This window comes from Agelaius phoeniceus, chromosome 1 (assembly GCF_051311805.1).
Source record: "Agelaius phoeniceus isolate bAgePho1 chromosome 1, bAgePho1.hap1, whole genome shotgun sequence".
In the NCBI taxonomy this organism is placed as follows: domain Eukaryota; kingdom Metazoa; phylum Chordata; class Aves; order Passeriformes; family Icteridae; genus Agelaius; species Agelaius phoeniceus.
In genome coordinates this window covers 34146724-34218812 of record NC_135265.1, presented here as the reverse complement: position 1 = coordinate 34218812, position 72089 = coordinate 34146724, and the positions used below count along the sequence as shown (strand labels likewise).

Here is a 72089-nt window from a genome sequence, read left to right as displayed (position 1 = left end):
CAACTCTGGACATCTGTGCTGTGGGGCAGCATACCAGTTATGAGCACTGACTTACAGCAACCCCCCAGTGCCCCAGAGATGACAGACTGCTCTGCCCTGCCCCCAGAAGGTGCTCAGGCACCGCTTCCTCGGAATGCCACTTTAGCAGTGGTCTAACACAATACATCTCAAGGAGCATTTATGCTGTGTTCACTGCGCATTCAACTGTGGCCACTTCAAAGGTTTAACCAAGTATTTTATGGCCATGGTAAAGGGTTCTTATTGATTTAAATTGCAAGCCTGGCTCCCATCAGCTTCACTTGAGGGCAAAAATGCAATAAAATATCCCACATCAGAGAGACAGACATATCACATTCAAAATCTTAAGACATCTTTTTTAGTATAATCACCTTCAGTGGCGTGCTGTTTTCCTGGTTTTTTTTAAGGACAAGGTTATCTTAGAGATTTCTCCATCTCTATAGATTTGTTATGGGCTGCCTTTTAAATTTGCCAGCAGGTCCATCCAGTGGTAGGCATGAACCAAGCCTCTTGGGGTTTGGGTTTTTTCCTATTTGTTGGACACATGTGCAACGTTGCTGGGATGACATTGATGCATTGGCAAATGTTAGCTCAGAGTCATAGAATTTGGTCATTAAATTTTTTGCATATGCAGCAAGCAAACCCTCAGAGGGGTGTGTGTTGGGGGGTGGCTTTCCTGTGCCCCTGGAATCCTCTGCCTTCATTGGTGCACCTGCCACCATTTCAGGAAACCCTGCTCCAGACTGGGAAAGTCCTTTACCCTCTGGCACAGTTTTAATAAAGGAGAGACATTGTCAATTCAGAGCATTGTTTGCCATCTTCTCATCATGGAGAGGCTCTGTGCAGCCACAAAGAAGGTTTCCTCACTGGGGCAGTGCAAAAAACCAGACAATACTTTTTTGTGTACTTCACAGGTAGTTTCTTTAAAATAATTTATCTGAAATGTATCTGAGGTGAAGATAACCTCCGGACACATTCAGAAAATAGCAAACGATTGCTAGGTATCTGACATTTGAAATAACATGTTTCTGGAGGGTTGACATTACAAGAGTCATTTCACTTCAAAATGTTATTCCTAATGTAATTTTTTCAAATTCATAAGAGGCGCTTGCTAGGATTCAGCGCAGCGCCGGAGTCACTCGAAAGACAGAGGTCAAATTCATTTCATTTCTTTTATGTTTTCCTCTCCTCGCTAGATGAAACAAATGATTGAGCCAGGAGCACTTGGCAGGTCGGTGGCTGTGCGCGGCGGCGCCGTCGCAAGATCGATTTTCCCCATCCGGGGGGCGCGGGCGGCATGGGTGACATCTGTCGCGGTTGTCATGGCAGCCCACGGCGCGGGCCGGGGTCAGGCCTGACAGGGAGGGCCTCCCTGCCTCCACCCGACGCGCTTCAAGGTTAACAGCCAATGGACCAAAGAAATAGGCAATTATAGTGCAGTCAATTCTGGTTAGGGAAATACCCGAGAAGTAAATATATCTGATCAGCGGATGAAAATGAAGCAGCCCGGCGCTGTGGGTGGGGGCTGTCAGTGCCCTCTGGGCGTGGGGCTGTGCCCTCCCAGACTCAGCAGCTGCCTTAGCCCACCTCCAGCCCTGCCTCATGGAGAGGCTTCCTCCTTTCACCCACGGACGGTCTCTGTCTGGGTCCCCAGCCTGCCAAAGGCCACCACCACCTCCAGGAGAGACTTTCCCCCCTCACGAGCTCTGTTTCATGGCTGGCTACTTGTAGTGCCACCCACAGGGCCTAAACAATGGCTTCAATAAATTATATCTCCATCTAACCAGGTATTATATGTATATTCTAATGCTGGTATCTTTTCTGTGGGTGGTCTGGTTGTAGATCCAAGAGGGGGAAGAGATGAAGGCTCCTCAGCTTCAGCCGCTTAGCAGGAGTGGACGTTGCCTTCCCTCAGCCATCGAGGCAAACCGAGGCACCACCATGCCCAGCAGCTGACCTCAGAGCTCAGCTCCGTCAAAGCCTCTCAGTCTGCCTCCGCTCTGTTTTCTCTGAACAGCAGGGTAAATGCAGCAGGCTGTCCCAGAGCAGCTGTGGTGTGGATGGGGGAGGAGGAGGCAAGCAGCTGGGTCCCTGGGCTGGTGAAGTCCCCGAGCCTCTGACCCAGCTGTAATGTTTGGGATGGACACCCTCTTCCACAGCGGGAGGGATGGGTGATGCATCAGGAGATTGCACTCAGATACGTGCAAGGATGCCTGGACACAAGTCCCACAGCATGTCCAACCCATCTCCACTCCTGAGTGATTTTGGAGGTGATGCAGTTTGTTCTGGACCTCCCATCCCTCAAGTAAGGTATGCACCAGTTACCTCCAGAGATCCCCCATTTCCTGCATGGATTTTCTGCTGCTGCTTCTGAGGATAGCCTAAGGAGGATGGGATAGAGGCCACCTTGGACAGCAGGAGAAGAGTGGGATTAGCTTCACGGGCTGTCTCTGCATGTCCTGTCATCACAGGCAGGCTGGAAACACTTTACTCTGCCTCTTGATGCTCGTGCAAAGAAGGAAAACACCCCTGGCTCAGTGCTGCAAAGGCTGCTCTCACTGAAATGCACGCACCAATTCCTGTACCTTGGGGTAAGAGTCTGCCCTAACCAGAGCCCCTTGTCAATCACTCCTGGCTCCCAGGGGGATCAGCACAGCAGAATGGAGGCTTGTTTGTCCTGGCAGCTGCAGTTCCTCCAGAAAGACGCTATCTGAATCAATGAAAACATTCAGTTTTAATGACCACAGAAAATAAATCCCTGAAGATCATGAGTGTGTTTCAAATGATGCATCAAAAGCAATACTGCCATTTCCTTCTAAAGATATTTTCCCAGTAGCTCAGTGTGGTAACAGTCTTTTCCCCCACACTTCTGACTTTAATTCAGAGCTACAACTTGAATCAGATGAACCTTTTGATTTCCAAGATCACGGAGGAGCTAGAGCAAAATTTTCACAATTCTGAATTGTGTTTGCAACCCCAGTTGATTCATCACTTCCTTCTGTCTGTACCTGGTTCCCACTCGATCACCTGTGGTGCTCCTGTGGTGTTCCACCTGCTCTGCTCTGCTCAGCCATGTGTGGACATGTGTGGGGTCAGGGCAGGGAAATGAGACTCAGCCTTAATCCTCCAGCCTCAGTGCAGAGGTCCAGCTACTGCTGATCTGCCTTAACAGTGTTCATAGTGCCAGTGTTCATGAACACCATGAACACTGCCTTAACAGTCTTCATGGTGTTCATGGTCTCACAAACTCCATTGCTGGACCCCACACCTCTTTGGTATCGCTTTTAAGATTTGTCTTGCACAAAAAAATTACACATTTTTGAAGCTTTTTCTTTTCAGCAAAGCCAAGATTTGCTGCCTTTCCTCCCCCCCACCCCTTTTTTCCTGAGAAGCTTTTATTCAGATTTGCCTTTAGCAGCCTTTTCCACTGAGAAAATCTTTCATGGAACTGAATGCTGTTTACCAGACTCATTATCAATGACAAATTGAAGTACCAAATTCTGAAGATTTTATTTCTTCTAGTTATTAGTGTCTTAGCTGTCATCCTGGTCTGGGATTCTGTTGATCTCCTGTTGCTCTGCTACATTCCTGTCAATCTCCTCAGCACACTGCCTGGGTACCAAATTATTTGGCATTGCCCCTCAGATGCCCTCTGGACTCATTACATGGGTAATAGTGTTTTCTGTACTACTGTCTCCATCTGCTAAGGAATTACTTTCAAAGTATACCGTGTTTTCCTGAAGATCTCCCTCTGGTATGCTAAAAAAGAAATATTTATCCCTAAGAAGGTCACCACCTCTATTTAGTCACCTGTTGAATGGATTCAAGATGCTTTGATTGCAGGCTTTCTGGGGCAGGTTTTCTTTGTGTCACTCATTGATACTTAACACCTGTTAAAATGATCCTGTTCTTCAGAAGGAGTCTTCATCTATTACTGCAGCAAAAATAATAAACACAAAAAAAATACACTTCCTAGATCTGGGGTCACAGTAATACAATTTTTCCTCATTTTGGTCACATTTGTTGTCCCACAGAAATTGATTCATGAAGTCATTTAATTTCTCAATCCTTTATGTGATCAACGCAGCAAAATTTATAATGCCCATATACTGTGTGGAAGGCACCAGTATGTTGCAGCATTTTAACCTTTTAAATATTCCGTATTTCAGCTGGCTAGCCATCCTACCCCTTCTGCACAGTTCACTGCAGCTGTAAATAGTGGAGGGAGAGGAACAGACAGCCAATCAAATTACAAAAAGCTGAAAAGGTCAAAACTGCACAATTTACTACTACCTTTTCCAAAATACAGGAGGCTTTAAGATCCCATTATTTTCTCTTGAAACACTTAATTAAAAGAAGCAAAAATTGTGTAAAAGGAGTATGTGGATGGAAAAATAAGTAAGGCAGTCCTTGTATAATATGTGTCACCAGTGTAACTGTTTCTTTACAGTCTTAATGTCAACTACTTCTAGTCTTTCTCTGTTATTAAGAGCCAGTCCTGCAGCTGCCTCCTTCAATTTTCTGTAGGGCATCCCAGCAACTGGCTAGCTGTCAGCCTTCCACCCTTCTTCTGCTTTTCATCTGTTCTTACAAGCAATTGAGCGAAAACCTGGCAATTTTCTTCAGGGAGATAAATTTTGCAAACACACAAAATTCACTTCACAGCTTCCAGCAGACCGGAGGACACCAATACGTAGGAAAAGGAAGAAGACAAGAATTTATCTTGACATATGCAACCCCTAGACAACACTGCAATCTCCTTTGAGTAATATGCAAGGAGCCTTCTTTTAGGCTGAAGATGACACTGGAAAATGTCCCTCCCTTCTATATTTGAAACACCACCATTCACATTGCAAGTCCATTTGCTGTTATTTCTGGCAGGATCAATGTCTATAGCATCACACCAGTGTCCCTGTACTCTCCCCACGCTGCCCTTCTGTCCATTGCTAATAGTTTAAAAAATTCCTGCTGTAGACAGAAAGCAGCACCACCCCCCTGCTCCTTGGTGCATGGAGAAACAGCTCAAGGATGACAGACTGCCACAGCTCTGTCACCCCCAGGTGTGGGCTGGTGTCCCAGGACTCCATGATTTGCAGGCAGAAAAGGAATTTTTTGTTCTGTGTAACTTATTCAGCCAGTTCAGCAGGTGAAAAAGAGGCCTCTGCTACTTTGCCAGCTGACTAGTCTTCTCTGTAGAAACACTGTCAAATAATTGTTAGAGTGTGTTTTCCAGAGACTTTTCACTTTTTTCTTTCTGTTGAAGTCATATTTATGTAATTTTATGAATTTTGCTTGGGTATCTTTGAGAGTAAATTAAAGCAAAAGCAGCAGAAAATGAACAGAATATAGACCCTTTGGGTTTTGGTACATGAGAAGTAAGGTAAAAAGAAAGAAAGAAAAAAAAAAGTGGAAAAGAAAAACCTCTCCTGTTTTTCCACAGCTATTTAATGGAAAATTTTAAAGAATACCAGAATAGTTTTTCTTCTGTCAGGCTGTATGTATATTTTCCTAAGGAAAAATAACTAAGATCATATGGAAGCTTATTCATTTGGTCTTATTTTCTTTTTCTGCAAAAAGGATCCCCACGTTTCGTGTCTGGTCTCTGTACTGTACATGGCAGAGGAGCCCTGGCTGAGGATGTGCTGTTGTAGCTCTACTACAGCCCTGCACTAGGGCGAGAAACCATCCCAGTGCCAGCGCGGTTTAGTGGACCCTCCCTCTTCTTCCAGGGCTGAGCAGCGGCCCCAGACAGGTAACTGGGAAGGGAAAACTCTGCTGGGGCTTGGATGAAGGGGCAGCTGCTGAAATGAAGCTGGCTGGGGTGCTGCCAGTTTAGCTGCCAGGGACCGAAGCTGGTGCTGGTGCTGCATTGCATCCGTGCAGTCAAGAGGCAGAGGTCAGTCACACAGTCACACAGCGTGGGTGCCAGCCAGGAGGAAGCAGTGTGTAACCTCATGCTCAGGGTACAAGGGACTACAGCTCACACCAGCCTGGTGAGCAGCAATTTGTCTGAGGTTACCTACTGTCTGAGGGTTCACAAGTGTAACATGTGGAATCACATCATTGATGGAAAGGTGCCATTTCCAGATTTTTTCACAGACAGACCTTTCAATTCACTCTGCTCAAAACACTGAATGCACAATTCTCAGGTATCCTATTTTGTTAGAAAAAACATCTTAGTCTGGATTTCACATGCTCAGCCATGGGGAAACGGCCCCCACTCCCAGTGAATCATTCTAATGGTCAGTTTCTCTCTGTGTAAACACTTCAGTGTTTATATGATGAAAGGGAGCTTTGGTAATTGGCTTTAACTTGTAGCCATTTCCTTCTCCTTCCCACTTCAAGTTTTCTGCTTCCTCATGTCATTTTACTCCCAACAATTGTTTATCTTCTTTCCCCTCAACTTTGCTTCCTACCCACCTTCTATTGTTTCTGTTTTCTCAGCCTTTTTGACCCTCCATTCCTTCTCTCTCTCAGTTTCCTCTTACAACATCCGCCTTTTTCTGAATTTATCTGCTCTGCAGAATTTCACAGTGTCCGAATACAACCATGGCACAAAGCCTGCTGTGATTTAGTCACCAGCAATCTGTCACTCAACCATAATGAAACCCTGTCACAAACAAAATTCCATCATATGAGAGGAATTTCCTGTATGGAAATTATATTTTTGGATGAGAAGGGCATTTCTCTTGTGGCAACTCTCCCCACAACATCCCATTCTTTGCAGAGCCAAAAATTGATTTACTTCGATATAAGAGAATGCCAAACAGAGCCTTTTGGGGAGGGAAGAAGTAGTGCAAACTACCAATAATCAAGATAAATCAAGCCATGACGTAGAACATAAGCACTATGCTCCATTCAATTCAGCTAGGGAGCTCAACTTGTTCAGCACTGTAGGTTATTTTCCATTTGTAATTAGAGCAACAAAGAAACAGCCTTTCCCTGTTCTGCTCCATCAGCACAGCCCCAGCAAACATCCTCATTTTCAATAACTCTTCCCCTTTATCTCACTCTGCCTGATGCCTAATAAGCTGATTGCTATTTACTTTGGACCAACAGCTAATCTGTTAATGATTGATTTTAAATTTTTACAGCCATTTGTCTTTGGCAGGACTTGAGAGTGCGAGCAGCAGTCTTTCTTACCTGATGAATTGGCTTTTCTTTAAAAAAAAAAAAAGGATTTAAGTCAAAAGTCTTCACTGTTATGTTTTGCTGACAAACAGCTGACACACAGTGAGCAAAGCTTGGACAAAAGGGTAAATCTTCATCAGAAATTTCATAAGCCTTTGAATCCACCAGTAAATAATATAAGTGGACATTTTGTTAATAGTTGTAGAGGGGTAAAGACCTACTTATGAAGTAAAACACAATTGTACTATAAATTCACAGGGCTTAAAATTCTTAGTTAACAAAATTGATGCTTGTAACGATGGTTAGGTAGGGAATAACAACTAATCCTGCTACTGTGTTCGAAAATTATCTAAATTGTATACAATATGATATATGTATTACTATGATATATTCCTAAAAGTGAATTTCATTTCCCATTAAAGGACTGCCAAATAGACAGTAGTTATTTTAATTGCTACAACACAGCAGTGTGGTGCAATTTAATTGTTGATTCTAAAAATGGAAAAGTGAATAATAACAGCTTAGCCTGTATATTCTGAAAAGAATAGGAAAAATTCTATACCAGGAAGCTATGCATATTTATAAATGTTGTTTCTTCAATGAGCCACTTAGGGACAGGCCCAGCAAGGAAATAAATCATGCTTAGAATGCCTATACTGTGTCTCACCCATAGATCTCAACGCTCTTTAAAAAGCTATGCAAGTTGTGTGATTATCATTTTACAAAGGGGAGAAGCCAAATATCAAAAAGTGATTTCCCTAACATCTAGAATGTTCCAGATCCAGAGTTTGGTTTAGGACTCACACTGGAAAAGCAAACCCTGTTCAAGAAACCAGAAAAGCCCCTTTGTGCTAAACTATCAGCAAGTTCTAACAATAAATGCCTTTTAATCAGTCAATAATTGATTTATAAGATGATCTAAAAAGCTGTATATTCATTATACATACTGTATATACATTATATATGCATCCAGGATCCAGGTACATAATGAGGGATAGTCTGACAGAAACAGGGAGTCAACCTAAAAGGTTGTGTAGCTGCTCTGTCCCCTTGTTGACAATGAAATAGCAGAAGAGAAGGTTGTTTAATCCTCACCAGTAACACACCACAGTTCTGGTACCACAGGTAGCCTCTGTCAGGTTTGTGTTGTGGAAGCCTAAGAACTCCTCCCAAATAACCCCAAAAGCAGACTGATGCACCATTTCCTTATGTATATTTTGCATAATTTGGCCAGGACTAATAAGCTGTAACCAAACATAAACTCTGTATATACATCCAAACCTCTCAGCTCCAGGCTGAGTTACCCAAAGCTTACTACCCTTCACAAAAATTTTGAACTTATGGCTAGCTTAAAATGCAAACTGGCACTTTCTCAAAGGAAATGAACACTGGGGTAACCAATTTTGGCAATACCATCCCAGGCCAGCAACCATCGGTGCAGAGGTTTTGCATTCCATGGACTGGATGCATAACTGCAAAGCACCGAAAAGGAATCACTGAACTCTTTGAAGGATGCAAGCTCTAATCTCATTAATATTTTAGATGCCACAAGACATGGAAGCTCCACCTGCTGTCAGCAATATCGTGAAGACAATCAAGGTGACTTGGGAACAGGACTCATGGGCCTCCACAATGGTCTATTGACCTTCTGGTGAAGCAGATACCGTGTGACAGAGATTGCCTATCTCAGCAGGCAGGATGGAAACAGGAGAAAGTGTTAAATATAACCAGGTAGACAGTGATGAATTGACATGCTGAAAAATCGAACGCTTCAGTAATCAGCCTAAGGATCTGATATCAACAACATTTTTCAGTTTTGTCTGAATTCATTGAAAGGTGTAGTTTAGCAAGCTCACTTCTCATTGGTAAGACCTTTCATCTTTATGCAGGTTTTCTGATTGGATTCTGAGACATCATCACTGGGCTCTGTGTCTTGCTGTTCTTTGCATAGAAAACAGAGAAAACATTTGCATGAGAGTGAAGTGGCCTGAGCAAACCACAGAATTGGAGAAATTACTGTATTTGTGACATTCAAAAATGTTACTCTGCTCCACTTACCATAAGAAGTCAGGGCCAGATTCAGCCCCAATATTCCCACACGTGGTTGTGCAAGGTCTCCATGCAATTTCCAAAACATACCTGTGATCCTCATCTCACATGAAGAAAACATCAGAGCGAGAAATTAGGGATCTATCTGAACCTTTCTTGCAAGCTGGAGTGTGACATTTAGTTGAGGCATGCTCCATAGCAGCCCCCAAAAAGAGGATCTTGGAAGGTTGCAGGGAGTCTAGAGGAAGTGGTCTCCACAAATGTAGTTTTGTGGGTTATTTGCCCTGTTTGACACTCAGAGCCCTCTCACCAGTTTGGAGGTGAATCCCTCCTCCACAGCTCTGAGTTCTTCCCTGGATGAAAGCTGTTTATTGAAAGCTTGAAACAAGTAAATGTTGCATGTATATTTAGCACTCTGAAGCCTTTGTAGCTATAATTCTAATTACAGAAGTCTAATGAATGTCTTTATGGCTTCATTAAATCTTTGGGATATTTATATTATCCAAAGAAATAATCTCCATCCATTAAGAGTGCATAAATCCTGAAGCAGAACTTTAGATATTGCTACAGATATGCTTATTTCATTGCAAAACACATATAGAGAATTTAAAGAAATCCATTAACAGGATTATATACCTTTCTTCTAAAATATATTTTGAACATAATATTTTATTACAGAAGCCTGACTGCTAGCAAAGCAGTACAGGAGAGGACATTCTAAAGTAATTACTCAGATGGTCAAATGGGCAAATATCATTCAGCTAATGTTTGAAAGATCTTTCATAAGGAAAAGTTTAGTGTACTTTTCATCTGTATATTATCTCAAAATTAAATACTAAGGGTACAAATGTCAAAATCTGGAAGTTTTTTAAAAAAAGAGTATTTTTCAGGGTATATTTATCTCAGGCATGTGCACAGGACTTAAAGGTTCTCAGGACAGCTATAAATTGCACATGCAAAGCACCAGTTTTGCAACAAGACCTGCATTTTTATGGGACTGAATCTGTTACCTAGACAAGGGGGCTGATACCACCTGAGATGCCCTTGGACAGCTGGGACAGGCTTCAGCTGCCACTGCAGATGGGCAGGGGTCTCCCACAGATTCTGTGTCACCCCACCGAGCCTGAACAGACCCCTGGGGTGGCTAAGGACATATCCAATGGGAGAAGGCAACCATGTACAGATACATAACTGAGATTCACCCCATTCATCTTCACACAAATCTCATGCACCTTTATACCAGAGGGTGTCAGGAGGTGTCCCCAGACCCCGGGGAGCCCTTCTTTCAAGATAGCCACTGAAAAGTGGGTCTTACCATCTGAGGAAAAAAAACCAAACAAGCACTTCTGAGACACAGATGGATTTCTTGCATTCTTTCCTTAGATCCCAGTCTTTTCCCTTTCTTCTTCCTCACATCTGTGGAAAAATGAGCCTCAGATCCTTCCCTGAGCTGACTCTCTCATATGTACTTACTGATTGCCAAGCTGAAATCAACCAAGAACTTTTCCTTTTCCCTCCATTTCTCAATCTATTTCCAACTTGGACTTTCCATTCCTCCACATATATCACGACTGTGGCCATATATTTTTATTCTTTAACAACTTGAGAGTTGGGGGTCTAATTTGCAGCATGATTTTGAGCACAGTACTAACTGGCATTGGTTAGGTTTCACAAGAAAGAGAGAGAATATAATTATTATTCCAGCCCTTCAACTTCTGAATGCATCAGATCCATGTTAGGTTTTACACTTTTGCATCATTTCCCATTAATATTGCAAAGAAAAGCAGTATTCTCTCTCAAATTGGCTGAAGTGTGCAGTATGTCTAGGAGCAAACTCAGCAGGAGATAGATAGTGGCTGTCCCCAGGGTATCCTGCTGCTACTGATGAGGACAGATTCAGCCCTGTTCAGACATTATACGATGCTACTGAAAGCATACCAAGCATCTCTGCACAGAACATTTTCAGAAAAATAGGAATTTGCTCTAAAATTGTGTGTATGGCTATTCATAGATCTCTTACTGGGAATAAACTCTCTGGGAATAAACTATGGCAGAAGGTTAGGGCCATTGCAGATTGGTGTGGAAAGCAAGCAGGTACTAGGGGTGCCACATGTCTTCCTTCTGCCTTCACTCTTCATCTTTCTTAACAGAAACAGGTACCATTTGTTGTGCTTTACCCCAGCCCCACTGAAGTATAATGATGCCTTGTAGTTTAGTCAGCTTGGGTGAAATTTTCAGTTCAGTTCTACATACACCAGGGACTGGCAAAAGTGCCTCATTCTGGTTAGCTTACCAAAACAATTATACAATTACTTTTTAAGTAGTGAATACTGTGGGCAGCATATTTTTTTTTCTTTTTGATACTGCAATTTCACGATGCACAAATTTACAAGCAAAGGAGTATAGAGGAAGATTGGCTAAAAATGGAGCAAGATTTGTGGAAATAATGTTCTTGAGAAGAAAAAGTCTTTATAATTCTCAAAATGGGTGAATCCACAGTATGTATGTATATATATATATATATATATATATATATATATATATATATATATACACAGAGCATGCTAGGGATGTTTGCTAGTAATAAAATAGTGGTTATCTCACCTGGAATCAAGTCCCATGGCTTCTCCTTAAATGCAACATCACCCCAGTATCTGGGATCTCTGAACATCAGCAGAATCATCAGCTGTCAACTGAGATGGGTTTCTTAAGCCTCTGTTGGAGGTAGATTGTGAAGTCAAAGCTAGGTGTTATGAAGAGCATTTCCAAATATATATTTCCATTTTTGAAGACTAAATGATTCTTCTGTATTTCCAGTACTTCTTGAGGGAGTCTCCCCTCTGCTTCTGCCTTCTGCAAACTGTGTTGAGTGCCAGCCTGCAGCCCAAAACAGATTACTCAATACCCTGATTTCCTACTGCATCTTTACTTTGCTGTCCAAGATGGGGTCCCAGTTTTCACTGCCTTAGCACTAAATAACATCTACCAGTTGACTTTCTATGGCAGAGAGAGAGGTTGGTTGAACAACTGCTTATAACCTTTTCTGTTTTCTATTTCTTGAAATGAACCATTAGCAAGCTGAATGTTTGCAATCATTTCTGTTTCTCAAATCTCCACACTTGTCATCAAAAATTGTCAGACCTTTATGGAAAGGGAACTTCTATGAATAGGGAAACTAGAGTAGTTTACTCCTTAAAATCAGCTGGGATTTTTCTCCTGGGAAGAGAAACTTTTACCTCATACATTATGAAATAAAGCAATTCTTCCACTTAACATGATTAAAGTAGCTGTATGTATGCTATAGATAAAGTGATATCTTCCATTAAATGATAAACTTAATGAAATTTGTAATTTCAGGAATATAAACAGTGAAAATGATTTAGAATTTAAGCCACCAACCATCAGTGACAATCCCTGGACTCTTCTCAGTAGCACATATTTTACCTCTGAAAATAAAATGGAAGTCAGACTTCACTTTCTGTGAAGGTAAAATTATGCAGAAGATGGAAATACTCTTAAAATTCTTAATATGTGTACCTTTTTCCCTGACTGTCAGGAGTCAAGGAATTTAAACATTTCAGAAGATGGTATATTATAATGGAAATTTTTATAATGAATGTCAGTGGACCTGAAAAGCCAATATAATGCATCCATAAGCAGCATTTCATCAAAGAATCCAGTTGTCAATGTATAATGTATTTGTTTATATTGTAATCCCAGTCAAAGACCTTCTCCCTTTTTTCGATTAAATGTATTCAGATTATTATTAATTTCTTCTGAGATAGCTTTGTGAAGGCTGATGGAACTTCAGTTTTAATTGTATATTTGAAATTTTATATTTTTGTTTCAATCCTTCAAAATTGGATGTTTTAATATTTTTGACTCTGCCTCTCCTGCTGTTTCATTTGCAACCTGATTTTTTGACATCTTAACTTTTCCTCCACCATAGCAATTCTAAAGCTTGAGTAGCTGAAGGTGAAAATGCTGACGGAGGATGCTGCAAATGCCAGACAATTTCTGGATGACAAACACTTGCTAACACTCTCTTCTTACATGTCTCTGTCTTCCTGACTTCTTCTGTCCTGTCTCCACAGAACAGGACAATATTATTTCAATGTGTTAAGCCACTGTTGTTGGTTTTGAGGCATATTAGGAAAGGCTGTATTTGCTCATAGTTGCACTGTAGTCACAGGTTTACCACATTAAATTTGTTATTCACCAATATTCCCATTTGTGCAAGGGGAGGTTTACAACTGTTGGAGAGGCATTTTCTGAGATACAAGTAAACAGAATAACTAGACATTATTATGGTTTGGGTTCTCATTTCCCCTCCCTATCCTGCTCTATAGTAGGGAGAACTCTGCTCTTTTGCATAGGAAGTCAGTCTGTATCTAGAATGACTCTCCCTCAGCTTGAGTTCTGGTACCCTCAATGATAATGACAGAATTTTAGGGTGACAGTCTGCCTCTCCATGAAGAAAGATTTATGCATATAAAAGGTATGAGTGCACTTGTCCACTTTTTTTATATGAACCTGCATGTGCATGTACATACACAAGCAGAAGCCACTCAGACTACGAAACTGCACCACTGAAGATACTCCTCAACTGATACGAAGGAGGAGAACATTGTGAAAACTTTGTCCATGTTCCTGTAGCACCCAAAATAGTCAATATTACTTAAGTGGGACAATTTTAGCTTAGGAACCACAACAACTCTGGTCTCAGTGGATCTGCACAAGACACTGTCATTATCACCGGATCATTGACACGATAGACCAAAACAGCTCCAGTCTATCGTGTCAATGTGCACTTAGGGAGCCCTTAATCCATGGATCATTGGCATAGGATGCTGTAAAATCTCTGTAGGAGATGTTATGGTGTAGCGAGTCAATGCACACCTAGGGACTCCTCCATTTGTGAATCATTTACAGTGCATCATGCCAATTTATACTCAGGGAGCCTTTAATCTGCAGGTTGGTGCATTTAGAGTAGTCCTGTATACTGGAAATTCTTGTAGGCTAAGTGTACTGTAAACATGAAGTTCACTTTCTTAAATAAATTTTGGGTTCTCCAAAAGGAGCTCCTGAAGGCATATGAATTCCAATGATGTATCATGCCATGAAAATTTGTAGCTTGCTAGGGTTCTAGGGAATCTTTCAAAATCTCAGTGTAAGAACAAAGGCCAAAAAATGCTGCTGCTGAAACCTTTGTGGTTTTGACCCTCCTCTAAGTTTTTAAAAAATGCTTGAACCAGTCTTTTTAGCATGCTGCTTACAAAATAAATTAATCCCAGGGGCCTTCTGTGCTAAAGAATCATTGATCATTTTCATAAGACCACCAAAAGTATCCTTTTCTGCAAATAATGAATGAGTTGCTGATTCAAGAATGAGACTATTGAGGTACCTAAATATTTACCAGGGTGATGAATTTTTTTAATGGTTTTCTGTTTCACAGTGTATATTTGACAACCTGCAAATTCCTATCTACCTAATGACATCTGCCCATCAAACCTGGGAGCTATGATTTGTGACCACAAGTGGGTCCAGTTACTGAAAACAGAGAAAAGACAGCCTTTCTGTTAAGTATCCATCCCCCAAGTCTTCATCCTGGTATAAATCACTGTCACTCCATTGACTTCAGTAGGTTTGCACCAATTAACACCAGCTGACAGCCTAGCCCCATATTTAGTAAAAGCTAGTTTCCAAGGCTAATGGGGTTGATTCAGACCTTTTGCTTACCAGGTAGCTTTGCCACAGGGAATTTTTAAAAATCTTTTCCTCCTAAAATGGATGCAAAATTTACCAAAGGCCAGTTCTAACTGCCTTGTTATTTATGATGCTGTGGTTCCCTTTATGAGGACAAGGTATTTCTGCGATGCCCTTTGCCAGCATTCCCTGGTGAACACGAGTCCTGGGTACAACTTGGTTGCTGCCTCCCTCCCAGCTATATGCACAATTTGCACCACAAATTATGTTCTGCTCCTCCACAGCAAAAGGGCATGGTGGGCACACCAAGCACAAACATGCCACCTCACTTTGAAAATCAACAGCAGTGTGAAACCCTTCTCTTCTGTTTGACCACAACAAATTGCCCCAGACATTCAACCTGGGATTAATGTGATGTCTTGGGAGCTTTCCTTGCAATCTTGTCAGGACTGCTGCTGCAGGCAGGGCCATGGTGTGACCGGCCAGGCACTTCAGTGAGCCCTGACAGCCCGTGTGCGTGGGCAGTGTGGGCAGCGTGCGAGGGTGGGCAGCGGTGTGCAGCCAGGCTGGGGCTGCCTGCTCCCTGGCTTGGAAACAAAAGCACTTGACAGGGGCAAGAGTGCAAGCGCAGTCGGAGCCGGGGAACCAGCCAAGCAGTAATCCAAGAAGTCAGTAGATCAGCTGTGGGGATGGGGGGAGAGCGGGGAGCAGAGGGCGGTGGTGAGGAGAGGGGAGAGCTGGCAGGTCTATTTGAATATCAGGCTCTGCCACACTCGAGGCTCCGCTGACAACTTCATTACCTCCACATATAAAAATGACTGCAGGGTAATGCAAATGGCTTTTGCGTTGTACACTCGCCTGCGTTCTCCGTGCTGGCTGCAGGCTGAAAAGACCTGGCAATGGAGCCTGGAGGCAGACGAGCTTTTGTCCAATTTAATAGGATATCTCTTCAAGGCATAATCCTCCCCTCCCACTCCCCATGCATTATGGAGTCCGGTGACCTGGCTCTTCAGGCACGGCGAGAGAAGGGGGGCTGTCTCCGGCTTGACCTCATCTGTCAATCACAGAAGAAAGAAAGCGAGGGGAGAAGGAGGGAGGGATGCCTATCTATCTATAAGAAATTTCTAATGAATGTTAAGCAAATTTCCTACAGCCTGACACGGTGATCTAATTAATATTATAGAAATGTCGACGGAATATCATTCTGCAGATAGGATTTATCACCTTGAACTGCTGTATAACTGATGGTGAAGGAATGGGCACCCCCGTCCCCCCTGATGCTGATTAAATTAGACATAAGCATCAATATGTTACTTATTGGAGACTAGAATTTCATGCTATTACTCTTCAGTTAATCAGAGAACTGTATCTTTTTTTAAAAGATATCAGACTCCCAGTTCTGCTTGTCTGATAAAACAGATGAACGGTTTGACTGTACGACACTCACTGTGTGGGGGAAAAATTCAAAAAGAAATCCTACCTAAAGCAGGCTGAAAGGTCCTGCAATGACTTTGGGAAAGCTCATTCTGAATGCACCTGACCCAAAATTCAGGGTGCCATTTGTTCAGATGAAAGGAGCAGGAATGTAATATTATTGCCCCTTTATTGAGCATGAAGAGACTATTTTGGAGGAGGTCTGCCATTCACTTGCCCAAGATATTTGGAGATAAGCCTTTTTCTGCTGTACAAGATGCATCCAAGCCTTATTTCCTGAAGCAAGGGCACCTGAGAGTGCCTGAGAGCCCTGGGTTGTGGCACAGTTCCGCTGCCTCTTGCCAGAACCAGTCACAGCCCACTGGGCTCTAGTATTTACCTAACTACCAAAACCTGGAAATACAGAGTAAGCCTCAAGCTCTTCTTGTAAGGAGCTTTATCCTAATTATTTGTTGTTAGGGGACTCTCATGTGTGAGTAGCAAACTTCTCTTTCCACAGTAGTGCATAACATCTGAAAAGTTGTTGGGTTTTTTTTCCAAGACTTTCTTTTGTTCAGCCTTTAGCATCCTTCTTCAAAGGCTGTGAGCAGAAAACTTTTCCTCTTGGAGTAGCTTCATTCAATGCAGAATGATCAGGGCACATCAGCACTGGCACACCACCAATAATGATAACCAGTGGGTGAAATAATTGACTTTTTCTTTTCTCTTCTGCCTAGGAATCATTATACAAAAAAAAAAAAAAAAAAAAAAGCAAGCAAGGGGGGGGATGGTAACTGTCATTATGTTTTGCAATGATGTGGCTATAAAAGAAGATAGAACTGTTCAAAAACATGTAACTATGTAAAAAGACATGAGTCTAAGCAGACGAAGATTGTGGCAGAATATCAGGAAACATTTCCTTACAGTGAGGCTTTCAATTGTGCAATGGTCACTGCAGGGAAGTGATAGAAGTCTTGGCACTTGAGTAATTTAAAATTAGAGTGGGTAAAGCACAGGGGAATATACTGTTGGGAACAATCCTGTATTGATAGTTGAATAGACAGAGTCACCTAATTGGTCTTTTCAGGGAGAAGTGGGAGTCTGTGATGACTGATCTGTCCCTTAGGCATTAGGTTTCAGAATGACCATTTTGCATCACTAAATGCCTGTTCCTGATTTTCTGGTTGGACAGTTTAATGCATTTCTAAGCTTGGCTAGCAGAGATGAATATTGTTGCATCCTACATGAAGCATAAAAATGTTAAGCTTGAAAGAAGTTCTTATGGCAAATAAGAGGATTTGTGATTCTGATCCAAAATGTTGTGATTAAAATCTAACAGCAGGATACAAAATTTAATGAATGGGTGTCAGCATCCTTTTGCTTTAGGTTCAATTTCACAATCTGTTAATTTTGCACCGCCACCAGCAGCAGCAACCCGGCCACCTCACAACATCGGCAATCACTGCCTTCCCATCTTTCTCCCTTGTACCAGCACTAGTGACTGTGGGGCTGCATGGTCAGCTAGATCTCTAAAAATGAAAAGTTACGCTGTGACACCCCCCAAAGACTTGTGCTCAGCCAAATCAGCTCTCAAAGCAGCTGCCTGCTGTGCTCTGTGGATGCTGAGGCCAGCAGAAGTGAGGGATACAGATATAGCAATGCAGCTTCAAGCTGGGGGCTCTCAGTGACAGCCCAGGCTTAGGTCAGCCTCTGCTGATCAGCAAATCCGGTCCTCTTTATTTTAATATTTTGGGAAAATAAGGCACAGCCAGCATAAGCACTTTGCTATGGTTGTGTGCTCAGTCTCCCAGAGCTTCAGCTACCTTAGGGTCATCATTTGACGACCTTCCCTTAAAGATCCTCAGCAGAAGTCAGATCCAGAGGCATAGTGTGGGATTCAGCTCATCTCATTTAGTAGACTAAAATGTTAGGCTTCCAGTATCAGCTTCCTGCATCCCAAAAAGAGAGCCAGCATCTCCAGAGAGTGATTCACCTCCTGTAACTTAGGCTTAGCCTCGAGCACCAGTTTCAGGCTGGGATGAATCTCAATGACTATGAATGGAACCCAGGTGACTAATTCAGACTAGATATCTAATTTTCCACAGCAAAAGTGAGCTGGGGTGAATGCCTATCCTTGGATATAGAGAATTAGCCCATGAAGTGTTTGTGATAATGATAAGCTTCAAAATGATATTGAAATATTGTTTTAAATATGCTTTTAGCAATCAAATCTTCTTTCAGAGAGGGAGCTTTGAAAAATACCTTTTGGGATTGAGAAAGATTTTCTGTGGTCCCACAGCAACACTTCTCTGTCTCAAACAGGTGTTTCATCTCTCACACACATTCTTCTCAGACCCCAGACGGCGTAAACTCACAGAGTAATTTTGTTTGGTTTTTTTTTATTAACTAGAACCATTTTCCCCTTAATTTGCAAAAAGCAGAAACAACTTGATAGCAAGCTAAGGTGAAGGAGTGGTAAGAATGACATGGGACACGGCTCCACTTTTAAAGCCTTTTAGTCTGGCTGATATTCTCCGGGGTCCAAGCAGAGCCACGCAACTCCTCACTCAGGTCACCACCCTTGGCAATACATTATGGTTTGTGCTCATGTGGACCAACTCACCCACAGCCCAAGAAGTACTCAGATGCACTGCTCCATTCAAAATAGATGTCTTATGGTTGTTACATCTGGCTATAAACTTGGACCACTAAAAGTTGAGCCTTTCTAATGCCCCAGGCAGACATGCATTGTGTGAAGATGGTGTCTGTGTGACTTCTGCTAAGGCACAACACGACACACGACTCGAGCAAACACAGACTGCACCACCCACCATTTTGTGCTGCCTATGTGCTCCCCCCAACCAATGTTCAGTCATATTTGTGCTTATGTGTAAGCATTCATTCATCACCTTCAGTCCTAAAATGCCAGGGGATAAATACAGTGCAGTTCATCCCTCTTAAACACTTGGGAACTCCTGTGTCCTAAGGAAAGCAAGAGTGGGATATAACATTGTCTTTAAACTACACAAAGCTGCAAAACCTCTCTTCTTTGATAGCTGTCTGTTTGCAGAGATGACAAAGTGCACCTTTCCAGCACAACTTAAAGACTACTCTTCTTACACATTTAAAACAGAGATGAGGAAAATATATAATGATTTACTAACATTCCAAAATGATGAAATACAGTAGGAGAGGAATGATAACTTTCCTTTTCAGCAGCTGCTCTAACCTACACTAATGAGTAGACTGTTAGGAATTTTCTTCACTTAGCATTTCTCATTATTAATAAATTTTGCACTGACAACTATAAAGTGAACACTTTGGATTTATGCACCTAACCTAATTACATATGCTGCATGTACGCATTTCATTATTTACTTGACAGATTCATTCCTTGATACCATAAATAATTAAAGAAGGATCAAATATTAACAATCAGATTCATGTTAATTCTCCTCAAATCTGGGGAAACAAACACATTTTATTTTCTGTTCAATAAAAAAATGGAATAAAATAAAATGCTTTCATTAGAAGGATTTAAAAAATTAGGTAAAGTTCTTGAATGTCATTTTTATTTTGCATAGAGTGAAAATTAAAATGTCCAGCTGGTGCCTAGTCCCTTTACAGGAACACATACAGCAATTTCAACAAGTATAAAAGGTTAGTAATTCCCTTTTGACAGTTTCTAAATGAAGCACTTTGGTTTAGTGTTTGTCAGGCAGTTTGTCAGAGGGAGGTGACTTCAAATGTAAAGTCTGATCTTGTTCCCATGAATGTCAACAACAAATTTGTACGGAACTTCAAGCAGGACAGCATCCATCCCATTATTTCCTACATATTAGTGGTTCATTTTTTTCCAGACTAAAAATCCAAGCTTGCCCTCTACCATCAAGCACAATTAGCAAAGCAAGGGCCTGATCCTGCTCACTGAGCAGCCCTGCTACAAATAAAAGGTGAAATTCTGCTCCTGCCCCTCTCTGCTGCTGTGTTACATCCTCTCTGGAAACATCCTACTCTGGGTTTGGTGGGGTTTTCTGTAGAGGGCATTGCACAGCAGGAGCCAGGCAAGGCAAGGAACTATGTGGCCTTTCCTGCACTGCCAGATAGCCCCAGGAACTGCTCAGGGCCTCCAGAGTTAGGGTTCTTCTCAGAAGAGCTACTGCTTAAGCTCTGAGTTATAATTAAATCTGCAAGAAAATTATTTGTGACGGAAAGTTGCTCCCAGTCACAAACCCGTACAAACTGTCTTGCCTGCTGTGCAATTTAAATTGATGTTTAAATATTTCTCTTCACATTATTCAATATCTCCATTTGATCAAAAATATTCTCCAATTTGAGCAAATTTACTTTTGGATATCACATTCCACAATTTTATCATTTTAAAGGTGTTAAAAATTCATAGATTGCCACATTATTCATCATGCAAGATTAATGCCAGCCTGACAGGTTTTGCAAAGATGTGGGTTTTTTTTTTTTCTAAGTGCATATACCATATCTGTATGAGATGTACCATGGTTGTTGAATATTGATTATTCACATCTCCTTTCTTATTTCTGATGCTAAAGAGAGAATATTAGGGTGTGATTGTCAGGGTTAGCATCTCTCTGACCTACACATGTACTATTAATAATTTATGAGTTGATTTGAAATAGATCTCTGTGAAATGAGCTGGCAATAAGCAGGGCTGTCTAAGATGACAAAGATTCAGAATAGGCCAACTCATGTACATTAGCTTCCTGGTTTCAATCTGAAAACAAAATGAAACAAAACCTCACTGTGCCTTATGCAGCAGTTAGGGATATATTATTTGAATACACAAAGCAATATCACTGCTCCGTGTGAATCTGTGTCTGAGTGATGCAAACTTTAGTCAAACTTTTTAAAGTATTACACTTTTTCAACTATATAAATATATCTACATGAGGCATAAATGAGCAATACAAAGTACAGCAATCTGTTGGTCAAGCCCATGAACAGAGCCAGCTCACAGACTCCTAATTCCATTTAAGAGTCGTCTCCCTGAATCCATAGAAGATAAAAATAACAAAGGTCAAGACCTGCAAGTGCAGCTGCTGGATTGGCTTGAGGTTGCCAGCATCTAATGGGAGCTCTTCAAAGACTACTAACATTATGGAGTTTCCTTCATTAAAAGCAATCTTTCTTTGCACTTTATCCCTTAATTTAGAAAGCAGCCCTGCGTATGTCCACAGACTTACTACTGAGGATGCCCAGATTGCATTTAAGGGGTGTTCTCAGGAGCAGACCTGGAAAAGGCAGCCTGTCCCCTGATTGCTAACAGCAGGCACACCCTGAGAAGGCGCCTCTGGCAGAGCTGCACCCTGCCAGAGCTGCTCATGGAGAGGAGCTGGCAAGGGGCAGTGGGACCACAGAGTGTCCCACCAGAGCAGGGCAGGGGCAGCCACACTCAGGACCTCCCAGCACCGGCTTAGGTGAAATGGCAGCAAGTGAGACACAGCCAAGAAATCACAACAGGGCTCCCCACTGCTTTCCAGAGGGCCCTTGTAGAAATTTCATCCTAACACTGACTTCTGCCAGCTCCCCCAGAAGAAGGACTTCTAGTAAACCTCAGGCCTCATCAGCTAATATTTGGCTCTCTGTGTTTATGTCCTTCTTTTCTTGACTGCTGGGTTACATGTGTTTGTTACTCACTACTGAGGGGTATTTCTGGTTTCCCTGTCACATGAACTCTTGAGATCCTGAACCCTTAACCTGCATGGAAATATGTCATATAAAGTTGGTTTTGGTTTTCTATTTTTTTTTAATATGATGCAAAATCAAATGGTAAAAGCAAAAATCCAGCTGACCTGAACAGGAAAGAGACATTTATTTAAACAGCAAACAGCCAACAGTTAGGCATAGGGAAACTAGTTAATACCTTGTTGCAATTTTAAAATAAAGATGTTCAACCAAGGAAATTACATTGAACTGCACAAGCTAGGGCAGCACAGAGCAGTGTGTCAGTCACAGGGGTGTTGCAGTGACACAGAGACAATGAAATTGGATGACACCAGCTCTTCTCGGTGGGAGGGTTTTCTCTGTCTGTCTCCTGGGAGTTTTGCTGCACATTCTTTGCAGGGAACCTTTCCACCCAAAGTGGCAGCAAGCCTTTTGGAAATCTTATTAATATTCTTCCTCAGTGTTGTGAAGTATGCTGCAGACAGGAGATGACAGTTGCCTTACCATGAGCAGGGGAAGAGCAGGGGACTAACACCAGCACTGACATACTCCAGTAAAATTGCCTTGCTGGTATCTCAGAACAAGAAATGAATCAGGAGGGAGAATTGACTCATAATCCCAAGCCCAGCCAGTGGCCAAAGCAGTTATTTATTATTTGTGATATGGCACACCAAACACATTCTTCCCAGACAAATCAGAGGGCAAGGTCCTTGCCCTGAAGAACATACAATTTATGGAGCTGACCCTGTGAGATGCGGTGGGCCCTCCCGGGAAGAGCGGGGCAATTTCATCTCAGGATGATTTTGGCACATCTTGGGAGGTCTCACCTCTCTTGCTAACACAAATTGTTCTTCTGACCCCAGGGGATGACTTCTGTAAGTGAGGATGGTTTGGTTTTTAATCTGTGACTCGCAAGATGTAAAATCTTTTATCTGGCTGTAGAGTTTCTGCATGTGCGCAGTATCAATACCTGCATAACTGAGAGGGAAGCTTCAACTTCTCTGGGGAGCTGCAAACCATCATGTATTCAAGTGGCAGAGTTCAGCATACATTGCTCAGCAGGCTCCAAAGCACCATTTTTGGGGGGTGATTTAGGCAGGACAAAACTACATTAAAAAAAAACAGGGAATGAGCAAGAGAGGTGATTCTCCTGCTGCTGACATCCCTGACACTATCCACAGCCCTTGTTGGGTCAGGAGAGCTTTAGGTAGGGGCCCCCTTACTGTCCTCCCTGCTATGGCAGACAGAGAAACTGAGAAGTGCCAGAGGAACCTTCTGTAGGGACAGCAATTCACGTTACAAAAGCAAATCTTTAAGGTCTCCTTCTTGAGTTGTTCCCACAGTGGAATTTGGGTCCTGTCTTCTAAGAAATTTCAGAGGGTGCTGAGGTTGATGGTTATGAATTAGTGCAAGCACATCACCACCACTGCCATGATCTGTCTCACCAATGCTTCACTACATTTAACATTCAGATCCCTGCTTTCTTGTGTTGCACCCAGAAAAATACCAAGCACTCAGTTCTCAGACCAGCAAAATTCCTTTTGGACTTCTAAGCCCTGAAATAGCCCAGAAAACTCTTTTTACAGGATGCAATGCAGCAGGGAACATTCAGCTCATCAATCCAAAGCATCAATGAGTTTGCCATCTTCAGAAGGAAACATAAGCCTCATCTTTTTACAATGGCTCCAACATCATCCAGGAACAAGGAGGGACAAACTAAACCAAGGAATTTCCTAATGGCTCTCCTCTGTGGGAAAGAGGAAAGATAACATTGTACTTCTGGCTTTTGGAAAGGACAAAAACCTCTCTTATTTACAGGCAGTGGCCAGCCCTGATAAATGTGTTGTAGGAAGCCACTGTGATTAGTAAGGAACAAAGTGGGAGGGAAGAGCCAGTCAAGCTCCAGGAACAGCACAATGCCCTGTCCTTGGCACAATCTTCATCTCCTGCTCAGAAGTCATCGTCACTTTCTACAAACAATACAGAATTTAGGATAAACTTGAAGAGCCTTCTGGTGAAGTCTCTGTCACTACCCCAAGAAAAAAAGCTGGCCAGAAAGCAAAATATGAACCTTAAAAGATTCTGCTTGGATTTAATCAAATGGGTTGTTGTAATCTAGAAAATTATATTTACCTATAGTGCTTGCATGTCGTGTCGATTTTTGAGAATTGTTTTTACTTATGAAAGGCCAGATCATACATCCCACCAGCAAAATAAACTCACATGGAGAGGAGGTCTGCTGAAATCAGCTGAATAGGCAACATAGCTTTGGAAAAGGAAGTTTGCAGTGCTCACTTACACCAATGGTCTTTACTCATACTAGCAATATGAGTAAAGACCATTGGTGTAAATGGTCTTTATGAGCAAATTATTTTAATAACTAGAGTAATGGATGAATAAAGACTGAAGGATCTGGCCAAAATCAATCTTTCCTATACTTTTTAGTCAACAGAGGCTCTCTTTCTTTCAGTCCAGTTCCAGTGATAACGCCATCTAATATCAACAAGACCGCAGCACTTCTGCAAGTGTCCCTCAGAGAAAATCCTGTCAGTCCTGCTTATTTAACCAAGCTAAACAAGGTACCCTAATTACCTCTCTCTTCTCACTTCCTATTTTTTAATTAGTGAGAAGAGTGAGTAACTCTCTTTTTCCAAAATCAACATGAATCTCTGTTATGAATGCTGCAGCCCAAAATTTACAAATGCAATAGATGCCAGGGGGAGTTTGGTTTCCAAGTGCCAGAGTGCACGGTCCTGGGAAGCAAAAAGCAAATCCCTTTCAGGTTTCAAGTCAAACATCAAAAACTGGGACCCCCCCCTGCTACCTCTCTGGAGTGCTTTGTGCTGGCAGCTGGGGGTGAGATTTTCAGAAGGAGCATGGCACTTCATCCCTACCAGCAAGTAATGCAGTGGAGCCCAGCAGCAGAAGGAACACTCCTCCTCCCTCATCTGAGAGAGATGTCCTGTACATCATTGTGGTCACCTTACTGTTCCTCAGTTTCCTCAGCTGTAAAAAGAGCAGATCCTGTTTATTGTAAGGCTGAATTTATTCCTCATTGCAAAAGACTTTGAGACTCTGGACAGGAAAGCTTTATCATAAACATAGACAAATTATTAACTTCCTATATCCAGCCCATGATGTGTGGACTCTGGTGCCAAGGTGGATGTTGATTTCCCAGCAAAACTCAAACCATCCAGGAGCCAAACTTGCTTTCAGACTTCTTTTTGTGTGTGACCAAATTGGCAGCATTTTTATGGACAGACACTCACATCCCACCTCCTCTCTCAAGGCCTCAGATCATTAGAAGTAGCAACAGTCTTCAGTCTTTTAGAGAGCAGGAAATAGTAATAAAAAAGATTCATATAAACAGCACTTAAAGGGCATTTCTTGCCAAAAATCAAGAAACTATCTTATATAAAGAGGTCTCTCTTCCAACAAAGTTACTTCTTGGGGTTACAAGAATGTCCCAAGGTGGACATTCATAGGTTTCTTTTCTGTCCTAGGACCAGGGCTCCCAAGGCTCTTGCACATCAGGAGAGTGATGGGCTTCTTCAGTGTGTGAGCCAGAGTAACTAAATTTGTTTAGGAACTAAACTCCCTAGGTCAGCATTAGCTTCTAAGAAAAGCCATCCCTGCACTTTTAGTGCCTCAGTCTCACAGTTCAACACACAAAGCTCTCAAATGACCATCAAAAGTAAAAAGTGTTGTGCAGACACAAATGGGAACACCAGAATGAACATTGTGGGTGAACTCCTGTCCCATATTTGAGGACTCTAATTAAAGCCCAATTTCATGGGATGAGTGCTGGTCAGACCAAATTCTACATTACTGAGGGACAGCCACTGCCTTCAAGAAAAGTAAGAACTGGGTGAAACAAGCAGGTCCTGGGACTCTGAATGTGCCCTTGGATAGGGGCTGCCAGCACATGGTGAAAGTAGACTGCAGGGGCAAGACAGAAACAGGGTGGTGCCTCTCTCCTAGGAGACCTGCCCAGCTCTCAGCCCTACACTGGCTGTTCTTATCCACACACAGGGATAAAAACACAAGCCCAAAATTTATCAAAAACTAACCAGCTCCAAAAAATAATTTTATGTCCAGAAATGCATAGGTCAAAGAATAAGCTGCTAAAATACCTCATCCAGGCATAAGTGAGGAGTGTTATGAATAGCTCAGGGCTGCATTTTCAAGTTTTTAACACCCTCATCTGACACAGGTTTTTAAGAGCCCTGGCCACCTATGGCTGCTGACTGCCTTTTCCTTGCAGAAACCTTTTAAGAATGTATTGCTTATACAGGAAACAAAACAGAATCAGGATTTCTGACACTTGGCTCAGAGGAGTGACTTCAGAAAAATCACAAGGACTCTCTTTCTGAAGCACAAGGAGATACTGTTCTTTTGAAACCGTTTTCATTAACTGTGAAATAACAGGAAATAAGAACTTATGAGAGGTCTTAGAAACTGGAAATATATGGCATTTTGAAAGCATGAACATGAAAAAGGAAAGAATAGACTTTGTAGTCCACTTTATCATCACTATTATTGATCCCGTAGGACAAAGGAAATAGCTTTAAACTGAAAGAAGGTGGGTTAAGATTAGTTATCAGGAAGATATTCTTTACTGTGAGGTTGATGGAACACTGGAACAGGTTGCCCAGAGAAGTGGTTGACAACCCATCTGTGGGAGTTTTCAAGGCCAGGTTGGATGGGGCTTTGAGCAACCTGGCCTAGTGGGAGGTGTCCCTACCCATGGCAGGGGGTTCGGAACTTTAATGTCCCTTCCAACCCAACCCATTCTATGAGCCTGTGAAGACCCATGACATAACATAAGTACACCAAAAATAGGAAATAAACCCAGAAGTTCACCTATATATTGTCTTCCAGAAATAAAAAAATCACTGTATTTGAAAATGACTGTTTTAAGATGTTCTCTATTTCAAAGCAAACATTTTTTCTGTTTTCAGGAAAAAAATTACTACAGCATATTCAAAAAGGCCACCTATTGTTTCCAACAAGAACGTCATTTTTAATCTCAGCGTCATTCAGAAACCAGAATTTTTTAACCCCCACACAAGCAGCACAAAGTTTTTATCATGGACTTCAACTGAATCAGTGCTTGATACATCTTAACCACTTTTACTGTGAAATTTGCATTTAGTATTTGCACAAACACTAAATCAGTCCTCTGGTATAATTCTAAGTAACAAATATCTGAAGCAAATACATTTTTGCTCAGAAGGCCTAACTGTGGGGCTCTTTTCTGCATAATTTTTCCTTGCTTTCTGAATAACCACTGAAGAATAAAAATAGTGTAAGAATCTGACAAAATATTCATCTCATCTGATGACTGTTTTCTTATCTACAAGCCAAAAAAAGAAAAAAAAAAAAAGGAGCAGATACTACAAGTAATTTTGCAAGCACTCAAAATCATGGGTATCACAGGAAAGTTCTACCACTAACACATATTTTAAATATAACTATGGGAAGAGAGAACGTGCAAATACTTGTAATTACAGTATCCATTTAAACTTTAAAATGTTTTTTATTGTTGTTTGAAATAATTCTAAACTCAGACATATGCTGGTACATTTAGCATGGAAATTAGATGTGCCTGATCAACATTTTAACAAGAGGAACATTTGGATAAAACCTATAATTGCAACAGTACCTGGGTGGTTTGCTGCTCCTAATAATCAGAAAAGCAAAGATAAACTGAGTGAGACAATGGTTGAGTTGGGTGTACTGTCATAAACAATAAATCATTCCCTACCTTTTGGAAAATATGAGATAGTTGACATGTGTTAAGATTTTTTAATGTATCAGGAGCCAGTAAGACAAAATACATTCTTTGAAAAAGAACAATCCAATTGCAATCTATTGGTCTGATTGTTTTGTTTTGTTTTGTTTTGTTTTTACAGCAAGAAGATCAAAGCTATGATCCAGATTATTGGCCCAAATTTAGGACTGAATACATTTTAGTGCCAGGTTTCATAAATTATCCCTACACATCAAGGCCAACATGTATATGGTCAAAGATGTCCAGAGGATAAGAGCCACATATGCCTTATTAGCTGTGGGGTTTTTTAAATCAGCATTTGACTTTACAGTCTTTGCAGACAATTGTGGTTTTACTGTCCATACACGTTTTACGACTTTTCTCCTCACAGCAGCAAATGGTGGCTCTAAGCAATTGTGAAGAGGAAATGTTCAAGTGCCAAATGGCATAAAGCAAGGAAAAAATGAGAAAAGGAAAAACACTACTCCATTTCTGCATGGCATTTATCACAAGAGTAGGTAAACACTTAGCATGTAGAAATATGATGAGGCCTCATGAAAACCTTTTAATGTCATTGCTAACAAAAGTATTCACTACCAGGGCAGTCATTAACAGGTTGCCAGGAGAGAAAATATAAGCTCCTAGACTGTTTCCATACAGACTGCACTCAATGTTATTACTACCACATCAATGCCAAGAAATGATAATGGGATGAGGGCACTCCCCAGCCAGGCACCACAAAAAACTGAACTGAGAGCTTGTCACAAAGCAGCAGACATAAGGGACTTTTCTTTTTCTTGTTCTTGTACTGGGGAAATTGAAGCATATAATGTGCAGTCACCCTTGCCATGGCTGCATGGAGGCTTGTCCTTGTCCTTGGATCTCTTACCCACCCTAAGCATCGTTTTCCCATGAGGGAGGTTGCCACAGTCCAGGCTGTGGGGGTGTCACAGTAGCTGTCTTTACAGGTACCTCCCAGTCCTGTCTTCTCCAGGATCATGCACCAAACCCTTCTTTTCCTAAATCCCTGCAGCTCTTGGCAGCCCAGACCCTGTTCCCAGAACCTCTGACACTGCTGCCCAAGTGCTCAGTGGCTCCTGGGAGGGTCCATCTGAAGGTCAGCCCAAGAGGCAGCAAGGCCCATGGTGACAGCACAGACCTGTCCTCCAGGCACTTTCCCTTTCCACCACCCCAGGGCTGCCTTTGTGGCATTTTCATTGCCACGGAGCTGGGAAAACCCCACTCTGGTGCCTGTGCTGTCCAGGATAAATCCCTCTTCCCTCTCCCTTGCTCTGCTCCATCCATGAATACATTTCTCCTTTTTTTTCTCTCTCTGTATTTTTTTTCCTCTTTCCCATTACCCCTTTAATGCAGAGCAGGGCCACTGATTACAAAAGAGGCAGTTTGACTTGAGCAATAGGTCTTCTTCACTAATCCTCACTGTCATGGAAATTCCAGCTGCTACAAGAATAAGAGGCTCAATCCATATTTGCCAGCTCTAATATGAAATCTGTCAGGGCCCAAATTAATGAGTTCCAAATTCCTTACATCACGATAACAGGTTAAGACTGGTCAATTAATTACATAAATCCTTCCCGATTCATTGTGCATTTTGAGGCGTGATTGTGTCTTACATAACCGGGTGACACAAGGCCTTTTGGCTCTCGCTGTTCCGCAGAAAGGCCTCCATTTAAAGCAGCCTGCCTGCCACCGAGACCGGCAAATGTCACACCTGGGCTCTGCGCGGGGTCCCAATTGCCTTTGTATAAAAATATAAATAAATTAATTAATCAATAGTAACATGTGCTTTCAAAATAGGGCGGAGCTGTGGGGGTCGGTGCACGGAGGGCGGCGGGGGCTTTCCCGTGGGGCGGCAGGTGATGCCCCCGCCACGCCGGCTGCGCCCCTCCGCGGCGCGGTGAGCGCCTCCCTGTTTCGCCCGGCTGCGGAGCCGCGCGGCTGCGGGAGGAGCTCAGGGATGGGGGGAACCGGCGGGGAGCAGGAAAACGCAGAAATGACCCAGAAACGCTGGGCAGCCCCCGCGGAGAGCCGCGCCCGCGGAGCGCGCTCCCGGCGCGGGGCCGCGCCCGCTCCGCCCTGGCCCCGCCCGGCGGCGGCTCCTGCTGGCGCACAGCGCCCCCTGGCGGCCGGCGGCGGGCGCGGAGCGGGCGCGGCCCCTCCTTCCGCGGGGGCGGCAGGGAGGCAGGGAAGGAGGGAAGGAGGGAGGGAAGGAGGGAGGCCGGGAGCGCTGCGGCAGCGCTGTGGCCGCCCCCGCCCCGGCTCCCCCTCCGCCGTTGCCATGGGCTGCGGTTGCCACGAGTTACCGGATGAAGGCTGGGCGGCCCCGCTCCCTGAGCAGCGGGCGCGGGGCGGAGCGGGGCGGAGAGCGCGGCGGCGCCAGGTAAGGCTCTGGCCGCGCTCCGCTCCGCGGCCCCGGGGCAGGGCAGGGCAGGGTGCGAGGAAGGGCCGGGCCGGGGCGCAGCGGGGAGCGCGATCCGGGATGCTGCCGTCCTTTTCCCTTTTTCCCCGCGTTGGCTGTTCTGTTCTTTTTTCCCCTGTCCCCCTTTTTCAAGTCCTCCCGGCCGCTCGTAGGGCTGCGGAGCCCCGTGGGCGCTGCCGAGCCGCTCCGGCGGGCGCACACGCACCCACGGCCGCGGCCGCCGAGCATCCACGGGCGCCCCGCTAGCCCAAAAGCGAGCCCGAAGGCCGCAGTTCGATTTCTGTTTTACAAGGCCATTTGAATTAATTTATAAGGAGGTTTTGTTCCAGAAGGCAAAGAAGCGACTTAACCCGTTATGGTGCATTTTTAACACCGAAGGAGAGAATAATTGTAATAATTTCCTAAAGCGTTTAGGCCTTTCGTGAAAACAATCAGCCCGAGACTGGAAATTATTCTTTACATTTTTGCTACCTCGTAGAAGCTAGGGAAGAAAAGTAAAGCCCCCGGTTCTTAGCCCTGAGCCTAGTCCTGCAATTATAGGGAAACGACACAGGACCATACAAGGTTTATTCTTCTTATCCATACCGTGTATAACAGAGCAAGTCACAAACATTTTTTGTTTCAATAATTCATAGTAATTATGTAAAATTTAAATATTAATCTGGAAAACAAATTCATTATGTCACCTGTCAAAAAAATACATGGACACCGAAGTATGCACTGTTCTACAGTGTGGGATTTAGAGTGTAAATTTCCTTCTGTGCTCATAGAAATACATTGCAATATAAGCAACAATTTGCACTCCAAATACACCATCTTTGTGGAGTTTCTTTGCTGTTCTTTTTGTAAAAAATGTAAAGTGGAAACCCAAACACAGCAGAGTGTGTGTGTGTATACACAGTGTGTATATATATCTACACATATATATACTATATATATATGTATACATATATTTATGTATATATACACATATTACAAAAATAACTGAAGAATAAATTACATGTGGTAAGTCATAAAGTGATTAGGATATTGATATTGAAATAAAGGAAACCTCACTGTCAGGTTTAAACATGAGCTAGAAAGTAGTAACTTGTTTTATTTAATTACTTAAAAGCTTTTAAGAAATCATCATAAAAATGAGGATGTAAAGCTATAAGCGAAAGAGGGAAAAAAGCTTTTGAATGCAGAATTATTGCAATTAGATATAATGTAATCTGATTACTACTTCTAATTTATAAATTAGGTATTATCCTGTTTTTTAAAAAAGCTAGCAGGAAATGTCAGCATTGTTCAAAACTAAAAAATGAGAATCAAAGTACCAGTGACAACTGATCAAACTGTGTGTCATAGTGCTGAAAAATTACCAAATCATTAAAGTAAAAAAAGGCATTAAAATTATTTTTTGTTTAACATTTACATTTGTAAAAGCTACATTTAATGTTCTAATGAAACAAAATACTTAAAGCCTTTATATGTGATTATATACAGCTGATACATGAAGGAGATATACTAGAGAACATGGAGTACTTTCCCTCCCCCATTACGAAGAAAAATTCTAGTAACACTAGCTACACAAACAACATTCAAAAGATAAATATTTGAACAAATTTCTGTCAAAGTTCAGAAGAAAGTTATAGTAATCTTAGATTTAACAGAATGACAAAGAAAATAAGAGAATAACAATAGAGCTATTAGAAAACAAACATTTATTTCAGAAACATCTTCATTTGGAAAACACTTGCTGGTGTACTGATAAGCTCCTAGAATTAAAAAATGCAATTAGCCACAAAGGCTCTCCAAACCTTGTGTTTCTGTAATTTTTGTCAGGTACTGAGGATGTGTTAGTAAGCCAGAACTGTAAAGTGCTTTAAGAGTTTAGCTCAATCTTTTAAAACAAAAGAAAAACTACATTGTCTTAAATAAAAATGGTAATATTCTTCTCAACATTATTCCAGTTTTCCTTTTTAAATTCTTCCCACCTTTTAAATAAATTTGCTAAACAATTTTTTTGTAATGTGCTATCTTAAAAATAATATAGAAAAAAAAATCAAATAATGAAAATCTCTGAAAATTACTGCCAGTAACAGCTGTTTTAAGCTGCTTTTAGTGATAACTTGTTGCTTTAGTTAAGCATTATCACTTTTACATTAAAAATAGCGTTGCTGCTAACTCACATAGAAGCTGAGACGGTGAATAGATACATTTGTGCAATTCAGTAAGACCGAGCAAAAAGATACACGGATATTTATCTTACAAAGTGCTACCATCAACAAAATACAGTGGCTTAAAGTAGTTACCTAAGAGATGTTATTCCCAGGCTACTAAAACCTGTTTCTAAAATTACACAGATTCCCAGCTGGATGCTTTAAAAGAAAAAAAACATGCCCACACATGTTTATGCTACCCCTTACTAGCTGTCTATTTAATAATCTGTTGTTTCTGTAATTCACATGTTTAAAATGCTCCTTCTTTGAAAGTAACCACAGTTTTCTTTAAAAAGAAAAGAAAAAGAAAAAAAAAAAGGGGGCCATGTATTTACATCCATTTCTAGACCGGTAACTACCGCACTGAAGTTAATAGGAGCTTTGCTAGGGTGATCAGACCCCCTAGCTCTTTTTAATAGCAGTTAAATGTCAAATATAAATACAACACCACAGTGAAACATACTCCTTTGACAGGATCTGGGACAAGACACTACGCAGCTGCTGTGAACAATAAAGAGCAAAACTGACGTTTAATCAAAATAAGTGTTGGTGGTTAAGAAGTTGTGTTCAAGCCTGCCTTTTGTTTGTGAATAAAGTCAATATTCCAACGTGGTAACTACAGCCACAATGAAATCAGCAGCTCCTGTAACTCACGGAGAGTGGAGAGGGCCACATCCATGCAGGGTGCTACAGCTATGTGATTATCATCATTTCACAGAGGGAGATACTCCCCACTCTGCTGCTGAACCAAAACACCTCTACCAGCACCTTCAAATATAGATGCCTAAAGTTAAACATGTTGGGTGAAATCCTGGCCCTAGCGAGGTCAGTGCAAAATTCAGCCATTGGTTTCGATGGACCTCATCCAGGATTTTCACTGGGAATGAGTATCCATAATTCCTTGGGAGCTGAGAATCTCCAGCAAGCCTAGAAATGATGTAATTTTTATTTATATTTCTAAACTTCTAAGGAACCATGCTCAAGAATTTTTGCCTTCAGTACTTATGCATGATAAAACCAATCTTTCCATAAACATTACAGAAGGACCAGAGGAAGATGTATTTATATCTCAAATTGTCAGCAGCATATAGTTTGTACCAATGTTGTTTTGCTGATGTTGCTGAGCTACTTTAAAAAGTGAGTACCTTGGTGGGGTGTGTAATTTCATCACCGATGTCAAATGACTTCTAAAGATGAAACTTCTCTGATGCAAATTACTAAAAGATGCTTTGAATATGTTTGATATGATATACCAACTTTTAAGATGAGGAATTAAGTTATCTTTATTTTTTAAATCTGAGACACGCACTCACTGAAGGAATTATTTTAACTGCCACATACGTCAGAAGAGCATGACTTACCCAATACTGAGATTTTAATAGTCACAAAAACATAAATATAGACCTTCACCAAGATACATTAAAAAAAAAATCACCAAAAAGATAGGCCTGTTTTGAGTATTTTGTAAGGACATATGGTTGCATTAACAATGGGTCTTTCAGATTCATGTTACCAGACAGCCCTGCTTGTGTGGTATACACATAACCAGTAAACAAAGCAGAAACTGCTCTGTACTGTCCTTAAGGTAGCAATACAGGAATGATTTTTCATGATTCTTCAGAAGCTGGGCTTGCTTTACATCCACATGAAATGCTGTCATCACTAGGTCCGAGCCCGGAGGATGAACTGCAGAAAAGGGGAGAGGGGGGGAGGAGAAAAAAAAAATAAAAGGAGGAAATTGGTTTTCACAACACACTCAAAGCCTGAGTAACAGAGGAGAACTTTAATTATCTCCAGTCACAAAGAGAGACAGGAAATTTGGACTTTTAATTAGCCATTTGGAGTGCAGTTGGATATTTTTTTAGCAAGATAATTTAAACGCGAATAATTCAAGTCTGACTAAATGAAATTCACATAATCAGAATGCAGATAATTGAATTTCTACTGCATTCATTAATTCAGTGTGGAGGTGTGTGTGAAGACTTCTATGATGAGCTGTCACAGCTCAATAAAATCTCAGTCAATTAATTTTTTCATTATCTTAGTATTACATCAACAAAAAAGTGAAGCATGTGCATGTGTATGTATGGATATATAATCTCAGAAAGTAAGGATATACAGAAATCACCTCTCTGAATCAGAGTCTGCATCGTTTTTTCCTTGTTTTTCCTCTTCATCTTCTATAGGAAAACGTCTGTTCAGAGAGGCGAAACTGAGAATGGCATCAGCAACAGAGTATTTGGTCTGTCCAGACACACAGGCCTCCATGTCCTCTGGGCTTAGCTGAGTCTGTAGGAAGAGGTGAAGCCTACTATCTGAGAGCAATAATGCATCTTGTAGGATCCTGGAAAAGGAAAAAAAGGCAAATGTTTATATATAACCTGCACACACTCATATAATATATATATATATATTCTAAAGTGTTTCCCTAGAACAAATTCTAAATGATGCCCTGCTTTTAAAGTTTTCAGATGAATCCTAAATCAGTAACAGAAGGCAATGAACATATTAAAATGATTAGGTGCGTGTTACTTTCTTATTACATTATTTGGAATTTTAGGTGAGTAAAAACATGAAGCTAATAGTTAGGCACATCTGCTATTAGAATAACTTCAAGGACATTTCTTCCATTTAACCATCTGCTATTACCACATGGATCAATTAATGATTTTTAGGCAGTTGGAGGCATATACTCTTACAAAAATTTGGTCTCTCTCTTTTTTTTTGTTAGCCAAGCTTTTATAAAAATGACAAGTCACCGATTTGTTTGGTGGAGTAAAGAAGTGTGTAGAGAGACAGTGCGTAGGCAGAACAGACTTCATATATGTGCAACATCAGGACTTTGGAATACCTGTCAACATCTGAGCCAACACTAGCCAAAATTATTTACACTGTTATGCTGGTTTTAATTTACTTGCAGATAGTTTTCAGGGCCTCTTAACTTTTATTTAATTCCATCTATTATTTTCAAAAATAGGTTTTAAAATTTGGTTCATATATATTTTAAATTAAGCATCCAAATAAATTTAGCACAGAGTATTTACTTAAAACACATGAAAGAAAACAAAATACAATACATTCCAGTAACACAGAAAGTTGTAGAGAGACTTTTCGAAGGCCTGAGAATTGAGGATCATCATCTCTATTTTTAAATAAAAGATATGCAACTTTTCTTCAACATATCTTTAAAGAAGGAATTCTTTACTATACAAATCCTAGAATGATTAACAACAAACTTCTTCAATTTGTGTCTATTGTTTTACTTGTGTAATAAAGACATCAGAGGCTATGACCACGCCAAAGAATGCTCCACAGAATATTATTAAAATATCTTTAAACATCTCAAAGCTACTCAGGCTCAATACTTACTTATTTATACCCGTTTAGGCTACAGTTTTTACCAAAAAAAGTCATTGCTGTGCAACAGGAAACAAGAGATGACATTAATGTAAGAACTAGTAAGAGCAGAAAGAAATATTGCATTTTAAAGGTACTCTGACTAAAATGAAAAGTGTAACTGATTAGTTCCTTCTCTTGAATAAGATTAATGGTGTGTTTGGACTGTAACGTTTTAAACACAAATACGTTCTGAAAACTGTTCACTAAAGCAGCCAAGATTACAATAACATTTAATAAACACACAAAAGGATTTCTGGCTTCATTCAAGCCCATAAAAATCTGTCAAATTAAAATAAGTAGTAAGAGATATCTACATGAAACCACAAGATACTTGTGTGCATGCACATTTCACTTGCCTAGGTGAACACGCAGTCTCAAAAAAACAACTCTAACTCTGACACCTTCCAATGAGGAAATGTCTCCAACAACTCTAATGATCTACCAGGTGCGGGTGAAATTGAGCCTCAGAACGACCACATTTTGCTGAAGTTCAAAATAAGCACACTTTTCACACACAGAGAAAGCCTTTTTAATCCAATCTAAGTTCTCACAATTTTAATAGCAAATATACGTCTATAAAATCAATGTGGGTAATGTATTCATAGACAGAAAAACTTCTTTGTAGTCTAAAATCCAGCAAAGGCTGTGTAAAAATGATTCAAAACAGAATTTACAGGTCCACACACCTTGACAGCAACAGCTTCATGATTACAGTTTGAAAAGCCATCATTCAGCAGCCACTAAAAGAGGATTTCAGCCTTGACTCTTGATAAACGCACATTCCAAACAAAGACAAACATTGCAACAAAAAGAAGAGGTATCTTTCCAAACAATAAATCCACTTTTATAGTTTATGCAAGTGGCAGAGTAAATATTCTACTGCTCTTAAAAAGAAAAAAAAAAAAAAAAAACCAAAACAAAAAGAAGAAAAACAAAAGAAAAATAATGTGCTGGAGTTTCCTGTAGAGTAACTACAGTTACTGTTTTTCCCAGGCAGTGAGGAGATGCACATTTCTGCAATTCTAACATTTGCGTGTCTAATGCCAAGGAACACAGCAAAAAGCCAAGTCATTAAATTCTGTGAATGGCATTTAGTTTCCCAGATTTTCCTCTTGCTGTACCTTCAAAAGTTTCCTGCCAACCAGTGAAAACACGAGTAACTAACTGTTCATGAGATTACACTACACTTACAGCTCTGTTGCTGTTTGAAATGTATTTTATTTTCTTTATAAAATAACGGGTAATCTTTAAAATTGATTTTAGATGGTTTGAGGCATTACACCAGAGAAGTAATGAGCACTAATGTCAATGATATTGGACACAAATTCATTTTAGCTTTATTTCATGTCCAGTACAATTCTGCTAAGCCTTGAACTGCTAGAGCACTGTTATTAACTCAGCAGTAACCTAACACATGGAACAGCAAACAAAAGTGATAAGAGTACAGACTGATCAGGACCTCAAGGCTACTGTCCTTTTTCTGCAGCTATAATTCAATTTCCAATTTTACTTTACATTGGACTCATTATTTCACAGTAATTTTCTTTTCTGCTTCATAGTGCCATCTGGAGGTAAAGGGAGTGAAGAGAAACCAAGGTGCAGAAATGGCAAAATGTTCATAAAGCTAAATCACACCCACACTCATATATGTATATGTGTGTATTCACTATGTGTTCACACTGAGACCAAACACTCAATGCATTTTGCAAGTCATTTAAAACCATCCTGAAAGCAGATATACAAATACCTTTTACCTGGTTGTACCCTTGAAGAATTTCTGTTTTCTCTTAATTAAAAAAAAAACTGCTACTTTTCTCACCCCCCTCTGAACCAACAGGTAAGATTGCTTTTTAATTGCAAGCTTCAAGCAACCAAAATGTAAAATAAATTCTGCACTACCTATAAGTGTTAGGCTTTCCTGTTCAAGATACTCTTTCTTCAAGGAAATACCCACACATTTGTCACCAGATGGTACTAGTAGTATTTAGTGCTGGTATAGCAGTTCCTCTCTGGGGGCTTTTGCTGTCCTGGGGGCTCACTGTGTGAAGGGCTTGACATTTAAAAACTAGACTTGGCTTCGAGGACTTAAAAAATGAAAATTACAAACCAGCACCTAACAAATTAAAAAGGCAGGAGGAAGGGAGGAGCGTCACAACATTAATACTCGGATGTGTTCACGGAGGCCGGACGCGTGCGCAGTCTCGACACAGCAGGGAGAGCTCCCAGCGCTGCTTCTGCACTTTCACTGCAGCCAGAGCAGGCAGGGCTGTGCTCACAGTGATGGAAATCAGCACTCCTGGAGAGTCACGGCTCACGGTCATCATTCCTATGAACTGACTGAGCACGCTGACGGGAACAACAGACCTTCTATGCACGCCTGCAAGAACCAAAGGCTAAACCCTGCAAGTCTTGATCCCATCAGCAGTCATTACTTGTCAGAGATTTCACTCCTCTTGGCCAGATTGCTCACATGCATAATGACTACTTATGTGATTAAGGGGGCTGCAAGATAAGGCTCTACATTAGAATTAGAGATAATAAAATAATTTTTTATTCACAGCCATGTGAATCTTTGTTTGTAAGCTTTCAGTAAATGCTTGTGATCTCTAGACCTTTAAAGAAGCAAGACTGAAAAACATCACAAGAAGAAGAAATAATGTCATTTTTGAGGAAATGCTGGATACTATATGAGAAATATTTCTCTTTTCCTGTGTTATGGCAAAAATATTTACAAAAGAAAAAAGCGTGTGTTTTTTGTTATTTGGACAACGTCCAAAATCTGGTTTTCTTCACCATGATTTTATTATGTATATTATACACTGTTCTGCTGGAGAAAAACAACATATGGCTGAACAGTACAACTTAATCCTAACTAAAGATTTCCTGCATCTACTGTAACCTAATACAATGACAGATGCATACTTGAATGTGTGTGGAAGGTTAACACTCTGATTTTGTTTTCAACAAATTCACTCTGCCCATTTACAACAGCTCACGAGAGCAAGGGAAAAACCCAAGGAGCTGAGAGACGGATGACAGCCTGTGCTGTGGTGCCCTCTATTGAGCATCCAGCCCCTCAGCCCCAGCCCACACCAAACAAAGCCCCAGTTTCCTCTTTAAAAAAGCTGACTGTGTTCCTCCTTCACATTTTATAAGGGAGGAAATGTTACCGGTATCAAGCAACTGTGAAGCAACTGTTGTGTATGTGATAATGTGTGCGGTTAGGAGAAGATTACGCCACATGTGCCTGCTACACATTATTCCCTCACCAGATAGGAAACAACAGCAAGGCTCTACTGGAGAGAGGCAACTTGCCCAAGGTGGTTCCACCTGCCCCACAGCTGCCAATGCTCCTGCCTGAGCCCCTGGCAGGGGCAAGCTGGCATCTGTCCCTTTAGGAGCCAGTCTCCCAGGTTCCACATCCCTGACACAGCGCCCAGTGGAGACACCTTCAGAAGAGACCTCTGACCCTGCACCAGCTGCAGCTCGTGGGACTGCAGTGGAAAAGGCAAGGAGGTGCCTGACACCAGACACCTTCAGAAAATGGCTCTGCCTTAGGCTGATTAATTCTGGGTGACTTCCTCACTCTGGCACCCAGCAAGCCATGGCCCTCTGCAGGAGCAACACTGTGGATGCCCTCTGTTCCCTGTGGATCCATGCATTTTGTTTCTCAAAACTCTCAGTGTCTTCCACCCCATCATAAACTGCATGTCTGAGAAGTAATTGAAGAGTAATCCTTCTCCCTAAATCACGTAAGTTTTTGGGATCCAACTATATTCAATCAAAAAAAGTCATCAAATGAACTCAACTTCATTCAAAATGGCTTTGTTAATTAGTTTTCTCATGAGCAAACCCACTTGATTTTCTCTGAGGGTAATCTAAATCCCAAAGTTAGATCTACACAGCTACAAATGGATGAAAGCAAAGAGGATCTTGCAGAAGCTAAAATTATAAGATAGTGTTTTAAATTTGACCTCTAGTTTAAGAGTAAACTTTTCTGTGAATTCACAGGCATCCTCAAAGGACAAGGATACTTAGCAGGAAAAACACATAATTTTCCTTATTCTTACAAAGTAATTCATAATTGAAAAGGGGCTAGCTGACTTCCGTTAATGCAAATGGCCTCTTGAAATATTAAATTATGCCCAGACAAGAAGTGAGCTTTACAGCTCTTCATCACTCAGAGATAATAACCTGTAAGACAAGTAGATCTTACCCTGCATTTGTGCAGTAAAACCAAATCAAAATGGGACACCTGTTCCCAGATTTCAACAAAGTCTAGTGCTTAACTTCCCAGCTGTTGGCCTAATTCTTGAGCTACTGTGCTCAGCACGGAGAGGCTTCACAAAGGCTCTAAGTACACCCTGCGCCCTGTGCTAACTCACCCTGGAGTGGAAAGTGTGGAAGGACAACAGAGCTCTGTAGCCATCCACATATAGGCAATATGGAAGTGTTCCCAGGGCCAGAAGCTGAGCACTAGAGGGCCTCCAGCTGCTCCATCCTGGCTCCTGCACAGGCAGGCACTACAGCAATCTGGTCATACAGCACAGGGCACAAAACCAAGACTTTGAAAGATCTAAACCCGCTCTTCAGAGATGTCTTGGATCCTGGTAACACCTGGGAGTCCTGCATCACAAGCGGGCATTTAAAAATGTTACCTGCAAACATCTCCCCAGACAGGTCCACAAAGGCCTGAATCAAATTTCTTCCCACTGCCACAAAAAAAACCACCAGTAGGATTGTGAGCTTGTCATTGCTGGGGTGAATGGAGCTCTCAGCTTAGCAGTTTTGGGTTAGGGTCCCCCCTTTCTACTGTATCAGAACGTGCAGCATCCATACCCAGAGCTTCAGTAAATTCCAGTGTGTATGTTTATTATTTGTATTATATGTTTATTACATGTAATATCTATGTAACATATGTATATCATTCATATATGCATATGATAGACATAGAACATACATCTATACAGAATATATGTGTATATTTTACATACACACATATATTATACCTATATATTATACATAGGTATATATTATACATAGGTATATAAATATTTTATACTAACTCTCGTTAGGGAGTTCCACAAAATTCAATTTCAGAAAAAGAGTCATAACCTTTGGTTCAGCTTCATAAATGGGAGGGGGAAAAGCATCACGGCAGCCGAGCCAATAGGAAGATGCCTCCTGTGAGCAGCAGCAGCAGCAGCACAGTGGATCCAGCCAGCAGAGGGCAATGGTACAGCACATACGGTGCCAGGCTAGTGCATCTCAACACAACCTCTGAAAATTCCTTCCAAATGCTCCTCAGGGCTGAGAGAAAGCTGACGCTTTTCTTGCGCTCAAGTTCAAACATTTAAATCATTCCCTTACAATTGAGTTGCTTCTTTTCCCACTCCTGAACTAACAGCAGCATGGTGAAACGTTCCACATGCTGTCATTTTCTGCTGTCAGTACTCATTTCAGCTACAGTCATCCACAAAACTGGAGCATGAGGATGTCTTTTAAGTTAATCTACCTTTCTGTTCTGACTTTTGAAGTGCAGACAGCAGTTGTAAACATTTCTGATGCTGATATACCTTGTTACCAGACAGGCCTCTTTCAAAATGAGAATGTTTTTTGAAATACAACTACTCCATGGGGCAGCACAGCTAAGACAGAACTGCTCAGACACTGGAACCTGAGCTACCACACTCTTCATATTATCACTGACATGCTTCTAGGAGCACAGCCCTTCCATTTCACTGCTTTTCTTTCCTGAGGTGTAAAAATATCTTCTAATCCTTTTCTGCTTTCTCTTCCCTGTCTCACATGCCTTCAGCCAGTATTTATTGGCTGACCTTTTGGCCACACATCCTATATAACTGCATGCAGAATATTATTCCTGCAGCAGTTAGCTGTCCCTGCCTTCAGCTGCTAAGCCTAACAAATATACCTCGGGACCAATGATTTGTTGTCTGTTAGGGAGGCTTATAATGCACTGCCTGGAAAGAAGATGAATAGTCTCTAGGTGCAGTGTTTCAGCATGTCCTTACCCCGAGCAGCAGCTAAAGGCAGCCAGCAGAGGCACACACAGCTCCTGCTCCAGCAGCTGTGAGCAGCCTGCTCTCACACCAGCAGTGCCAGGGCACGACAAGAATGGCAGAAAAAAGCAGAAAATTACACCAACAGGGGCTCAGGCACTGCAGTAGGTGAAGTGGTCACAGCAGTGGGACTGAGGGATGCAGTACTGAAACTCATACACTGCTCCCTTGTAATGCAGGTCAGGGTCTAGCTAAACCTCATGAATGATTTTATACAGATTGCAGCTGCACTGAAAATGGGCACAGCTGCTAGAGCTTGCTTATGCTAGTGGGACTGGTAAACAAAGCAATTTGCATTTTAGGAAAGCTCTGTGTTAGGAGATCTCACTAGAGAATTCTCCCAGGCTCACAGGGGTTTAGCCCACAAAGACACTGATTTTCCATGAACATAAAGGGGAGAGCTTTCTTTGTACAAGAATATCCAGCTCCTTATTGAAAGCTAGAAATAGAAATCACAGTGAAAGATCTCCCAAACTTAGTATGCAATTACAAAGTGATTTAAATTTAGGCCTATTATCTATAATCAGTGCAATGAAGTACAATGGAAAAGTGTCAGTTGAAGCCTCATTATAACCAACCAACAGAGCTGAAGTCACGTGTATGAATTATGACAGTGCAAGTAAAAAATATACCTAAATGTGTAGCATGTACAGATGACCACATGGTGGCTCTCAAGTACCAGAGATGAGCTATTTTAAACCAGAAATTGATGACCTCATAAAAATTCCAACACATCTGGATAGGCTGTACTCACTTTTCCAGGAATTCTTGTAGACCCTGACGGCGATGGTCCACGTGATTAGGATTGTTCATGTTGAAAAAGGGATTTCTGGACGGCAGTTCAGGTAGCTGTCTTTATAAACAGGAAAACAATACACAGTAAAACCAAATGTAAAACAGGAGAGAAAAATGCAGAAAGCAAGTACCAACCCCAAGCATGTGAAAACCATGGGTTATGTTCCAGAAGCTCTTGAAATCAATTTGGGAACACAAGGCTGAGAAACTGAAGGGCCTCTCACACACCTCAAAGGGGAAAAATAAATTAATCTGATTTTTCTGGGCCAGTTGTTAAGCCTGCATCCATGTCTGGCTGGGTCTCTTATGGTGCTTGCAAGACCTAAGCACATTGAAGAAGAACACAGAGGAGGTACAAATACCTACACTAGATTGTTATTTCTGCTGCTCATGCATAGCAAAAGAAAATACAAATCAAGTCTCTTACAAATTGGAGGGGGGCTCACCAAAAAAAGGCTGTAAGTACAAAACACATTCTTCTGGGTTTAAAGTCCATAAAATGCATTCTACAGAATAAACTTGTGCTAGTAAGAAACACAGGATACTTTCCAGATCTGATTTCTGTAGTTCTCTGAATTAGGATGAAACAATCCTTCCCTCCATGACTGACAGATTATTAAATATATAAAGTTGCTCACATAAGCACTGCATTGCTCTGAAGCCTCTGCCGCAGCCAAACAAATTCTCGATAGCGTCGTCTAACACAGGATGTTTTCCTTGTAAAGCATATACTGTTAGTCTGTTGGGAAATAAAAAACATTTACTTTGCAAATCAGCTTAAGCTAAAGTGCAGGCACGGTATTAACAACACATCCAAAATGTTATACTAATAACCGAGACACCAATGGAAAGCCTGACATTAATTCAGTTTATGTTAAGGGCTGTGCTTTACCTCAGGCAGGACTGCTGACAGTTTCTACTGCTTCTCAGGGAAATATTTTTCATTGCCTTCTTTTTAAAAGCAAGATATTTGGATAACAGTACAATTCACAGTAACAGGAAAAACAGACCTCAGAAAAAAGTTTCAGTAGATAATGCCAATCTTTGCAAGGGAAAAAGATTCTAGCTATTCTAGTTACAATCCTGCAAACAGGTACACAGAGTTTTTGCAGTGTGCAGTCCCAACTTAAATCAAACCAAAGAAACCAATGCAACTGCTCTCTTCAAGTAGCAGCATTTGGAAATTTTCCCACAGAACACTCTTAGTTCACTAGGAAAATGCCAATTCATCAAAAGAGAAACAATTTGTAGAAATTAAATACTTTTGCCAAATTTTCCCACGGAGCATACATTTAGATGAAATCCCATATACCAGACAAAACTCCATTAGTAAACTGCCTGCAGTCCAGCCCACCCTCCCTGCCTGCCAGGAGCCATAACTCCAGCCAGCCACAAGGTGCAGACTGTAGAGAGCACAAAGATGTCAGCCTTCTGGAACAGAGGAGCACACCCAGGATACCACACAGTTTGAGAAGAGAAATGCTCTAAGAGCTGGGCAGAAGGGGAACTCAGCTGGTTTAAAGGCCAGGCAGACACAATACTTGGAGTCCACTGAGAAGTCTGGATGGTAGGAGTGACCTAGGGACTTGGTCTCCAAAAGCCCTGGCACTGGTGGCAGGAAGCTGAGTTGATGCTAAATAGCTTCAGAGATGCCGAGTGATGGATCATGTATCACTGTATGCTGGCTTTGGCTGGGGCAGAGTTAATTTCCTTCACAGTAGCTGGGGCTGTGTTTTGGGTCTGTGCTGAAAACTGTGCTGGTAACACAGGGATGTTTTAGTTACTGCTGAGCACTGCTTGCACAGAGCCAGGCTTTCTCCTCCTCACCCCAGCCCACCAGCGAGCAGGCTGGGGGTGCATGGGGAACTGGGAGGAAACACAGCTGGGACAGCTGATCCCAATGGACCAAAGGGACATTCCATACCATATGGCATCATGCTCAGCAACAAACTAGGGTGGAGGCTGGCTGGGGAGTCCCACTGAGGGACTAGGTGGCATTGGTTACTTGGTGCTGAGCGTATGTTTTCATTTGCATCACTTGTCTTTCTACAGTTTTATTTATTTTATTTTTTAATTATTTTAAATAAATTTTAATAAATTTTCTTTATTAGTATTGTTGTTATTACTATTTAATATTATTATTAATATTATTATTAATGTTATTACTACATCTCAATTATTAAACTGTTCTTATCTCAACTCACAGGTTTTCTCTCTTTCACTCCCCCAATTCTCCTCCCTCCATCCTGCTGGTGGGGCAGGGGGGATGTGAGCAAGCACCTGTGTGGAGCTTAGCTGCTGGCTGGAGTTGAATGAAGACACACTGGGTCTAAACAACATCTCCCAAACTCAGCAGTCACTGAGAAAGCCTTAATACATTTTTATTCAGAGGCACTCATGTCTGTGAAACAGTAATACAGCACTCACCCTGCCAGATCTACAGAATTTCTATTTACCAGAAATGAAAAATATAATTGCTTTGGAAGCGGTACTTGAAGCACATTACAAATTTAAAAGTTTCACAACTCTGATTGCCACACAGGAAAGAAGTACTTATCACACAGGCATTTAATAAGTCATCATTTGACTGCTTGCTCTCATCCACTAACTGCTTAACTCTTCCACACAATAAGGAAATGCTTTAGGTCTTGTGGCAAGCATTAACCATGTAACTTGGTGCCCTCAAATACCTTTATTTTACACTGCAATTAAAATCCTTGGATCTAGATTTGGCAAATTAGGATAACATCTTCCATATGTTAGCCACCAAAGAACAATCAAGAAAACAAAATTATGTATAGGACAGATTTAAGGCAAAAAGAAAGCACCATAATGCCAAGTGGACTCCCATTAATATATGGTGGACTACAATCACAAGCCCAAATGCAACCACTTCACACATCCAAGCACCACTAAATTAGCATAATATGAATGTCAACATACACTGAAAACAACCACATCGCAGCAACCAATAACTTGGCAAAAAGAACTGAGGGGAATTTAAAGTACAAATAACCAGATAATTACTTGAAAAGAAAGTTGTTTTCCCATGACTACCTGAACATCAACATTCTTCTACAACAGTAAGATATCACTGTCTGTAACAGTCTTCCAGTTGGTAAGTAAAGCTAAGGATTGGCTGTTGCAAGAGACTGTGGAATGCACATGTGAGCAGTTAGGTTCCACCCCAGCTCTGCTAAACCTACCACACGGCCATTGGCAAACCCACTTTACCTGTTCCACTGCATCCCAGTTGTTAAAAGGAGACTAATAGCCTCCAGCATCCTAGAAACAGAAATTCCATTTATACCCCAAAGACAACCCTAGCTTGGACAGAAACAGCAATAAGAGACTGAAGAATCTGTTCTCATATTTTTATACTTACGTGAATAAATATCTCATAGTCTATGTAAGAATGCCATGAGTCTTCTTTCTGTATCCTGGGGTCTCGCACCAAGACAGTTACAAATTCCTGTAAGTGCATAATAAAAATCAAGCAATTAATTTCAGAAGACAGAGGCAGCCTTAAAGACTCTCTTGATTGTTCTGCTGTTCCACAAACTACTGAGTCAGATTAAAAGCTGAACTGCTGTTTTATTGAATTTTGCAACCCTATAAATGGAGAAGCATAAAGCAATGAATCATCTGAGCTACACCACATGTCTGGGAAAGTCCCTGCCAAATTGCTAGCTGAAAAGGAATATTTCAGATTAAGTAACACTGTGAAAAGTCATACAGGTTTCATGCATGGGAAACAAGATCTTGGCAGTGACAAACTGAAAATCTAACATTCAAAGTCACCAATGTAAAGGAGAAGGAGGCAGGTATTTCAGGCTTTTCCCACATTTGTAATCAACACTGACAAAGAGCACAGCTGCAGATGTGGCACTGGGGCATTTCTGTTCCATCAACCTGCCCAAGGAAGCAACATAGCAACACTGTCCCATTTTGAAGGGACAATCATATAGAGTATTTGTTGTAGAAGTTGTCATATCTAGCTTACTTCCTTGTGATTTCAACATTTATATAATAATTTAGAAGGATCTGAAAAGACAGAGAGGGAGGGCCTGTGGACATTACTGTAATGTAACACTAATGGGAATTGGAAGAGACTGAAGAATTAAATATTTCTCAATACTCTCAGCTAATGATCAAAATTTTGTTGTAGAAAAACAAAACCAAACTAAACCCCATAATCCTGATAAATCTGTATATTGATGCTAGGATGGAAAATATTCCTTTAAAATACAAAGGTCAAAAGTGTGCCTAAATACCTGCTGGTTCTGGAGCACATGCAGAGGCTGCCCTACTTCTATTGCTTAAATAAGCTATTCAGCCCAAAAGCTAAGCCAACCACTTAGCAAAGACTTAAAGAAAAGTGTATCACTTCAAGCTGTAAATATATTCCCCCTGAGAGGAAGGCACTGCGCAGGATCTCCAGGTATAGGAATCAACTGTGGGAGGAATGACAGCGTCTCTGGTAAAAAAACATGCTTTTTTTAGTGCATATTTGCATAAATCAAGAAATCTTGAACTAGAAAGCTCTTAAAGCATGTCTTCCTATGTCCAAACCAAAGACATCAGAAATAAAGGCTTTATTCCTCAGCCAAGTATTCTCCCCTAACACACACTTGCATGTACCACCATTGCAAACCTTCAGTGGACTGACAGGAGAACAGTAACAACCTTGAAAGATGAAGATACACTTTTTCCTGGACAGCCATTGCACTCTGTAGGTAGCAGGGAGACATTCAAGGCCTGGATTAAATAATTTCCCTCCCTGATTTCCAGGTGTTACTGAGATGGGGAGCCTGTGGCCTGACGGCTGGACACAACTTTTGGTTTTATGTTACTTAGCCCAGCTCCTAGTCCCAGGGGTGTTTTCTGTATAATTGGTGGTTACTCTTCTGGTGAGCATCATGAACACTTTGCCAAATAAAGCACATTTGAAAGGCTCCTCCTGCCACCTCTGCTGCTTCTTTCATCCCTGAAGAGTACCAGAGGGCCAATTCTCCCCTGCAGCTTTTTAACCCCATGCCAGCATGACACAAGAGGAACGAATGATCAGAGCTTTAATCATTTCTACCAGCTGAGGGTCATGCCTTTACTTTTACAAAAACACTAGTAAGGCCTTATGAGGAAGTTATTTCAGCTTCAGAGAAGATATTCAGCAATGTGTTGAACACAGGAGAGGACACCATTTTTTGGGTTGTTTTTCTCCACCTGCCTGTAGTATTTACCATACATAGGTAGGTAGATAGATAGATAGGTAGGTAGATAGATAGAGCAGACTTTCAGACCACTGTACCATCTTTTTACGTCGCAAGGTTTTGTCTTCCCCAAATTCCTATTTCCCTGTGTCCCAATCTTCTCCAAAGCTGCAACCACTTCTCAACCTACTTTCTTTCCTTTGCTGGGCACTGAATGCATCAGTCCTGCAAGTGAAAGAAGAGAAATTATGCCAAGAAGCTTCGAACAGGACACTGCACTCATTTTCCCTTCAACTGCTGCATCACAGGAGTCACAACCTCAGGGAGCCTGCTTATAACCTGACCTCAGCCTCCTTCCTCTCATCTACTGCTGTATCAGCTTCTTGTTGACTTTCCTTTTGTCCAGGTTCCCCAAATTACCCCATTTCCAAATAACCTTCCATAACCTTCTCCTTTGTACAGCAACAAAACAGTCTTTGAAGTAAAATGCTTCTTTCAAACCTTTATAGTACCAAAGTATTGTGATTAAAAGTTGCTATTGGATATGCTGTTGGTTAGCTATGGCTTACTTTGCAAATCATTCCAGACCACAAGATTTGCACTGGAAAACTTCTGTACACTTTTAACTTGCAATTAACTAGTCACTGAGTTTCAACAAGGAGCAAGTTAAAACCCTTCAGACTCTACCTAGCAAAGAAATGAGACCTGCTGTATATGCTGTGGCAGGAAGTGTCTAAGCAGTAAAGAACTGAGACAAGAGGAAAAATGATGTACAGAACAGCAGAGCACCTCAGCAAAATGCATCCCTCAGACACAGTCACTGTCAGCTTTGATTTGAAACACTAGGATTTCAACACAAGACTGGGTGTTCCTTTTTCCCCCCCATTATTTACCAAAAAAATGACAATGTTGAGTTTAGAATGAAGCAAGAAAAACAGTAAGCAACTAGAAATGAAAAATAAAAATGTACAGCCTTTCTCAAGATTTAGGGTTACTTCCCCTATTCATCTCTTGAATCTAGGAAGTATTATTCCCATTACAGATTTTGCTGCTCTGAAACAGTGGCATTGCACATGTAGACTGTTCCTTCTCTTGACCTTTAACTCTTCTCCAGAATACAAGATCCCACTGAAAAAAAGCATTGCTTTAATCAAAGCAGACCTATCTACCCAGTGTAAGTGATGATCCACAGCCAGAAAAGATACCTATGCTTTTGCATCCCTAGAGTAAAGGTCAGTATTCACAAACAGGCTATGTTATGGTCCAAGCAGAGCTGGATGGCAGAATACTCACTCCTCTGTGAGAATGCTGTTATATGCTCAGTGCATCCTGCATTCACTGGTCACAAACAACCAGGAGATTACAGCAATACTGGGTAATAACTGCCTTTCTCCTCTGTATGTATCCCACTCCCTCCCTGTTTTGCTATAAAACTGAGGACACTCTCAATAGACATGTCTTTTCTCAAGTAAGGCACTGCTCACCTGGGGGAGGTGATGCTGACCTCTCCCTCCCACAGACCACTTGAAGACTAACTTAATCATCTGTCACAAAACTGCACTCCAGCTGTACAACGTGGGAGACTCAGTACAAAGACAGCCAAGGTTTCAGGGACTTTTTACTTTTGCCAGCTGCAATCCTGTACAAGGTGTTCCCCCCATTGCCTAGTGCTGCTTGGTTTTTCCAGAACTGCAGATCTAATTAGCTATTATGTCACACTACACACATTTTCAGTTTTGTTTCTTTTTTTTTTTTCTTGGTTGTGTTGTTGGTTTTTTTTTTAATTGAGGGTCACAATACATGCATTTATATCAATGCATTCAAGAATATGTGTCCTGTCCTTCAGAGCAACAATTCTCTCAAAATCAAAATTTGCTGTTAAGTGTCCAGGCTTGGGCAAGGAGGCCTCCTGCACTGGAAACAGTACATACTCAAAAGAAAGGTACTGGAAGATGTGGCATCTCCATTTATTCCTTCTCTCTGGAAACTACTACATTCAGAGGCAAACAATTTTCTGACCAAACTGCTAAAGCTATAGCTTTGATATGGAGTCCAGCAGCCATGCTGACCTAAACATCCTCATAAATATTCAAAATCTTCAAATCTGCCCCAAGAGCAGTCAGAACTACTTAACAAGCAGGAATTGCAGAGCAGTTTCTCTGGCTGCATGTGCCTTTTAATTCCTGGCTAAACCAGCCAGTTTAAGCATGACACTGGTGGTATTTTGCTACCCTGTCCTCAAGGCCAGGAGCAGTCCAAGTAGATAGGGTCACACATAAATGACAAAACAGCCCAAGTGACACCCAAACCTGGATTACACCTACTCCCTCATGGTTACAGATCTATGCAAAGAACATGAGTGTTGACAGGAGACTATAAGGACAGCACTGAGGTCACATAGACACAAGCATGGAAAAACAAAATGTTCCATTTGGATTTGCCTCACAAGGAAAAACAACCCATAACAGCAGCTGAAGCAAACACAATAAATCTTTCTCTTTTAATTTTTCTGTTTCTTTTTTTCTTCCCCTTCTCTCTTTTCTTGGATATATTTCTGCATAATGCAATGGATTCCTCAGAGAAAAGCATAAGGCAGAAGCCTTCCTATACAGAATTTGATCACAAAAAATGTGCCTTTCTCAGAAATCTCTTAACATTTTCCTACTAGGAAAATAGGAAATCTGACATGGAAATATCTATTTTTAATATGAGGGGAAAATCTACCACAAGAAGGAGGAATAAAAACAATCTCACATTGGTTGACTATTTGTATTTAGTCATTTCAGCTGCATTTTAATTCAAATGTCTGTGCTCAGAACTGTATCAGGTGATGAGCTTGTGCTCCTATTATACATGTGATTAGTCAATAACCCCTGAAGAGTAATTTTCCACAAAGCTTCCAAGAAAAATAGCATATCCCATCAGGTTGCCTGTTAGTAAAAGGATCAGCCACAAAGGACATGGGACTTTTCATGCTGTGGATGCTGGCATCTTCACTCCATGCATGCTGTGTAGTAAGGCTGATAAGAAAATAAGAGCTGAGACAAAATAATTTGTTGAATCATTGGACTGAGCAGAATAGAACATGCAAATAGGATTCTTGTGGTCCATGCAGCTGGTAATCAGAGCTCAGATCCAGATCCAACCATCGTCCCTATAAAATATCTAAAACTGATAAAAGAAGACTCCATCCAAATCCTTCTCTCCTGTCTCAGTGTCTGAGCCCTTTGTGCACAGTCACTTACTCTGAATGAATATCTGATTCTTCTATCAGATTTTAACAGAAGGAACTGGTACTGCATCATTCCAGAATATTCTGTATCCTGGCAACTAAAAGTATGAGGAATACGACCAGTCTTCCCTGATCCATGCGAATCATAACGAAATTCAATCCACAACTTGAATACTTTTTTATTAAAGCTCAGATACCACTTACCTGTTTTTCATGTTTTGGTGTCATCTTCACTGGTTTGTAGTGAAAAAAAAAATCAACCTGAAAAAAAAAACCAAACAGAATAGACATCAGATTGGTACTTAGTAGTTATTTAAAGGTCATTATTACTTTTGCCTTTTATTAGCAGACAGTAGAAAAAGCCAGGCTTAGTGCCATATATGGCAGAAAACACACTGCATTACCTGTATCTCAGAATTTATTCATTTTTAAAAGAATCCCTTTTTAGAAGCACTGGGCTAGTCCCCTCCTCTATATATTTGTCATTCTTGACAGTCCAGTTCATCTCTGGAAGTCAGTGCTTTTCTTCTCTGCTCCAAGAGCCACCTCAGGGTTCATCCTTGCATCCACCTCCCACAGCTGCGCTGAGCCAGCACTCCCAGTGCACAAACACAGCCGAGGCAGTGCTGCCTGGGCCTCACTCCCAGGTGCCCAAGAACAAGTGTAAGTGATGATCCACGGCCAGAAAAGATACCTATGCTTTTGCATCCCTAGAGTAAAGGTCAGTATTCACAAGAAGTCCCCAAGAACAAATCTGTGGGACTGCAGCTGAAGTCCAGAGACCCTGTAACATCTGAGTCAAAAGAATCAAGTGCCCATCTTAACCATCTTCCTCAAACTCAGAGAACTGGAGAAGCAAACTACTTGGATCCTTCAGGAGAGCTAAAACTCAGGCTAAATTTCACAGCATCTGTGTTTTTAAACCTCCATGCAGGGAGGGGATAATCAGACCCTGATTATCCCCTCCCTGCATGGAGGGGATAATCAAACAGAAACATCCTGTCATTAACTTACACTTCAAATCTACTCTTTCACTGAAAATCTCAAAAAATTCTTGACTGTGTCTGCAGTCCAATAAACTGGACAGTTTGCTCAGGACAGGTACCCACATGGGAAGAGCAGGACAGCTTTATTTACTTGCCAGGTTATATACACACCACCTCCTGTTTAGTGATACAGAGCTTGAAGCTGCTCTTGTTATTATACAACTACATGTTTATGTCAAGCCCAGCCAAGGAGTGCTGAACACCCCACCCCTGCCCAATGCCTCTCACAAACACTTCCAAATAACAAACCCCACCCATTTTAATAAAATAGAGCACAAAGATAAGCACACATACATTTCTTTGACCAGGAAGTTATTCTGGAACAAACACTCTGTTGTCAAGTTTCTATAGGGTCAGTCATATCAAAATAGGATACTCTGTTTCTAAATAAAAATGACCATACATAAGACTTCATCTTAAAGGGTGCCATTGTACAGTTCCATTTCCATAAAGATAAGGCCATCATTTCACTTCTATGGCTAGAATGGTACTGATAATGTAGGAATATCAAAAACACACTCAAATACTATCGTTTTTAAAAACTCCATTTATATATGCTTAACTAGCATGTATGTTCTGAGTTGAAGTTATAGAAGAGCACTCAAACACTTCTTGCTACACAGGCTCAGCAGTGTCAAGACTCTCTGCAAGGTGAGGGTAAAAATTTGGCTCACTGGGGCTAACTGCTGTTAATGCAAAAGTATGTTAGAAACTTTCCTTTTAGGGAGATAATTGGAGGGCACCAGAACACATCACAGGATTTTCATGGAATTGCATAATCATTTAAGCTGTCTCCAAGATCATCAAGTCCAACCTTTGAGTGACCAACACCTTGTCTACTAGACCATGGCCCATGTATAGCTGTTTCCTGAACACCTCCACCACCAACCCTATTCCAATGCTTAACAACTTCCTTTCTGTGAAGAAATTCTTCCTGAGGTCCAACCTGAGCTTTCCTTGGCACAGCTTGAGTCCATGTCCTCTTGTACTGTCGCTGGCTGCCTGGAGAGCAGGCTGATCCCCAGGCAGCTACACCCTCCTTTCAGGCAGTTGTAGAGAGCAATAAGGCCTCCCCGAGCCTCCTTTTCTCCAGGCTGAACACCCACAGCTCCCTCAGCTGCCCCTTGTAGGACTCAGTCTCCAGATCCTTCCCCAGCTCCCTGCCCTTCTCTGGATGGGCTCCAGCACCTCAGTGTCCTTCACAAGTGAGGGACACAGAACTGGACACAGGACTCGAGTTGCAGCCTCACAAGTGCTGAGTACAGACAAAAAAAACAGCTATGTTGGGCTCGGGCTGTTTGAAGAAGATTCTTTCTGCTATCTCTCCCCACTGAGTATAGCTGTAAACCTATATAGTTTGATGTAATTTTCCCCCCTTTCTTGTTTGAATGTGCCATGGTTTTTTTTCAAAATGGCAATGCAAATTTTTTTTTTCCAGTTATGTATCTTTATTCCATCAAATTCTGCAGTGTGTTTCTCCCCTGCCTCTAAGCTGATTCAAGTGAGAAATTATGCAAGCCCAAAATATCTCATTCCTAACGCTGTTAGCGAATGACAAGGCTGAAATAGCATGTTTCATTCTGTCATCTGTTTTTCTAATGACCGAGTTATGTGTTGGTACAGGTCAGCAAGAACAGATTGAACTCCAAACAGCCACCAGAATTTTAAATATTTAATGGCAAAAAATTAATATTTCAACACCAAAAAGCTTCCTAAAATATTTAAAATACATCAGTTTTTCATCAAGTAATTAGGGAAAAAAATCAATAATGGAAATGCAAGCCCCCCAAGGCTGCCTTTTTTCACTGATTTCAGTGAGATCACCCAGTCATGCTTCAGCCACTTGCAAATATACTTAATGCAATATTCTGTCTGGTAGCAAGATATACATTTGGGGACGTCTGTAACACACAGAGAAACCAGCGAAGCAAAACGCACAGTGAAGCGAGTGAAACTTCTGCTTAAGAAGTTATCTTTGTATCTTGAGAAAAAAACTACCCAAAATACCAGTGATGGAGAAAAACAGCCATCAGAAAATAAAAAGAAGGCTTTTGGTCTTTTTACTCTAAGCAAAATTTCCTCTGACAGGGAAATGAACACGTGCTGGGAAATAGAATCAAAAAAGCCAGTGGTCGGTCTGTAGTTTTGATAAAATACTTTCTGCTGAGAGCGAGAAAACCCCCCCACATTGCTTTGAGTAAGTTTTTGTTCTGCTTCTGATCCATTATCAGTCTGAAAACTTCTCTTTTTTTTTATTAGTTTCATATACTACATCAACTGCTTCTTGCAGTACGTATTTTTTATGGCTCTTAATTGCATAACCAACAAAACTGCCAGGGAACAGCTCCACAGCTGCTAACAGCAACCACTCAAAAGCAAAAAGATTACATAGGATGAATTACCATACTTCCTGTGCCTGAAAAAGAACCAGGAAGAAAAGGGAAGAAAAAAACACAAGTACTGCAGTACTTTTCTTAGGGAAAACAGATAAACTGCAGTGCTCTTCTTAAGGGTAATAGATAAATAATATCAAGTATTATATTTTATTTCATATTTTAGAGATTAGTTTCTATTTTAAAATCTAAATTAAAACAGATAATCTAACATTACTAGGGATATACCCTTTTATCATGTAGATGGACTGCTCCTGAAGGAGGAAGTGATTTCTCCCCAGTGTTCTCATACTGAAAGATGAAAACTCAAGCAGTGGTAGAGACAAAAACCACATCAACTTGCTCTAAGAACAGCATGAACAAATGCAAGCCCTCCTGGCTGCCTCACCAGTTGCTGTATTTAGCTTCACTGAAATTTTACAATTTCACTCATTACTGGGCAGTGACCTATAAAAATATCCTTATCAGCTCTGGGAGTGCTCATGCATCCCATGTGGCCAGTGTTTCCTCTCAAGGATAAATGCTAGTAGTCAGCTCATCCATTCATCCATTCATCCATTCATCCATCCATCCATCCATCCACCCACCCACCTTTGGTTATTTCTAATCATATAACTAAATGACCATCTTCAGGCTTTAATGGGGACGTGTGATTTAGTTTTAGACCTTGGTGATGATTCAAAGTACTGTCCAGTCATAAGCAAAGTCCTCAGCTGTGCTTTCAGGGTTGTTCCCATTTGATCAGTGTCAAATGAAACTTTAATTCAAGGCTTCAATATGACCAAGAAAGAGAGAAAAATTGAATCTCTAAATGCTTACAAGTCTTTCCTGAATTTTGTGTTTTGCTCACCTTAAGACTCAAACAAAGTCAGAATTATTTTCATTTACGGCCTGTAGAAAGTTCAGCTGCATCCATACATGGAGCTCACTGTCAAAGAACATGCCCATGTGCACCTGGCCACACTATGTTCCTGAAAGGCAAGCAATCTGTGTGGATTTGTATGGAAAATACACAGGCAGGGGTGATGGTGGAACTGGGAGGAACAAGAAGAATAATTAAGAGATGCTCTGGAGAGCTCAAAAAACCCCTCAACCTATAAAAACACACCATTTTGTGTTGCCAAACTGACCACATCCTAACACAGCGTGGCATTTACAGCAATCAGATACATGGCTATCACAGAACTACTGCTCTTGTTGATGGGAAAAATCTTATTCAGATGCTGCTCCTCAAGCAAGGACTTTCAGTCGATCCAGAGTAACTCAAACTCAGCATAAACTAATGCCTTCTACTTCACCTGTTCCACTAAACACCTGGGGTCAACCCAACTGTACTGATCAGACCCATGAGTTCACTTCTGCTCCTCACTGTCCATGAACCAGATCGTGAGGACTGAAACTCCAGACTGTGCAGGTCACAGAGCCCATTTCCTCCTTTCATCTATCTTGATGGTTATTTGCCTCGCCTTCAGCAAATTACTGTAAGGATCTGTTGGTCAAAAGTGAAAAGAGTATGAACGTCATGAGCATTTTCATCTCTACACAACACTCTACACAACAGTCAGGGGTCTGCAGCTTGCTTAGTGAAGTCCACAAAATTAAGTACTCCTGGAGCAAATCCTTCTCATTTCCCAGGATCAAAGTACCAGTTTCATTAGTGTTGTACCACAGTAGGAGCACAATCACTTCACTGCTGAGAAAAAAATAAGCACACTGTCTAAACTGCTTTTAAAAGAATGGGATCTTTCCAAACCACTGACAGAATTCACACACCTTCCTTTCCACCACAATGCAACGTAGAAAGGCACTGCCAAATATCATGCCTTTGTGAATGAAATTCCCAGGCACTGTTGCCAAGATGCTTAGTTAACTACTCCTTCCTATGGAATTTCTAAACACTTTTTTATGGCCATAAGGTATAAGACAGTTTCTCCTTAACCATTACATTAGCATTTCTCCCCAGTCAGCCACTTCCTTGTCCTGCAATCTTGCTGGCTAGTAAAACATGTTTTACCAGAAGGATGAATCTAGATCATTAAAAAAAAAAAAAAAAAAAGACAATATATAAGAAATTTTCATTTGTTTCAGAGGAACTTGGCAATCAAAGAGTTATTGAAAAATTCTAATTTCCCTCTGCCCTCCAAAATAAATACATCACAAGGATTACAGTGTCAGGTGTGGGTCACAGACTTCCAATTACAGTGGTATTATACCACGCTTTCAATTGCTTCAAGTTAATACAATATTGCTGGACAGCAGAATGACTTAAGTGCCAAGCCCTTCTGAAACCTTTAAAAGCCTAAAGACAAACAAGGAAGAAGTACTAAGAAATCTGTTCAGAGTAGGAGAGAGCTATTCAGATGTTTCCCCATTTTCTTTTTGTTGTTGCTGATGGGTTGGTTTGGTTTCTGGGGGGAAGGGGGTTTTGTTTATTTTGTTTTTTTCTTTGTCAGGCTCAAATTGCAGATATACACACAACCAAAGGACTTCATGGATATTCTGCGGTTTCAATGGGTTGCTGATTCAGAGGATTGCTATGGTTTTCTCTTAATGGAAGCTACTGGTAAGGCTAACACTGGCATCTTGGGATTTTAGGTAACAACTACAGAACAGTAATTGGGGGTCAAGTCACTGAAAAAACAGTACATGCCAGAGCTGGTAATTATTTATTCCTCAGGGCTAATGCTTGCCATTGCTTCTGCAGACAACCAGAGGACCACTCAGAACTTTCCTGCAGCTCCAGCTCCTGTGCCTTCCAGGCAGCCTGTCAAGCTGGTCTGCCATGGGAGCCTGCCTTTGTTACTCTTTCCAATTTTTATGGTGCATAAGAAGTAGATTAAACTATGCAAAATTATTTTTGTGCCATACATAATCATAGGTTTTGTTGCTAGGGCATTTTCAGAAGGTTGAGAGAGAAGGCAGTCTTTGAAGGAAGCATTGGTGACCTTCAAGGTAAAGTTTCAGGAAGTGAGCTTGCTTCAGGGAGCTTTTGAGATTCCTTGAGCTAGGAGAAATCAATTTCAGAAGAAACAGCAACCTTGGCAAGCTGGCAAATCAACCATCTTTACAGCTGTACTCAACATGGAAAACACTGGATCAAGGCTTCTTACTAATACTTACACAGAACAGGCACACCACTGGTTCTGAAACTACCTCTGAGAAGGGAAAGAAGCAAGTAATTTCCAGGCTAAACCACTTGCTGAATAGCACTGTGTACTTTGCAAGCGACAGTTCTGTTCAGTTGCAGAGGTGATGAGTGAGGACGTACACACTGTGCATAAACCATACAGAGATCTTACAAGGCACACCAACATAGACAGATAAACCATCCCCAGGTGTTTTATACATGATGCAAGTTACAAACAACACATCAGACAGCTGTTGCTTTTAGAAACCAACAAGGTGGGGGGTTGTAAAGAGACTGATGTCTCAGCATTTCAGAACATAGATGAAATTCCTAAGAAAAATATTAAATGCTTCTGAAGGAAGCTTCAGAGAATGTATATGTCTTTCAAAAAACACGTTTTTCTCAGGACTTAAGTATTTCATTGCATAAAATAAAATTAAGTTGCCTTAAAAATAGTATCTTCCTCAAGGTATCTCTGTAATAATTAACTTTTACTTATCACAGGAAAAGAAGGGCTGATGGAAGCTGTATCTTTGCAGCTGAGTAAGCAGAGCAAAAGTCAGCAAATACTATGCAGTCTTATCACTACATTTCCTTCTCTGTCTCTCAGATGCAGAGGCTGCCATCACCTGACCCCTTCCTTCCTGACTTACCCGCTGGAACACTTTGAATTGCATGTACCAGAAATTTCTCACTTTTTCTTATTTCAAAATATTTTAATTTATGATACAATTTTTGTCTGCTGCTTGAATTGCTGTTACTTAGCACTACATGTTCTAGCTTAGCTCTTTTCCTACTGCAGATTTCCTTATGCTATCAAAGCATCTATTTTTGTGATGTGTTACCTGCTCCAATCCAGGAAGTGTTAGTGTTTGGTCTTGTGCCCAGAGAGGAAAGTAAAGCAAAAGTTATAGTTTTGGCTGCAACCACAGAATTAGAAGTCCCAGTCTCATGACATGGGTCTGGGGAGATGGCTGGGAAAGACCCAAGCACAGATATAGTAAAAAATGAAATGAACATCTAAGCAATAACATCCTGAGACAGACTGATCCTGAGTAGTCTGTATAACTGCAGCTTAAGACAGTGGGTAAGACAGGAAATACTGCAGTCAATATAGTGTGCCCACAAAGCATTCTGATCAACTCTCTTCAAACTGTTGTGTCTCTTGTGTCTTTTTAAGTTGACCAAGCCCATGGCAGATCATTACAACAGTGCAGCTGGATCAGATATCCAGTCTTTCATACTATGGCAATTTACTATTCAGGCTCTCTTCCCCTGAAGAATGCATCAGATGGCCCATCACTGACACAAAATCTTACTGTTGTCACATTTGTGTACCTGCAGCCACATCTTGCACTACTTTGTGGGCTGGGTCTATCAGCCATCAAATTAACCATTAAAGAATGTATTAACAGTGAATTTGACTGGGCAGTTCACTTGTTCAACAGGCTTTGTTACCTTTCTAGATGCTAGACTGTGCCAGTGGCATGAAAACAGTATCTTGGAAGCAAAGAGCTTCTGAACAGTGTTACTTATTACTAAAGCAGGCAATTCTAAAAAACAAATAGCGTTTGGCAGGAGAAACTTTTCATGAGACTGACCAGTAAGAAAAACAAGCTGAAAATCAGTGATTCATCCATATACCTGGATTTTCTACTTTTCATTTATTTTGTGCCTACTGAACATTAAGATGTGATTTTTATTGCTTTCACCCCACTGCTGCACCCTGACTTTATAAGATTGATATCAGCTTTTGGCCAGTTCCTGGCACAAGAAGCTCACCTATGATGTGGCAAACTTCTTTATGAAGTTGTGAGAGAAGAGCAGGAGGCATAGCAAATACACAAAAATAGGAGGGAGAGAAGAAAAGCAGCACTTGGCTGCTCTGCCATCACAGCCAAGTCAAAGAAGTTGCTGGTCAGCCTGGAACAAACATTGTTCAAGATAAAGTGGTAAGAGAAGCAAACGTAGAAAACAGCGCTTGCAGGACAAGTAAGCCTCACAGCTTGCTTTCACAGTGCCCAAACCCATGTGATATTTTTCCAACAATGAATTCAAGTAGACCACTAAGTACTCTGAAAAATAACTTCTGCCTTCAGTAGGAGAAAGATTTCACGCTCACAGAGTAGGCGCTGCTGAAATGAGCAGAATGCAGAGATCTGTATGGCAAGCCTATGGGAAAACAGTGGACCAAGAGGAAACTGGTTTGTGTTAAATAATGCTTAATCCAAGTTCATTTATTAGTCACTGTCTTTAAACACAGAATATATACACTAAAGTTTTGGAAGTCCCAAACTGTTTTCTGCCTGTAAGCACTTCAGAGGCAAATACTATGAGAAAATGCATACAAAGTTACCAGTTGAAATAATTTATAGTCATAAACAATGTCCCAGAAGTCCTTTTCTTTTGCAACACTTGCAACAGGCCCGGTCCTATTCTTTTTGTTACCTGTTGGGTTTAATTTACTTCAGGCCAAAAAAAGCACAATCCAGTCTTAAAACAGAACAAGTATCAATTCATACAACCACACCTTTAACTAAACCAGCTGAAACCTACACATTTGCGGTCTTACAGTTAAACCCATACCAAATGTCCATCACATGGCTGGTAGGATCTGATAACCATCAAGAGATCCTCTCCAGCCCTACTGGTTTGTAGAAACACAGTGAAGTTGCAGTGATATTGCTTTTTGGCCCAGATCTCAGAACAAAACCACAATCACAGCACCTCAATGAAACCAAGGGCCCAGACCAAGCAGGAGTAGAAGGTACCAGCTACCACATACCCCCTGCAGCTGGAAGCCCACAGAGGGAAGCCCCACTGCAGGTATCCAGCCTAGACCTCACTGATAGTAATTTTTCTGCAGAACTGACACAATTAGGTCACTCAGTGCCACCAGAGAGGTAAACAACCATTAGTGAGGATGCTTTTCCCCTTTATAGGTGAGTTTCAAATCCTGCACCACATTATGCACAGCAAGTGTTTTTTTCATTCTCAGAAAGCATTCTGTAAAGATAGTACTATCCTTGACAGGGTCTGTATTATTGTTCTAGCAGGAGAACAGGAAGGAAAATGGTTAGAGGTTTTGGTCATCGAGACTAAAAACAATACAACTTTTGTAATTATAAAAACTAGTTATTAACTGACCACTGAAACCCAGAATTTCATCTACATTAAAGAGAGAATAAAGCTATCTAAGGTTGGAAAGTTACCTAGCTTAGCCAAGCCTACAGAGAAAATGCAGCACTCCTTAGAATTAAGCTTTGCTAGAAACCCAGTGAAAGGGCAATCATATACATGAACCCACATGATTTTTCCATACTGCTAACAAACTTCTATTTCAGATGATCTAGGACAAGTCAGTTACCACCCAAAGCTGGAATGACAGAAGCTCTGGTGATCCTCAGGTGGTCAAATAATTCTGGAGTGTCAACTAGTGTTTACACAGTGTTGTTCAGATGCTGTAAGTCCCAAAGCCTTATTTTTTTCAAGCAAACCAATAGGTTTGCTCAAAGAAAAGATATTTAATGTGTACAAGTCGCCTTGGTCCAAAGGATCTGTGACTCTGGAAATCTGTGAGAAAAAGAAAGAATCCTTTTTTGATAGAAAATCATTGCTTATGCACATATGCTATAGCATAGGATATTATTTTCCCAGTCTGACTGAAGCCTAAAGATTGTCTTATGTTTTCTTAAAGACAGTCCACAGGACTTCAAATTATCTTCATGGTTATCTTGCCTTAGTTACAAGGTTTGGTGCAAATATTGATGTTTTCCTGAGAAAATCAAGATATTTTCTTTGCAAGCTGACCTGGACTATTAACACCAACCTACCATGGTTTGCATTAAACCCCTGTAATTCAGCTGTGGAAAGCTCACAAAAAAAGACCTCAGCTGGGAGAGGATCTTGCATTTCTACTCTAAGGTTTAGCACTGGATTACATACCTACTGCTGACATCTTTTTCCCAACCAGCATGTCAAGCAGATCTTCCAACTCAGCATATTCTGTGATTCCTCTTCATCCACCCAGAGAGGGGGAGACAAGGGGCTTTCTCTCATCTGGGATGAGTCATTTGCCTTCCTCCCTCCCCAACTCCAAACAGTCATACCTGCAACCAGTGGCCAGACAGATCTAACAAATGCCACGTAGTCCTACATCCTTGGGGAGCACAACAACTCGTGTCTCAGCCATTAAACATCACTCTTATTATTTCACATGCCTGAAGACATGTGAGGGTGTCTTTGGGCTGTGCATGAGAGACAAGGCTGTTGGACTCAGCTGTTCTCAAAGCACGATTGCAATGACACTGTGTGCCAACGTGACTATTTATACATGAGTGCCTGGCACGTCATAGGCTCTGGTATTATCAAGATGTTCTTCAGTGCCTGAGACTTGCAGATATGTCCCTTCTCCCCATAATCACTCCCCAACTCCTCCACTGCCACCTCACCTTTTCATATGTCATTAGTAGAAATTCATTTCCTCTGGGAAAAGACATACTGCTCTTGAGAAAACAAAGCCTTCCCCTCTGGTAAGACAACTGAAGATCTCATTAAAACAGAAGCTAAAGTTATGACTAATTTAAAACCACACATCACCATTACACAATTAAAACAATGAGACTAATAGAAGGCAGAACTTATAACCTGGTGACTGCTGCTGTACACAAGAAGCAAGGTAGGTGAGCAGCTAGGGCCTCCCTGAGGGAAAGGAGGAGCAGGAACTGGAAGGATGCGTGGGCAGCACGCAAACAGAGGTCAGAGTAAATTACTCATTGTCAATTCTACAGTAAAAATAGATGCTTTATTACAGGAGTAGAACATTTGGCTTTGAAACATAGTTTTAGCTATAAGTGAGTGCATCTTCCTAGACATCTCTGGTAGAGAAGAAAGGGAAAAGGAAGAAGTAATTTTCTTAAGCCTCAAATTCTTTCAATATCAGGAAACAGAAATTCCTCCACAGCACAAAATATAGGCATGAAGGGTAATTGGCTTCCTCTTTTTATGCACAAGAGGGAAGATCCATAATGAAATGATTCCTTGTTTACCCATTCTCAAACAAATGGAATTTGATGGTGTGCATCCTGCCCCTCAGCTCTGTGACAGTCTGTAACACCAGGCACATAAAGATGCTGAAGCAAAGAGAAACTCCCTTCAGTCCTTCAAGTACTTCCTTTTGGGCCAGGCCCACAGAGTGATGCTTTTTGTAATAATTTTTTCAAGGTTCATATCTATTGCTGAAATTACCTGCCATACTGGGAGACAGTTTGACATAAGTCACACTGAGGTGCCAGTGGGACAACGTGCAGTGCTGCTGTACTGCAGACACCTTGAGCAACACCTGCACAGCATCAATCCAGAGACATATCCTGTTTAACTGCAGACTTTCAGCAAAGCAGCAGAAAACAAGCAAGAATGCAGTATGTATGTTATGTACCCAAAGTGTATGTATGTATGTATGTACCCAAAGTACTGAAGGAGTAAGCACACCAGGGAACAAGTCAAGGGCCAGCACAAGGGCTGGCAGACCATGTGGGCTCCTTTCTCTGTGGAGAACAGGCCCAACAAAACCAGAAAGGAAAGTGAAACCAGGAGCCCTGAGGATATTTAAGGATTCTGTGAAGACATTTCACTAATTAGGCCTATGAGAAGACAAATACTGGTTTGAATTTCTCCAAGTTGAAAGATGATCCCTGGAGGAACAGTGTGGGAATTGCAGAACCATTTGTGATTTCATCATTGGATTATGTTCCATCAGAACTCCCACTGTTCCACCTTTTCTACAGAAATCTGGACAAGTAGATTCAGACAGCTAAACTTAGATGTTTGTGTCTTTGTGAAAGCTCATAGTGTCCTACTTACTCTTCAGGTGCTGCTCAAGAAGAGGGTGGATCGACTGTAGGTCATGTGCCAGCCTCACACAAGTGTTCTGGATCCCTCTGGACAGTCACCTGAAAAGGCAGCAGTCACACACATCAGGCCACTGACCCCTGCCCAAACCTCTGGATGCTACACAGGCAGCACTTTGGTGTTATGTGCAGTGTGAATGGATTCCTCAGGAGACCCTGCTCCTTCTGCAACATCTCCAACCATGAGGGCTTGTCTGTGCCAGGGCTGCTGCAAGTGGTTTCAGCTCCAAGCTGCCTTTGCAGTCTCTCTGCTTCTTCCTTCCCTCCCACAGATGCTTGATTTTAAAAGCACAGAGAGCTGTTGACCAAGCTCTCAGCAATTCAGTTGGAGCTTTTGCCAACAAGGAAATCGTGATGGCAGTCTACTTTCTGTAGGTGGAGAGGTCACACCTGCAGCCACCAATGAAGTGGCATGACAAGCTTTTTATTTTTGCCTTCCTGTCTTTCAGTGTCTATACACATGAATGTTTTGTAAACATACTAATCAAGGATTCTTCTGGGTTTCTTCTCTTTTTTTCCCCCTCCAAGCTGGGGAAGAAGAATGCTTATGAAAGGTGTTTCTATTCTTAATTTCTATGTAGAGATTTAGCAAGCTATGATACAAAGATCTAGAGCCAAACACTACGCAGCAAACTTGTGCATGTAACTCCCTGTAGACATGAAGCATGATTTGCTTCTCTTTTCCAAGACTTATCTTGCCAAGAAGTTGGGAAATTCCTGTAGGACACATAGCTGGGCTTTTCTCTTTGTATTTTTATGGGAAGGACAAAAAAGTTGCTGAGGGTTTGTTTTTTATATAATAAAAATATGCAAAATATTTAATGAGAAGAAATAAAAACCACAATACCCTAAATTATAGAGATCTCTTTTACTCCGCTGTTTACAAAAGCCAAAACCTTAATGCATACTACACACTACACACATGGAAATAAGATCCATGTGACACATTGCAGAGATATGATACACCAAAGTTGTCACCTGTCTCATACTACCTACCTACTTCCAGGAAGCAAAAAACAGCCTCAGCAGTCCTGAGTAAATGTTCACAACTTTTTTGCTTTGTCATTTATCATAGTGTGCATTTTGTTCTTTTGGGTTTGGTTTTTTTGTTTTGTTTTCCTTTTCTTTTAAAATCAAGCTGCCAGAGGAGTGCTTCCTTCTTTCACACGCAGAAGTTACAAAATTGTGTGATAAAGGCAGAGAAGGTTGCAGTTGCCCGAAATGATGGCAATTAGGAAACATACTGAGCAATAATTGACTGAAATGATACCACAAGACCGATTCAGCCCTTTATGGTCAGAGAGGCCCCAACTTCTGCATTGGTACCCTTGACAGTATCTCTCATTCCCCAGGAGGAGGGTGGGTGGAGGGGAGCACCACACTGAAGCAAGTGCCTGATCTGCAGGCTCAGCCCAGCAGGCCAAAGGCAGCGCTGCTCTGTGGCAGGGGCAATATGCTGCCAGGGGAAGGAAGGAGGGAAGCATCAAGGAAACGTGCTCTACGGTTTCTTAGCCAGGTATGTTTAAACTGATGACTGCCATGGCCTGTGTCTGGGTGGAAAATGCTATTCTGTAAGGGATCCATGTGCTGCAGCAGCACAATGGATCTAAAATTTCTGTCAACAGAGTCTGCACCCCATTATGATGTTCCCCATCTGTTCAGTGGTAGCACTGAAATGCCCTGCATCAGTCACGTCACCAGTCCTGGCTCAAGGGTGACCAAAAGTCCACCAAAAGGTCACCCCACGTTTGCCAACTGATGGCTTGATTCAATGTTCCACTTGCTCTTATGCCAGAAAATTGCTCAGTTTCACCCAGATCCTCAGTAGTTTTTGCTCAGTATGGATTAGTGCTTGGGAAGGGGAATCTGAGGACACTCAGAGCCTCGGCACAGCAAAACACTACTCATGTGCAACCTGTACACTGCACCTGTGCTAAAAGCACCTCATCACTGTGGGCATGCAGAGATCACAGAATTAACTCAAGCAGCTACACCAGGGCTGCCTAACCTCCAGAACAGCTGTTCTTCAGAAATTAATGTGGAAAACCACAGCTGTTTTGCAATGGTAGAAGAGCACAAATCCTTAGTAGTAATATTTTCAAAATATTTCCCTCCTTAAAAAAAAATTAAGTATAATTCTTTTCCTAATAAAATTTGAAATAATAATAATCATCATCTATAATAAAGGTACAAGTATTTCTATGAATACAACCATGGTGTACCAATGCAAGATCTTTAGATTCAAAATATACAAACACAAAATATACATTATAAACAAGAGGCTTCTGAATTTCAAGTCACACATCATAAATAACACCCTAGGCTGAGTCAGGCATAATTATTATTTGCATCTTCTACACAAAGCAAACATTAGTATTTCCACTGTTCTAAAGAAAGTCCAGTATTGTGTCATTCAGGAAAGCCCTGCCTTGCATTACTTTCAGTTTCAGTTGTCCCTAGCACAAACAGAAAAACTCTCCCTTCACTTGAGCTATTTCTATCAATGTGAGGCAATGAAAACTCCAGCTTCATTTTCCCTAGGGTTATGGGTGATGTGGGCACATGCCAGGTGGGTGCCTCAAGCACACCCGCGAGGGCCATACCCTGATCCTCCAGAGCTTGGCTCCACATTTCCGCCGGCCTTTCCTCCCTGGAGGCTGCCAGCAGAATGAGGCAGTGTTTCCTCAGAACTGCCACATCCTTGAAGGGCTGTGAGAACACCACCCAGCCAGTTGTCCTGATCTGATGGCGACGGTGTTTCTCGGGGTGTGACCCCAGCAAGTGCGAGATGAGCAGCAAACACAGGCCTCAAGGAAAAGCACCGGCAGCTGCCCCGGTGCCTTTGTGCCCAGCTCCAGAACATGACCCACGGCAAACCCAGCAGCCCTCAGTCACTGGAACTTCCTTTGCTTTATAAAATCAGTTAGTTTTAATTGCATACTGTGTTTTCATAGGCTGTCCCCATACGTACCTAAAAATTTCTCGTGCTGCTTAACTTGGTTAACACAGAATTTAAAAATAAGACAGTCTCCTAACAGAATAGTACATAAAATGTACTGATTTAATACAAAAGCATGCTATGATATATAACATATATCTGTATGTGTATATTGCATGTTATATAATGTATATACACAACAATAACAATACGTGTATATATACACACTGAGCTTTTGCCCATCCCTGTGCTCTTTAGATCACAGTTGCCGAGGGCGATGGATTCGCCACAGCAAAACAAAGAGAAGCGGACCAAAACAAGATTAGTAGTTGCTTAAACCAAATCTCCCGCTGCCCGGCGTTAATCATTGCCAAGGGCAGTCATTTACCGCGCCGTAAACCGCGGCGGAGCCCTCTGTCAGAGACCAGGGAGGAAAACACACTCCGCAGGGCCGGGAGGAGCCGAGCGCCGCCGCCGGGGCCGCAGGGCTGCCCGCTGGGCCAGGGCTTGCCGAGCCGCCCCCGAAGCGCGGCCGGTGCCACCGAGCCCGGCAGCGCCCTCCGGCACCGCAGCGCGGGGCACGGCCGCACCCCGAGCCCCACACCACCAACCCGGCCAGCCCCGCCGCCGCCGCCGCTCCGGTGGCCCCCAGCTGTCCGGAGGTCTGACACCCCCCGATCCCGCTCCCGATCCCGCACGGCTCACCCACCACCGCCGCCGCCGCTCCCGCCGCCGCCCAGAGCCGGGAGAAGCCGGCGCGTCACCGACAGCAGGCGGGGCCGCGCTGCCCGCCCCGCCCGGGCCCGCAGAGCCAGAGGTGCAGAGAGGCTTTCCTTGAACAGCGGATCTGACAGCCCCAGCCGCCGGGGAGGGGAGGAGGCTGAGCCCTGGGGCGCGCCTGCGGAGCGGAGCGGGCGTGGAGGGGTCCTGTGACCTGCATCCTGATGGGATCTGCATCCTGATGGGATCTGCGTCCTGATGGGATCTGCGTCCTGATGGGATCTACATCCTGATGGGATCTGCGTCCCGTGATCGAGTCACCTTGACAGAGTTGAGCCCCTTGGTGTTTCCGACTTGTAACACCTCAGTTGTACGCACCCCATGTGCTTTATGAGATTGCATCCTAAGTACGCATCTTGCTCCGACTGAAAAAGTCCAGGTTTACCGGGAGTTTCTTAGAAGCCTTTAAGTTAAGAGGGGGGAAGAAAACAAAGAAATTAAAATTATCCCTGGAGTTTTACAAGAAATGGCTGGACACAAGGGTTAATGCTATGGTCTAGTTGACAAAGTGGTGATAGCTCACAGGTTGAATTTTATTATCTTGATGGTATTTTCCAACCTAAGTGATTCTGTTGCTCTGTGACTGATAAATCAAATTGCCTAGTTTTTAAAACCTGAATAAAATATCAAAAGGTTTATTTTTGGCTTCACTTGGTTGCTCAGGAAATCAATGTTCTAGTAATTTTATTTCCTCACTGGCTAAGTGTTAAAATTCCAAGAGGAATTTGAAATACGTGATTAATGTTGTGTGCCATCACTTGGAGATTTTCTTCATAGTAGCGTTTATGCCACAGCTCCAAAACCTTGGGTTCCTGGGTTTTGGAATCTGTCTTCCGAAAAACAGCTTGGCAAGCTGGGGGAAAATAATTTGTCTGTGACAGTGCTTGTCTCTTGCTGTTGCAGCTTTTCTTTTGTGCTGAAATTTGTTTAAGAGTGATAAATGAAAGCACCTTGCAAAATACCCACTGATGAGAGTGGAAGGAAAAGAGTTAAGTTTCTGTTGCAATAAGAAGGGGTAAGGGTTTCTGCTTCTGAAGAGCTTGAATGATTACTTATCTCAGTGCTGATAAGAATCCTCAGAGGATCTGAGCAACTTCTCCTATTTTGAAGAAGAGAACTAATTTTAGTACCATTTACTTAATTTCTAAATACTGAAAAGACTATAATATTTTCCTTTTATTAGCTTTTTTTTTCTGTAAAAAAATTTTTCCCATAATACATCAAAATATGAAGAAAGTTCTGGGATAAAAATTCTCAAAGAAAATAATTATTAGCTTGTCCTGAATACTCCAGAACTTTTATCCAAAAAGAGCTCTTGAGCAAAACACTGCAGATACAAGTAGAGATCAAGATGATCAACTACTGGAACAGAGAATTACAGGGATGTTACATGAAGTGTCTGCATCAGTCTTTTCCACCCCATGTGGATGTATACAGGGCTCCAATTGTCACTTGTTCTGTAGTGGCAAATTTTGTGGTAGGATGGTGAAAACACCTAAAGGCTGAATGTACCTTTTTTGCCATTGCTGTCAAATGTTGCTCTGAGCGACCACCCTGTCCAAGAAAAGATTCACAAAGGATGGCCAGAATAGGAAAAGGCTGAAATGAAAGCATGAGACGAGCACAATTAAATAGCTCTCTGTGCGATTGCCAGTATAAACTCATTTTCAGAAATCAATTTTTTTTCTTATATTCTGACATTCAAAATTTAATATCAGTGAGATTTATAAACCTTGGTTATCTGTGCATAAATGTGAAATAGTGCTACCTGTCAGCCATATAATTTTGCCTCCAAAAAAAAAAAAATCACAATTAGCTATAGTTAAATTTAGCAAAAAGGGACTATACAGGCAAGTGTTCTTAATGGAATAAAAAGCAATTATGATAGGGAATAGTTCTTTTCTTTTGGAGAAGGCCTGTTCAAACTTTCAAACTGCTTATTTGCAGGATTTCAATTCTTCATTCATTTTACAGACCTTTTTTTTGTTCTGTCCCACTTCAGTGCTGTACTGAATAATCACCTTTCATAAGGCTGTGGTGTTCAGATATAATCCAGGAAAGAATGGAAAATGAAAGACCTTACTAAGGTGACTGTGACAAGCAGTAGAATGAAGATGTGAATGATGCCCCTACAGAATTTTTCTTCCTTCGTATTTTTGTAGGAAAGCTTGCATCAGGAGGACCAGATGCCAATCATCATAATATTCACATTTTCTGCTTCTGAAGTGGAAGATCTGTTCAAGCTCTTCTTGATGGATTTCCTCATGGGGTGGGCTTCTCTTTCCATAACCTAGTTTGGTCAATGTACCCAGTTTTTGTTAGCAGGGACAACATTTTCCTACTCTAAGTCACCTTCATGATGTTTCTTATTTTATGTTTTTCTCTCCATTTATTCATGGAAGATGAAGGCTGCATACTGCAACTGCTCTTCCTCCTTGCTTTTGCCAGCAAAACAGGCTCTCAGCTTTGATCTATAACAAACTGTCTGGTGAAAGATTCAGAAGGACCAAACTTCAAGATTATAAATAAATAAATAAAAAGTATAACATCCTAGGAAAAAACCCAGGAAATATGAAGGAGAAAAAGATGAAAGGACTGGAAAAAGGAGATTGATTTCCTGAGGAAAGGGATATAAATCAGGGCAAGGGGGAGTTTTAGAAAACTGGTGTTGCCGATTTAGTTCTGTTTACAGATGAAAATTTGCATCAAGGAAATTCCTGTGCATTTTCTGTGAAGTCCTCATGATATTTTGGTCCAGTTTTCTTCTGCCAGTGGCACTGTGTCCTGACATGATGCCCAAGTGTTTCTCAGGGTGCAGCTGTAGTGCTGGAATGGGTGATGGGGCCTGCTGCTGGCATTGGCTGAGACCTGCTGGTCTCAGGGGACTTCAGTCCCTATACCAAGAGCTTGACTCTCAATGCTCTGATAAACTAAGTGAGCTTCAGGGAGTTATCCAATCTATGTAAAGTATTTTTTCCATATTTTAATAACAAATAGAAAAGAGAACTTTATTCCACAACAGCTCCTTCTTAAAATTTCTACAGAAAAAAAGATTTTATTCTGCTATCTTTCCATTGGTTTGATTTATTTCAGATTAAGTCTGCCACAGATATGACCATCCATTTATTCATGAGGGTAAACTTAAGTGTGCATTCATCTACATTGATATTTTGTTTTAGTGAGGTATGTATTTTTGGAAGCTAATCTCTGGTTGCCCTCCCTTCCTGCTCTTTGGTTCATTTTGCAGAACAGCCCCAAAAGACACAGTAAGAAATATTCCACCTGAAACACAGCAAAAAGCAGCATTCCAACCACTGATGGAGCCAGCCTGAAACAAATCTTCCAGAGCACACAGAGGGAGAAGGTTACATCCTTCACATAAGCTGGTTTGCACTGCAGAGCTTTTCCTGTAGGAATCCAGCTGCTTGCTAACATAGACCTAGCCTAAGTCACAGAGTGATTACAATGCTGGTTTTGTTAGCCCATGTATATAATCCCTCAGTTATTTCATTCAAGTTGAATACATTTCTGCATCCAGAGAATGTTGGCTCCTGACTGCTTGATCGTATAATGAAAAATTCCAGATAAAAAGAAAGATTCTTAAATTTGAAAAATACACTGCTTCAAACTAAATAATTAAAGAACGAAGAAATGTGGAATATTATGAAGACAAATTGAAACATTATTTTTAAGACAATATTTTTAAAATATTTCCCATATTTTCCTTTTCATGGCTGAAGAGGAAGAAATCATGCAGCTGTAGGCTGCAGAGGGATTCTTAGGCATTACTCTTAGAAAGCATTAATAAAAAATGAGAGGAGTTGTGTCAATGATTGCAGTTCTGAAAAATTCTTGATAAAGATGCTCAGTGTTTTCATCTTGTGGAATGTGTAAGGATTGAAAAAAGAGTGAGATGAACAAAAGAAGGAACTCTGTGAATGTTTCCCCTTACTGGTTTGTGTTCTGAGGTGAAAAACAACAATTGTCCCTCAACTGTGGTGTCGTGTTTGGCAAGGAGGGATTTCTTTGTAGCTCATTTAATAAAGCACGAAATCAACACATTTTCCAGTGTCTTGCTACTGATTTATGTCCATTTCCAAGTATGTAGGGCAATAAGCAGATGAACATACTTAAATACTCCGGCAATAAGCAGATGAACATACTTAAATACTCCCACTTGCAAATAGGATGTTCCCTCATGCAGCTTGGACAAATGTTCTCCTGTCTAAAACTGCTGAAGGGATGAAACTCTTGGCTTTAGCTTGTCCATTTAGGTGACCATGGCTAAGGGAGGACTTCTGGTTAGAGCAAGCAAGTTGCCAGGACCCTGGACATTTCCATGCAATGGGTGCAGTAGCTTTAGAATTGGTTTTTCAGGGCTGTGCTCTCACATTCAGTGGTATCTGATAAATTGCTGTCTCAAAAGTGCTGGGCTTACAAGCACAAAGTCTGCCCAAGCAAAATTGGGTCAGACTGTGGGAGGGAGAGGATTATTTGGATTTGCATGTAATATGAAAAAGGACTGCTTATTTTGTTTCAGGTTTTTTTTTTTTTCCTGATAATTCCAATTTTCCGTACTATATCTGATCTGCAGACAAGGTCAAATGGAAGGCCTTGATGGTTTTAGTGGGAAGACGAAGAAAATTATCAACTGACAAGAAAAGGATTATTAATGAAATTCCTTTGCCATCTTTTCAACTTGAGCTGCAGCCAAGCGCCTTATTAAAAACTGAAAACCATCAGAAAGAG

At 41.4% G+C, this 72089-nt stretch overlaps 1 protein-coding gene across 7 annotated transcripts; it reads right to left on the bottom strand.

The window, feature by feature from the left end:
* Positions 1-31916: 31916 nt before the first annotated feature.
* On the bottom strand, positions 31917-67395 carry SNX10 (sorting nexin 10). Of its 7 annotated transcripts, XM_054655162.2 has the most exons (9): positions 67266-67385; positions 63576-63664; positions 51352-51408; positions 48014-48140; positions 46091-46177; positions 43344-43444; positions 42665-42763; positions 34560-34775; positions 31917-34117 (listed from the first exon to the last, which is right to left on the bottom strand). In XM_054655162.2, exons 4-9 carry the CDS (start codon positions 48014-48016, stop codon positions 34039-34041), a joined length of 585 nt encoding a protein of 194 aa, XP_054511137.1. In that variant the 5' UTR covers positions 48017-48140; positions 51352-51408; positions 63576-63664; positions 67266-67385; the 3' UTR covers positions 31917-34038. The 7 variants fall into 7 exon arrangements, with proteins under 7 accessions (XP_054511137.1, XP_077032392.1, XP_077032399.1 ...); XM_077176277.1 differs by lacking the exon at positions 48014-48140 and having other exon boundaries at positions 67266-67384; XM_077176284.1 differs by lacking the exon at positions 48014-48140 and having other exon boundaries at positions 67270-67335.
* Between the last annotated feature and the right edge of the window lie 4694 nt (positions 67396-72089).

Bases quoted from the DNA above. Each gene is read 5' to 3' on its own strand.
- SNX10 (XM_054655154.2), bottom strand. From the start codon at position 51,375: ATGACACCAAAACATGAAAAACAG. The intron at 43,445-46,090 runs GTAAGTATAAAA...ATTTCCCAACAG, and splicing joins ACTATGAGATATTTATTCAC to ACTAACAGTATATGCTTTAC. The intron at 34,118-34,559 runs GTGATTTCTGTA...CCTTTTCTGCAG, and splicing joins GCAGACTCTGATTCAGAGAG to TTCATCCTCCGGGCTCGGAC.